At 37.7% G+C, this 60,310-nt stretch overlaps 21 protein-coding genes, 4 long non-coding RNA genes and 3 other non-coding genes across 43 annotated transcripts; 15 read left to right on the top strand and 13 right to left on the bottom strand.

Annotated features, from left to right (window-relative positions):
* Positions 1-159: 159 nt before the first annotated feature.
* On the top strand, positions 160-627 carry AT5G09965. Its single transcript, NR_143251.1, has one exon. It is a non-coding gene; the product is annotated as an other RNA (long non-coding RNA).
* A 487-nt stretch (positions 628-1,114) lies between these two features.
* Positions 1,115-1,415, bottom strand: AT5G09955. The gene has a single exon (NR_143250.1). It is a non-coding gene; the product is annotated as an other RNA (long non-coding RNA).
* Positions 1,416-2,135: 720 nt separating this feature from the next.
* Positions 2,136-3,288, top strand: AT5G67640 (uncharacterized protein). The gene is made up of 4 exons (NM_126164.3): positions 2,136-2,360; positions 2,444-2,492; positions 2,563-2,889; positions 3,134-3,288. The coding sequence occupies exons 1-4, from the start codon at positions 2,256-2,258 to the stop codon at positions 3,256-3,258; spliced, it is 606 nt and encodes a 201-aa protein (NP_201565.1). The 5' UTR covers positions 2,136-2,255; the 3' UTR covers positions 3,259-3,288.
* Positions 3,289-3,403: 115 nt separating this feature from the next.
* Positions 3,404-5,426, top strand: AT5G67630 (P-loop containing nucleoside triphosphate hydrolases superfamily protein). The gene is made up of 2 exons (NM_126163.3): positions 3,404-4,246; positions 4,609-5,426. The coding sequence occupies exons 1-2, from the start codon at positions 3,498-3,500 to the stop codon at positions 5,267-5,269; spliced, it is 1,410 nt and encodes a 469-aa protein (NP_201564.1). The 5' UTR covers positions 3,404-3,497; the 3' UTR covers positions 5,270-5,426.
* Positions 5,427-5,724: 298 nt separating this feature from the next.
* Positions 5,725-5,919, bottom strand: U2.8. Its single transcript, NR_143249.1, has one exon. It is a non-coding gene; the product is annotated as an other RNA (small nuclear RNA).
* Positions 5,920-6,793: 874 nt separating this feature from the next.
* Positions 6,794-8,253, top strand: AT5G67620 (DUF4228 domain protein). The gene is made up of 3 exons (NM_126162.4): positions 6,794-7,336; positions 7,425-7,606; positions 7,800-8,253. Exons 1-3 carry the CDS (start codon positions 7,084-7,086, stop codon positions 7,911-7,913), a joined length of 549 nt encoding a protein of 182 aa, NP_201563.1. The 5' UTR covers positions 6,794-7,083; the 3' UTR covers positions 7,914-8,253.
* An 814-nt stretch (positions 8,254-9,067) lies between these two features.
* AT5G67610 (transmembrane protein (DUF2215)) lies at positions 9,068-11,900 on the top strand. 2 transcript variants are annotated; one of them, NM_126161.3, is made up of 10 exons: positions 9,068-9,295; positions 9,469-9,682; positions 9,784-9,941; positions 10,011-10,156; positions 10,242-10,301; positions 10,398-10,490; positions 10,618-10,779; positions 10,857-10,963; positions 11,085-11,233; positions 11,315-11,900. In NM_126161.3, the coding sequence occupies exons 1-10, from the start codon at positions 9,190-9,192 to the stop codon at positions 11,578-11,580; spliced, it is 1,461 nt and encodes a 486-aa protein (NP_201562.1). In that variant the 5' UTR covers positions 9,068-9,189; the 3' UTR covers positions 11,581-11,900. The 2 variants fall into 2 exon arrangements, with proteins under 2 accessions (NP_201562.1, NP_001032168.1); NM_001037091.1 differs by having other exon boundaries at positions 9,166-9,295; positions 9,433-9,682; positions 11,315-11,873.
* A 504-nt stretch (positions 11,901-12,404) lies between these two features.
* WIH1 (cysteine-rich TM module stress tolerance protein) lies at positions 12,405-13,271 on the top strand. Its single transcript, NM_126160.4, has 3 exons — positions 12,405-12,623; positions 12,711-12,867; positions 13,005-13,271. Exons 1-3 carry the CDS (start codon positions 12,578-12,580, stop codon positions 13,048-13,050), a joined length of 249 nt encoding a protein of 82 aa, NP_569052.1. The 5' UTR covers positions 12,405-12,577; the 3' UTR covers positions 13,051-13,271.
* Positions 13,247-14,889, bottom strand: FRO1 (NADH-ubiquinone oxidoreductase-like protein). Its single transcript, NM_126159.4, has 5 exons — positions 14,573-14,889; positions 14,337-14,425; positions 14,023-14,152; positions 13,812-13,841; positions 13,247-13,504 (listed from the first exon to the last, which is right to left on the bottom strand). The coding sequence occupies exons 1-5, from the start codon at positions 14,729-14,731 to the stop codon at positions 13,448-13,450; spliced, it is 465 nt and encodes a 154-aa protein (NP_201560.1). The 5' UTR covers positions 14,732-14,889; the 3' UTR covers positions 13,247-13,447.
* A 140-nt stretch (positions 14,890-15,029) lies between these two features.
* Positions 15,030-17,236, top strand: TRB2 (Homeodomain-like/winged-helix DNA-binding family protein). 2 transcript variants are annotated; one of them, NM_180955.3, is made up of 6 exons: positions 15,030-15,280; positions 15,697-15,880; positions 15,958-16,178; positions 16,263-16,347; positions 16,421-16,504; positions 16,602-17,236. In NM_180955.3, the coding sequence occupies exons 2-6, from the start codon at positions 15,731-15,733 to the stop codon at positions 16,959-16,961; spliced, it is 900 nt and encodes a 299-aa protein (NP_851286.1). In that variant the 5' UTR covers positions 15,030-15,280; positions 15,697-15,730; the 3' UTR covers positions 16,962-17,236. The 2 variants fall into 2 exon arrangements, with proteins under 2 accessions (NP_851286.1, NP_201559.1); NM_126158.3 differs by having other exon boundaries at positions 15,079-15,239.
* Positions 17,237-17,260: 24 nt separating this feature from the next.
* Positions 17,261-20,463, bottom strand: DG1 (Tetratricopeptide repeat (TPR)-like superfamily protein). The gene is made up of 9 exons (NM_126157.4): positions 19,881-20,463; positions 19,608-19,799; positions 19,434-19,515; positions 19,133-19,324; positions 18,908-19,021; positions 18,717-18,810; positions 18,469-18,626; positions 17,981-18,388; positions 17,261-17,908 (listed from the first exon to the last, which is right to left on the bottom strand). The coding sequence occupies exons 1-9, from the start codon at positions 20,450-20,452 to the stop codon at positions 17,324-17,326; spliced, it is 2,397 nt and encodes a 798-aa protein (NP_201558.3). The 5' UTR covers positions 20,453-20,463; the 3' UTR covers positions 17,261-17,323.
* Positions 20,464-20,518: 55 nt separating this feature from the next.
* ARLA1D (ADP-ribosylation factor-like A1D) lies at positions 20,519-22,698 on the bottom strand. The gene is made up of 6 exons (NM_126156.5): positions 22,188-22,698; positions 21,666-21,747; positions 21,546-21,578; positions 21,344-21,465; positions 21,096-21,257; positions 20,519-21,008 (listed from the first exon to the last, which is right to left on the bottom strand). The coding sequence occupies exons 1-6, from the start codon at positions 22,223-22,225 to the stop codon at positions 20,891-20,893; spliced, it is 555 nt and encodes a 184-aa protein (NP_569051.1). The 5' UTR covers positions 22,226-22,698; the 3' UTR covers positions 20,519-20,890.
* A 243-nt stretch (positions 22,699-22,941) lies between these two features.
* Positions 22,942-23,146, bottom strand: AT5G09935. Its single transcript, NR_144268.1, has one exon. It is a non-coding gene; the product is annotated as an uncharacterized misc_RNA (transcript).
* Positions 23,147-23,619: 473 nt separating this feature from the next.
* Positions 23,620-26,072, top strand: AT5G67550 (uncharacterized protein). Its single transcript, NM_126155.3, has 9 exons — positions 23,620-23,877; positions 23,952-24,139; positions 24,217-24,492; positions 24,572-24,630; positions 24,722-24,758; positions 24,853-24,924; positions 25,003-25,153; positions 25,243-25,419; positions 25,513-26,072. The coding sequence occupies exons 1-9, from the start codon at positions 23,692-23,694 to the stop codon at positions 25,894-25,896; spliced, it is 1,530 nt and encodes a 509-aa protein (NP_201556.2). The 5' UTR covers positions 23,620-23,691; the 3' UTR covers positions 25,897-26,072.
* A 354-nt stretch (positions 26,073-26,426) lies between these two features.
* Positions 26,427-28,776, top strand: AT5G67540 (Arabinanase/levansucrase/invertase; the record flags this gene model as incomplete). Of its 3 annotated transcripts, none has more annotated exons than NM_126154.4 (3): positions 26,427-26,788; positions 27,105-27,631; positions 27,721-28,776. In NM_126154.4, the coding sequence occupies exons 1-3, from the start codon at positions 26,746-26,748 to the stop codon at positions 28,549-28,551; spliced, it is 1,401 nt and encodes a 466-aa protein (NP_201555.2). In that variant the 5' UTR covers positions 26,427-26,745. The 3 variants fall into 3 exon arrangements, with proteins under 3 accessions (NP_201555.2, NP_975008.1, NP_001331292.1); NM_203279.2 differs by having other exon boundaries at positions 27,022-27,631; NM_001345836.1 differs by having other exon boundaries at positions 26,439-27,631; positions 27,721-28,551.
* AT5G09925 lies at positions 26,766-27,045 on the bottom strand. Its single transcript, NR_143248.1, has one exon. It is a non-coding gene; the product is annotated as an other RNA (long non-coding RNA).
* PUB49 (plant U-box 49) lies at positions 28,658-31,730 on the bottom strand. The gene is made up of 11 exons (NM_126153.4): positions 31,417-31,730; positions 31,275-31,337; positions 31,089-31,192; positions 30,914-31,005; positions 30,752-30,841; positions 30,594-30,669; positions 30,140-30,498; positions 29,807-30,063; positions 29,426-29,714; positions 29,240-29,350; positions 28,658-29,144 (listed from the first exon to the last, which is right to left on the bottom strand). The coding sequence occupies exons 1-11, from the start codon at positions 31,542-31,544 to the stop codon at positions 28,926-28,928; spliced, it is 1,788 nt and encodes a 595-aa protein (NP_201554.1). The 5' UTR covers positions 31,545-31,730; the 3' UTR covers positions 28,658-28,925.
* Positions 31,731-31,753: 23 nt separating this feature from the next.
* On the bottom strand, positions 31,754-33,645 carry APK4 (adenosine-5'-phosphosulfate (APS) kinase 4; the record flags this gene model as incomplete). Of its 3 annotated transcripts, NM_126152.5 has the most annotated exons (6): positions 33,234-33,645; positions 32,920-33,051; positions 32,564-32,832; positions 32,408-32,492; positions 32,226-32,272; positions 31,754-32,132 (listed from the first exon to the last, which is right to left on the bottom strand). In NM_126152.5, exons 1-6 carry the CDS (start codon positions 33,460-33,462, stop codon positions 31,962-31,964), a joined length of 933 nt encoding a protein of 310 aa, NP_569050.1. In that variant the 5' UTR covers positions 33,463-33,645. The 3 variants fall into 3 exon arrangements, with proteins under 3 accessions (NP_569050.1, NP_001331607.1, NP_001331608.1); NM_001345834.1 differs by having other exon boundaries at positions 31,760-32,132; positions 32,226-32,492; NM_001345835.1 differs by lacking the exons at positions 31,754-32,132; positions 32,226-32,272 and having other exon boundaries at positions 32,370-32,492.
* Positions 33,646-34,305: 660 nt separating this feature from the next.
* On the top strand, positions 34,306-35,183 carry AT5G67510 (Translation protein SH3-like family protein). Its single transcript, NM_126151.2, has one exon. The coding sequence runs from the start codon at positions 34,394-34,396 to the stop codon at positions 34,832-34,834; it is 441 nt and encodes a 146-aa protein (NP_201552.1). The 5' UTR covers positions 34,306-34,393; the 3' UTR covers positions 34,835-35,183.
* VDAC2 (voltage dependent anion channel 2) lies at positions 35,154-37,729 on the bottom strand (the record flags this gene model as incomplete). 3 transcript variants are annotated; one of them, NM_001345833.1, is made up of 7 exons in its annotated part: positions 37,533-37,644; positions 37,236-37,303; positions 36,546-36,656; positions 36,372-36,458; positions 36,072-36,280; positions 35,712-35,987; positions 35,154-35,271 (listed from the first exon to the last, which is right to left on the bottom strand). In NM_001345833.1, exons 1-7 carry the CDS (start codon positions 37,579-37,581, stop codon positions 35,154-35,156), a joined length of 918 nt encoding a protein of 305 aa, NP_001318898.1. In that variant the 5' UTR covers positions 37,582-37,644. The 3 variants fall into 3 exon arrangements, with proteins under 3 accessions (NP_001318898.1, NP_201551.1, NP_001190641.1); NM_001203712.1 differs by lacking the exon at positions 35,154-35,271 and adding an exon at positions 36,927-37,007 and having other exon boundaries at positions 35,362-35,987; positions 37,533-37,661; NM_126150.5 differs by lacking the exon at positions 35,154-35,271 and having other exon boundaries at positions 35,321-35,987; positions 37,533-37,729.
* Positions 37,730-37,851: 122 nt separating this feature from the next.
* On the top strand, positions 37,852-38,651 carry AT5G67490 (succinate dehydrogenase assembly factor). Its single transcript, NM_126149.2, has one exon. The coding sequence runs from the start codon at positions 38,110-38,112 to the stop codon at positions 38,434-38,436; it is 327 nt and encodes a 108-aa protein (NP_569049.1). The 5' UTR covers positions 37,852-38,109; the 3' UTR covers positions 38,437-38,651.
* Positions 37,933-38,932, bottom strand: AT5G67488. 3 transcript variants are annotated; one of them, NR_143381.1, is made up of 2 exons: positions 38,756-38,932; positions 37,933-38,671 (listed from the first exon to the last, which is right to left on the bottom strand). It is a non-coding gene; the product is annotated as an other RNA (long non-coding RNA). The 3 variants fall into 3 exon arrangements; NR_143382.1 differs by having other exon boundaries at positions 37,937-38,480; positions 38,756-38,854; NR_143383.1 differs by having other exon boundaries at positions 37,933-38,853.
* A 519-nt stretch (positions 38,933-39,451) lies between these two features.
* Positions 39,452-42,265, top strand: BT4 (BTB and TAZ domain protein 4). Of its 3 annotated transcripts, none has more exons than NM_001345832.1 (5): positions 39,452-39,689; positions 40,281-40,544; positions 40,685-40,815; positions 40,924-41,230; positions 41,306-42,114. In NM_001345832.1, the coding sequence occupies exons 2-5, from the start codon at positions 40,308-40,310 to the stop codon at positions 41,747-41,749; spliced, it is 1,119 nt and encodes a 372-aa protein (NP_001330470.1). In that variant the 5' UTR covers positions 39,452-39,689; positions 40,281-40,307; the 3' UTR covers positions 41,750-42,114. The 3 variants fall into 3 exon arrangements, with proteins under 3 accessions (NP_001330470.1, NP_201549.1, NP_975007.1); NM_126148.4 differs by having other exon boundaries at positions 39,518-40,001; positions 41,306-42,265; NM_203278.2 differs by lacking the exon at positions 39,452-39,689 and having other exon boundaries at positions 39,979-40,544; positions 41,306-41,864.
* Positions 42,248-46,253, bottom strand: FH6 (formin homolog 6). Its single transcript, NM_126147.4, has 4 exons — positions 44,504-46,253; positions 44,213-44,412; positions 43,464-43,705; positions 42,248-43,383 (listed from the first exon to the last, which is right to left on the bottom strand). The coding sequence occupies exons 1-4, from the start codon at positions 45,967-45,969 to the stop codon at positions 42,592-42,594; spliced, it is 2,700 nt and encodes an 899-aa protein (NP_201548.1). The 5' UTR covers positions 45,970-46,253; the 3' UTR covers positions 42,248-42,591.
* A 3,062-nt stretch (positions 46,254-49,315) lies between these two features.
* Positions 49,316-51,220, top strand: AT5G67460 (O-Glycosyl hydrolases family 17 protein; the record flags this gene model as incomplete). 2 transcript variants are annotated; one of them, NM_126146.3, is made up of 3 exons in its annotated part: positions 49,316-49,581; positions 49,647-50,705; positions 50,789-51,220. In NM_126146.3, exons 1-3 carry the CDS (start codon positions 49,530-49,532, stop codon positions 50,818-50,820), a joined length of 1,143 nt encoding a protein of 380 aa, NP_201547.1. In that variant the 5' UTR covers positions 49,316-49,529. The 2 variants fall into 2 exon arrangements, with proteins under 2 accessions (NP_201547.1, NP_001331024.1); NM_001345831.1 differs by lacking the exon at positions 50,789-51,220 and having other exon boundaries at positions 49,367-49,581; positions 49,647-50,734.
* AT5G67455 lies at positions 51,061-51,132 on the bottom strand. The gene has a single exon. It is a non-coding gene; the product is annotated as a tRNA-Met (tRNA).
* A 1,404-nt stretch (positions 51,221-52,624) lies between the features above and the next one.
* ZF1 (zinc-finger protein 1) lies at positions 52,625-54,039 on the top strand. The gene has a single exon (NM_126145.3). The coding sequence runs from the start codon at positions 52,925-52,927 to the stop codon at positions 53,660-53,662; it is 738 nt and encodes a 245-aa protein (NP_201546.1). The 5' UTR covers positions 52,625-52,924; the 3' UTR covers positions 53,663-54,039.
* A 2,311-nt stretch (positions 54,040-56,350) lies between these two features.
* Positions 56,351-60,097, top strand: NPY3 (Phototropic-responsive NPH3 family protein). 3 transcript variants are annotated; one of them, NM_126144.4, is made up of 5 exons: positions 56,351-57,038; positions 57,823-57,959; positions 58,031-58,100; positions 58,179-59,321; positions 59,393-60,097. In NM_126144.4, the coding sequence occupies exons 2-5, from the start codon at positions 57,898-57,900 to the stop codon at positions 59,855-59,857; spliced, it is 1,740 nt and encodes a 579-aa protein (NP_201545.1). In that variant the 5' UTR covers positions 56,351-57,038; positions 57,823-57,897; the 3' UTR covers positions 59,858-60,097. The 3 variants fall into 3 exon arrangements, with proteins under 3 accessions (NP_201545.1, NP_001119515.1, NP_001331087.1); NM_001345830.1 differs by lacking the exon at positions 56,351-57,038 and adding an exon at positions 57,314-57,619; NM_001126043.1 differs by having other exon boundaries at positions 56,510-57,038; positions 58,031-59,321.
* The last annotated feature ends 213 nt before the right edge of the window (positions 60,098-60,310 follow it).

The raw sequence follows: 60,310 nt of genomic DNA, 5'->3' as shown, positions 1-60,310 counted from the left end.
GTGGGTTTATTTGTTCACAATAACATAGTTATGACGTTATTATCACGTGAGATTACGTGGGTGTCTTATGTGGCCACCAATTCCATGTGTCTCCTTCTCAATACGGATGAAGCTTGTAAAAGAAGAAAAGTATTTCAGTTGTTGGATGCGCGGGAGGGGAAAATAGTGTACTGCTGATGGGCTCTACGCTTGGGCTTTTATCTTCTTGGCCCAGTATTGTTGAGTTGTTGTTTGTCTTGTTGTGGGCCTTATTGTGGCCCAAATAGTGGGCCGAGTAACATGTGCAACTTTATCTTTGATCACATAAAGATAGAGTTGGTGTTTAGTAGCTGCTACTCCCACCACCATTGACATTGTTTTATGTTTCTCCGCATAGCCAAGTTGTGAGGTTATCTCTTCTCGCAAGATAAAAGGCTAAAGAAGTTTTTGCTTATCAATACACACTCTACGGACAGTTTACGGTGTAAGCGACAACAAACCAGTTTCATGAGCATCGTCTTCCCCATATGAAGCTAGTTCTTCTTCATCCTCACTTCTTTCGGCAAGCTATAAATAAGTCTAAAGATGTTGTACTAATCTGTGGAGCCATGCCGGATATGACGAAGTTACACCATCACCGCCTACTTGATCTCTCCATTCTAGAAAATCTTTTTGTGAACAGAGGGAATCATAAGAACAGAGTGAAGTGTGTTTTCTCGTCCATGTTTTGATGTCTTATATGGGCGTTTCAATGGACTTTGGTGAAGTGCAGATAGTGAGAGTCTAAAATGCTTTTTGTTTTGTCTATTTTGCTCAACATCTGGTGCCTCCATTTGAATCTTTATTGGAAAGTGGCTTTGTTGGCTGGGAGACTTCTACATTTTTTTGGCTGCTGTGGGATACTTTTTCATTTGTGGCTTCTAAAAAGAGAAGAGAAGATGTGTTTATCAAACACTTGGGGTTCTACGTTGGGGTCGCAACATGTCTTAGGTGGAAGGATAATGTGTTGAATTGTAACGAGATCAACACTTGTGGACTTTTCGGAAATCATACTATTCACGAGAACAGTCGCTTTTTGGTTGTAATGAGTTCTTTCGACGCCGTACCTTTTGTCGGTGACTTGTCAAAGGTCCACATTTTGCACCACCACCAGGATCTTGTCAACATCAAGTCAGCATTGAGTGGAGCTTCTAAATGGGTAAACAGAACTGTTCGTAACCCACAATCGGATTTCTGTTACATGTCCACAATATTTATGTGTTGGAGTGACGTTGCTTACACAACAAGCAAGCTCTTGACATGTGAACATGAATGCAGTCAATGTTGTGTTCATGTGAAAGTTACTTGATTTCAGCTTGGATATGCAGGCAACAATTAAATGGAGAGGAAAGATCTGCGAGGTGATGAGTTTATCCAAAAAGACAGAGGATATCTTGGTCACATGTGTTCAAGGAATCTTGGAATTCATTTAACAAAGTTTTTATATGGAGGAAGCTTTAGCAAGTCGCTCTTGAGGCTGAAAAGGAAACGCCATAAAGTTCTTAAGAGAAAGTATTATGAATTGGTGGACAAAGGATGTCTTCAAAGATTTCAGATTTGGGTCGAATCTTTCTAACCCAGAAGGGCTGATGCAGCGTATCTCAAAGACGAACGTGTTGTTCGTCCCGTTTGGGCTGGCTCGTTGTTTGGGTTTTGTTTCTCATGGGCTTCATGTTTATTTAGCCTTTTAGTACTTGTATTCGTTTGCTTCTCTTTTATGTTAGTTTTTTTTTTTATCTTTCTCTTATTTGAAAAGACGTAATTTAGTATTGTAATTAGTTTTGATTATTGATTAAAGAGTTTTAAAGAGTGTTTTGTGTAAAGCCTATAAAAAAGGACTCCTAACCCTAAGAGCTTGTGTTCAAGCCCTGTAAGGAGGACTTGCAAAACCTTGTCGATATCGATCCCTTAGAATCGATCTCGATCTTATCATTTATTGCTTCTTCGTCAAGTTTTGACGTTTTAGCAAGATCTATTCGTGAATCCGACTTTTCCTGCAATCATGGAATAAGAATGTGTTTTTTTTTAAAATGTGTTTATTAAAGAAAGAAGGAAAAAAAAAGTTTTAGTTACATTTGACGTGAACTCTTTGACTTGTGTGGGTGCAATACTATATCAAAAAAATTGGGAGTAGTAATACAGTTACCACTAAAGTTTAGGGACATAATGAACAAAAAAAAAAAAAAAAGTTACACATCTTATGAATTAGACGGAGATTTCGCTGCCAAGTGCCGACGATGCGACGGCGAGAAGAAAAGCGTCGAGAATTTCACGAAGCTCTTCTTCAAACACTGTATCCTCCTTCATCGCCACCTTCTTCTCCTTCCTATTCTCCGCCTCCGGTATTTTCTCAATCTCTATTTGTGTCAATTTGTTAGTTCTCGATTGGGTTATGAATCGATAAATGTTCCCGCCATTGTTTCAGGTGGAGGTTGTTGATAACGAACCATTCGATGTGTCACTCATAAACCCAGGTACGATTAATGTAATCTTAACAAGTTATTTACACTTTGGAAGTCACATTCAAATTTGTTTATTATTCAGAGGATTACTTGAAAATCGATTCATCTAATCACGGAGAAGACAAAGAAATCGGAGACGAATTGGGGATTGCAGAGAAACAGAGTCGAGCGCAGAGAAAGAGGTTAAGGAAGAAGATGCTCAAAGAGGAAGCAGCTCGACGGAAGAAAGTCATCGGACCTTTACTTCCGACTGAAATGCTTCAGACCCATGATGAAAGAAGTGTCGGAGATGCTTGTGGGAGCAATGTTGAAGAAGAAGATTCTGACGGTGGCGAAGAAGAGGTTGATGGGAGCATTAGCAACATATGCTCACAACTTGTTCGACCAAATGCCCAAGAGAAGAAAGAAGGTACACACAGCTTTTGACTTTTTTGACGATATCCTTAGTTTCAAATCTTTTGGGAAAAATTCGTACTTTATCTAACTAGATTTCATAACACATGTACGTATTCAGATCAAGGGTTTGACTTTAATCAAAATCTACTAGCTCATCAAGTTGTTGTCTCATTGTTGGTCCTGTGCAAATTACTCAAACGTTCTCTTTTGTGTATTAATTACATTACGCGTCTGACTCTTTATTTTTTGTTTGGTAGGACTAATCGGTGACAATGATAAGACGAGAAAAGTCAAGAAGAGAAGAAATGCTAAGAAACTGGCCAAAGAGAGTTCTAAGAATATCCAGGATGGATCCAATGCAATCCCTGAAATTCCTAATTAGGGTTCAAATTATCACAGACCTTTATCTAAGAGTTAATTACTTCATCTTTAATAATTCAAGGGTATATTACTAAATTTATAATTCTCGTCTATAAGATTTGTGAGTTCCTTTTATGCCCTTGTTAAGAGGATTTAACTCTTACATCGTCATTGCCATTGTGTAGCTTTTCTCTAAACCCTAAAACCTTAACTTTTTGCTCTTCTCCCTCCGCCTCAATCGCACGAAGACGATAATCGAATATGGCGGAACTAAAGCTATCAGAGAGTCGGGACTTAACCAGAGTCGAGCGAATCGGCGCACACTCACACATCAGAGGACTAGGTCTCGACTCTGCCCTCGAGCCGCGAGCTGTTTCCGAAGGTATGGTCGGTCAAGTGAAGGCGCGTAAAGCCGCCGGTGTAATCCTTCAGATGATTAGAGAAGGGAAAATCGCGGGTCGGGCTATTCTAATAGCGGGTCAACCCGGAACGGGTAAGACAGCGATTGCAATGGGTATGGCGAAATCTCTTGGCTTGGAAACTCCTTTTGCGATGATTGCAGGAAGTGAAATTTTCTCATTAGAGATGTCAAAGACAGAAGCTTTGACTCAGTCTTTTCGTAAAGCGATTGGTGTTAGGATCAAAGAAGAGACAGAGGTTATTGAAGGAGAAGTTGTTGAGGTTCAGATTGATAGGCCTGCTTCTTCTGGTGTTGCTTCCAAGTCAGGGAAGATGACTATGAAAACGACTGATATGGAAACTGTGTATGATATGGGAGCTAAGATGATTGAGGCTTTGAACAAGGAGAAAGTGCAGAGTGGTGATGTTATTGCCATTGATAAAGCTACTGGGAAGATTACTAAGCTTGGAAGATCGTTTTCGAGGTCTCGTGATTATGATGCTATGGGTGCGCAGACCAAGTTTGTGCAGTGCCCTGAAGGTGAGTTGCAGAAGAGGAAAGAGGTTGTACATTGTGTCACTCTTCACGAGATTGATGTTATCAACAGCAGGTACTTTTAACATTCCCTGAATTGTAAACATTGGTAATCATGATTTGGTATCTGCAATACCAATGTAGGTTGCAAAATTGAAGTTTTAGTGATTAGGTGATTGGGAATTTAGTTGATTTGGCTCACTAATTTCAGATGAGATGTCTCAAATTTGAGATTAATTCATTGCTTTATATGCTCTTGAAATTCTCAAGCTCATTTTCTTTAGCAGTGTGTAGTCAGAGCACTCTTTATAACTATAACTAACTCATCTGTTTGTGGTATCGTTAGAACCAATTTTGGTTGCGGAATTTAATGTTTGAAACATGATTGGTAGAACAAAAAAAAGTAACTTTGTGTACTTCTTCTTTGTTTGCTTGCAGGACACAAGGGTTTCTTGCCCTTTTCACTGGCGATACTGGAGAAATCCGATCAGAAGTCCGGGAACAAATTGATACAAAAGTAGCTGAATGGAGAGAAGAAGGAAAAGCAGAGATAGTTCCCGGAGTTCTCTTCATTGATGAAGTCCACATGCTCGACATCGAATGCTTCTCATTCCTTAACCGAGCTCTAGAAAACGAAATGTCACCAATCCTTGTGGTGGCAACAAACCGAGGAGTGACGACAATCCGTGGCACAAACCAGAAATCACCACACGGGATCCCGATTGATCTCCTTGACCGTCTTCTCATCATCACTACCCAACCTTACACAGACGATGACATAAGGAAGATATTAGAAATCCGTTGCCAAGAGGAAGACGTTGAGATGAACGAAGAGGCCAAACAGCTTTTGACATTGATCGGACGTGATACATCTCTAAGGTATGCGATTCATCTTATAACCGCAGCTGCATTGTCATGCCAGAAACGGAAAGGGAAAGTCGTGGAGGTTGAGGATATTCAGAGAGTTTACAGACTGTTCTTGGATGTGAGGAGATCGATGCAGTATCTTGTTGAGTATCAGAGTCAGTATATGTTCAGTGAACCAATCAAAAACGATGAAGCTGCTGCAGAAGACGAACAAGATGCTATGCAGATCTGAGGATCCACCTCTGTTTGCCTTATTTATCATGTTTCGTGGTGATATGTATGATTAGGATGTTGAACTCGGATTTATGTTTTTTTTTTTTTAAGTTGTGACGAGATTCGGTTCTAGAAAATGATTTAACCAAGTTCAATACAGATCGGTTTGGTACAAATTTGATTTTGTTTGGATTTGGTCAACTTATTTCGGTTCGGTTAGACTAGACTGTAGGAGATGGTTTTACTAAATTAGTCTGGCCCGTTAAGACTTTATATGGGCTTTAAGCCCAATATTGACGAGTATAGTGAATCTCTCTCTTATCATTAAATACATGTAAGCGTGTGTTGTTCGCAAAATTTGACACGCATGCAAGTCTCTACCATCAGAGTAAATTAATTACGAGTGTTCTCTTACCAGACTTCATCGGTTTTTGGTGGCGTGTTTTGGTGTAACGAATTTATTTTGCTTGGTCGGGTCAATTTCAACTTATTTAGTGAAATATTATCTAAATTTATGAATAAACGTGTGTCCTTGAATTTCTTGAATAAAGATTTCAAAACAAACGGCTTTGTAGAACAAGAGTTAATGATAGAAGGCCAAACAAATTGTTCCAAACTCATGGATTGAATTAATCTAATTTACACATCGCTTGCAAGTAATTAGAAAAAACAAACATCACACGCTGGTGAATCCAACCAAAAATATGCATTATAAAAAGTCGAACAAATCTATTGACAGTAAAGAGTCGCAGTGTCTTTAGGTACTCTGCCATTGTGACATCTGATTCAACTCGTCATGGGTCCCATACTACATTTTATCATTCTCACTGTTACCGTAACTCTGAATCAACAGCTTCCTTTGGAACAGCCTTTATTTGTAATAGTACTTTTTATTCTTCGAAACAATCGGATTGTGATATGATGCGGATTGTGATATGATGAAAAAAACAAAAAAACAATCGGATTGTGATAAGAAATATGTGAATGAATATTCAAATAAATCAAATCCATAAAGATTTTGTTATCAACTACACTTTAGTTCAAATAACATGTAAAATTGGACATAGTTTTACGTGTTGCTCGGATATCATTTCAGAGATTCGTATCACACATTGAAGCCATAAAAACAGCAATCAATCCATACATAAAACAAATTACATAAAGTTAAAAAAAAAAAAAAAAAAAAAAAACTTTGATCATATTGAAAATATTTCTTAATTATTTATTATTTCCCCTTTAATTAGTTATCAAATCATCAATATATTACTTTCTAAATGAAAATTGTTGAATAGTATTAGTAAAAGATGGTTATTGATTAAATTTTACAGTCTAGTTTGGTTTTTAATTAGATACCATAACCTCTAGTCAACTTAATAATTCAAGAGAATGAAACATGTTGTTAATTAATTCATTGGTTGCGATATGCAAGATCCTTAATAACATTTATTAATTTCATATAAAATTCAAATGTCATTATCATTATACATCAGAAATAAAATAAATAGATCTACCACTCCCAACCTCTTTATTTATTCGTCTCATTGCTTAATCTCTTGTGTCGACATCTTAATTTACAAATTCTATCTTTCTGTTATTTTCTTCTTCTTCTTCCTCTTTTTATTTTCTAAATTTATTTGTTTGTGTTTAATCCTTTTTATCGATCTCAAGCGACCTCTTTGTCAAACCTGACAATCCCAAATGATGAAGAATTCTGACGTCGCTATTTATTAAAACCAAAACAATCTCTTCTTATATACTTTAGTTTCAGACAGGAACCCAACAAAAAAATCAAAACTCTTTTCTCTTTTCTTTTTTTTTGCAAAAAAAATAAAAATGGGGAATTGTCAAGCGGCCGAAGCAGCGACGGTTTTGATTCATCACCCGGCGGAGAACAAGGTGGAGAGGATTTACTGGTCAGTGACAGCGAGTGACATCATGAAATCCAATCCTGGTCATTACGTTGCGGTGGTGGTGACGTCACCTACGATGAAGAACGAGAAAGGTTTGCCACTGAAGCAGCTTAAACTCCTTCGTCCTGACGACACTTTACTCATCGGACATGTCTATCGTCTCGTCAGCTTCGAAGGTATATATATATACACTCTTAACTCCATTTCTCTGTTTCTGATAAATAAAATGATCTATAAAGCTGTTGACAATTTTATATCATGCAGAGGTTTTGAACGAGTTTGCGACGAAGAAATGTGTGAAGCTTGGCAAGTTATTGAAAGAAGGAGGAGGGCTTGACTTGACGAAGAAGAAGACGAAACACAGGAAGAAGAAGCTGGATCAGGAAACGGGCAAAGTCAACCCGAATTCGGATCCGAATCCGAACCAAGATGGCGCTGATAATGCGGTAAGTGCATGTTAATACTCTCATCGTCCAATTTTTTCTTTTTAACATTTAAAATGGATCCTTAATTTTAGTTCTAGTTGTGACATGATGAATAAGATATTTATAGATGACTGTCCTGGTCACATTACTCTGATCGCTTTATCCTTTTATCATTTATGTACGAATGCTTAATTTAATTCGACCGATCTTATAGGTCGCCGGAGAAAACGGGGGAGATGGGTTTATGAGGAGGAGCCACGGTGGAGGAAGAGGTGGTGGTGGGTGGAGGCCAGCTTTACACAGCATTCCGGAATTTGGATCCTCATGAGAGCTCTTGATCAAAAGCGTAGATATTCTTAAAGCAACTATCATCCGACAACATTGAAAGTTTTATGTAAAGCGATGTTACTGTTTTCTGTGGCTTTAATGAGATTTCAGTCTTCGACAAATGTTTTCAAGAACTCTAATCGTTTTTAACCTATTAGATACAAATATAAGGCACATCCACAATACGAATTTCTTCGAATTTTCGCATCCAAATGCAAAACGAAATAGTTGGTTGAAGTATAATTTTCAGGTATGCATAATTTATTTATCAACCGATAATTGAATTAGGCTCATCTTTAATGGAAATTTAAAGTGGAAAAAAGAAAGAAAAAGAATTAGGCCCATTCAAACTTCATGTTTTGTGACATGATTACTTCCAACTAATTGTATATTTGTTTCAATCCAACACTGTTTTTTCCTGCTTAAATGTTGTCTCATGTATGTACCGGACCTACTGATTGTATAACCGGATTTTTTTTGTTTGCAGATTCAAGATTCCACAAATCATTTCTTTCCTTAAACAATGTATGTAATAATGAAAAGTGTAAACCGACAGTTCGTATACGTTTGGATATCGTTGTTTGTGTTGGACCTAATTGGATTTTTACGTCATACCGTATTATCCAATCATAACGTTTCATGTGAGGATGTTAGAATTAAACAACCAGTCAAGAGTCAACTAACTTGAGCGAGTTTTAAGGCAATGGTAATAACTGGATAAACTATAGTTTTACATTTTAATTTGTAAGAAATGTAAATGTAGTATGCTTTTAAAATATGGTTGGCAGATCATTTGGTCGGCCTTTTTTGTCAATCATAGTTACGCAGTCAATAATTCAATTAATCACTAATGCATCATTCCATTTTGTTCAGTTAAGTCGACGTAACGTAATTAACGGCTCAATCATTTTCAGTCTCTTCAATAGTCCACCATTAATCATCCAAGCAACCATATTTTCTAAGCATCACGCATTGGACGTAAAATTATTTTTTCTTCACTAAGAAATAATTCAGAACTGGGTGACAGTCTGACAGAATTCGTCTCGGAAAGCTGAAGGTTTAAAGAGAAAGCCAATATCACACTTGAGTTTTTAGAATTATTATAAAAGAAAATGTTAAACTCTGTCATTGGGCCACATTAGGCCCATTTACAAGGCCGACAATACACGGTTTTTTATATTCTTTGAATTTACCATAAATACCCTCAGGATTTATTCTAATTTGCTTTCCGCGCCCTGAAACTTTTTTTATTCCTGAAACCCACAAGGAAGAAATCGATGGGTGATTATCGTCTTCTACGAAACTCCGGCGTCGTTATCGGAATAATCTTGCTACATCTCTTTACTTTCGCCTCTCTTGTTTCATCCGATGAACTTCAGTTTGGTAAGCTTTTCTAATTTTGTTGGTTGAAATTTAGGGTTTATATCGCTTAAGTAATTTTGAGCTCTTGAGTACTCGAATTTGAGTGCCAGAATTCTACTTTTCTTCTATGACCCGCTTGGGGATTTCTCCGCTTGAAGGTGTTGTGGTTAATTTCTTGTGGCCTTATGGGACAGTTGTGGGAGAAAGCGGAGAGCTTCAAGTGACTCCTAGTTTAGAGGTAAAAGGTTCTCCTGGATTGAAGCCAGATAGAACCTCTCTTTGTGAGAGGATTCATATCCATGGACTTGGAAGGTTTAAACATCTAGACAAGTATGCACATTCGCTCAAGTTGATAGTTAACGCGTCAATCTCTGGGAAAACAAATAACATTGACGTTTGCTTTCACCGGTGAGTCCTTCGTTTATCTTTTGCTGTTGGACTTAAATTCTTGATATTCCTGTAAGTTCGTTGGTACATAATAGATATCACTAAATGTTGTATGTTTGAAGGAATTTGTCGCGTGGAATTGGAATGTGCCCTCATAGTCGATGGGAGAAAGCCTCTAAAGGTTCATGGGTTCAGACAATGTCACCCTTCGACCATAAAATCCTTGATGTTAGAGTACCTAGCTCTAACAAGGTCTCATTGGAAGTGTCTGCTGTAGAAGGTGCCTTTTCTGTTTCCTTTTATTGCATTTTCTTTTCTCTTTTCTAAGCTATCTATTTTCTCTTTGCAGAATTATTTATGCATCGCATAGTATTCTTACTCCTTGGTGCTGTATTACTGGCTTCGGCTTCTACACTGAGCCAATCTTTAGCGTTTTACTACAGTAGTGCAATGGCTGTTGGTATTATCCTTGTCGTGCTGCTTGTTCTCTTTCAGGTAACCTCATTTTGTTTATCGTGTTGACCTGTAGAAGAGAGTGTATTAACCCTCTGATTTCGCCTTTGTTATGTGATGTGTTCAGGGAATGAAGCTTCTACCTACTGGACGGAGTTCGTTTGCATTGTTCATATACTCAACCCTGGTGATTGTTGAATAATTCGTCTTTTCTCTTGCTCCCCTGTTTTCTCTGACCTCCTTGTTTTATCTACCACTCACAAGATTATTTCCTTCTTTCCAGCTTGGTTTGGGTGGTTTTCTTCTTCGCTACTTACCCGGATTGTTTGAAAGTCTGCTAACAGAGATGGGAATCGACGAAGAAATGTACACACCTGTATGTAAGTTTTGATAATGTCAATACATTGCAGCTGCTGTAATTTTAGCGTGTTTCATGCATCAGTCAGCATTTGCTGGTTAAAAAGCCCATTTTAAAGATTTAATCTGCATTTTGGTTTTGCAAGGCGGCGATTTTTGTGGGGGCGTTTCTGTCTTTGGGTGGAGCATTTTTTGGATTTTGGACTGTGAGGAAACTTATTCTGACGGAAGATGGCTCCATTGATGTTAGCACATCACTATTTGTTTCTTGGTCCATCCGAATTATGGCTGCTGTTTTGATCCTTCAGGTTTCTTTCAGTGTCCCTCAATCTATACTTATCCTTTTAACCAGTTGATCCTTTTAACAAGAATTTGTTGTTTACAGAGCTCTGTAGATCCTTTACTTGCTGGAGGAGCCCTGATATCTGTAATTCTTATGTCATCGACTTTAAAGAAGATCACCAGATTGAAGTTCCTTCTACGCTTATTCGAGTGAGTTGTGACCAATCTCTTTGATCTTTTTCCTTCAACAAACCAAACTATGTTTGATTATACAGCATCCATATCCCTGAAAGTGTACAGTTTTGAATGTAAGTTGGTTTCTTTTGGACAGGATTCCATTGAATTTACTGCTAGGAATCTGGGAGGCAATTCGTGATACTGATATACCATCCGTCCCGGGATATCTCCATGACTTTATGCAAAAGAGTCCTGATGCTTCTGGATTTCGCAACCGTGTAACTTCTGCTTCTCCATCAGGAGGTTTGATTTGTTATCTCTATCTCAAATTACAAATTAAACAAGTTGAAACAAATAATAAGCTTGTGTAATGATTCTTTACAGGAATCAACAACGGGATGCGAGAATCTCCACCGTCTGAATCAGATACATTTCCTTCCTCTTTCCATAAAACTCCTGAAAGGAGCCAACTAACAAAAGAAGAATGGAAAAAGCTCACTAAGGATAGCACGACAAAGGCTGTTCAAGAATTGGTTTCTTCACCCGATTTTGGCAAATGGGCAGCAGTTAATGCGGATAGGATCAATGTAACACCAAGAAAAGGATCTTCTAGCAAAAACCAGCCACGGAAATGGATGCGTTGGTTCTGATTTCTGAACCAAGCCGGTTTAAGTTTCATAACGTTTAGAGAGAAAAGGAACTCTTTTGTAGAAAGAGAGAGAGCCTTTGTAGGTAAAGTTGCTTTCTTCTTTTATGACTTGTTCAGTGTTTTAGCTTTTTTTTTTGTGGATGAGACCACGATTTGTTGTAACGATCCTAATTGGGTTTTTAGGTTGCGTCATGTTTGTGTGTAGACAATGCAATGAGCATTCTTTTTCCTTTTATGATCTTGAATGGGTTCAACTTTTCATGGTGATGTGAATCTTTTAGTATGGATATTAATATTCGAATATTACAATATGATTATCTATGACATGGGAATATGGACTAACATGTGGGTGGATAAAACTCATATTTTTCTCGAATTCTGAAATTCTCTCAAACTTTTATTCAAGCGAGGAAGTTGTATTATATTTGGTTTTCTTCTCCTATTATGATAGTACAAGGATAACGATGGATATTGAAAAATTGACGGAAATGTATTCATTGTATTAGCAAAAGAAGAGGGTAAATTATGTGTCAAATAGTGATTTTAACTTCATAGTAACTTAAACTTTTTTTTGTCAATTTGTTGACATAATTTGCTTAATTCTTTTGAATTTGAAACATATGATGCAGCATTTTGGAGTTAGAATTTAAAACAGTGTAAATTTATGATTACTAAGAACCCCTTTTCTGATATTTTTATTCCATAATTAATGATTCTAGTAGTAGAGTAGTTGAAATTAAATTCTTGTACGGTCAAGTTTCTAGCACATTAGAAGAAGATCACCTAATTTTCAAAGAAATTTAATCGTAATCTTTATGATGCAAGAAAGACTTTATTTAAAGAATATTTCCTTTATTTTCTGGTTCCTTTATTAAATTAAAAGTATATATCATTATTCCTCACCGGCATAGCTTCGTTATAAAGGAAAGGAACAGAGTTTGCTTTTAAACAAAGAGAGAAAGAAAAAAAAGCTCAAAGAACTCAGAAGAAGAAGAAAGATGTATCATCAAGAACAACATCCTGTCGGTGCTCCTCCTCCCCAAGGTATTATCTCTTTTTCTTTAGTTTTGGATAGTTGGTTTATCTTCTTCGATCTGCTTGTTTAATTTGCTCTTGAATTTCGGTTTAAAGGGTATCCACCTAAGGACGGTTATCCTCCGGCCGGTTATCCTCCAGCCGGTTATCCACCGCCAGGATATGCTCAGGGATACCCTGCACAAGGTTATCCTCCGCCGCAGTACTCTCAAGCTCCGCAGCAGAAGCAAAACGCCGGTATGCTTGAAGGATGGTACGTTCTTGATCCCATCTTTTCTACTTTATATTAACTTTATTTTGGTTTCTTGTTTTGCTTTGTATTTAGGTTTTAGTGGAATAATACTGTATTAGTTAATATATGTCTTTGCTCTGTTCATAAATACGTCACAGTTTGGCTGCGCTCTGTTGTTGCTGTCTCTTGGATGCATGTTTCTGATCGGAGGATAATTATATACGTTGCCTCAGTCAACTTTTATTTCCTCATATATGTTATGTAATGTTCAACAATCTTTCTTCTGTTGTTATCTTCTTTCAATTCGAATTTTGGTATCTTATGTTTTATTGACTCCGACCATAATTATCTCTCTCTTTCATAATCCAATCACACGAATTCGAAATAAACCAGTAAAGAAGTGATCAGAAATCTTGATGAAATATCAAAGGAGTGTGTTTCATCATCATCATCATATTATTGTAATAAGTAAACATAGCCATGGATAATGGTTCTTTTCAACCAAAAAGCTCACAGATGCTAAAATAACAAAGAAACATGAGAATTAATATCAAATGAGGTTTCTTCTTTTGCTCGAGAAGAATTGGAAGAAGGTGTAACATCAGTTTTCTGGTTGAGGATTGCCTTTCCACTTGAAGTTGTCCGAGTAAGACTTGACCTGCAGTTAGATGTTAGATGATGAACAATCATGGGGTTAGGTTAAAACTTCAATCTAAAGAATGTTCTACCAAATAAATCAAAGGAATGAAAGAGACTATCGCTCGTCAAACTAGTAGCTAAATCTTAAACTAGAGGCACCAAACCATTTCTGATGAAGCAATATGAGTTAAGTTAAAGAATATCCTATCTATTTAACACAACATTCAAGGGTCGTTCCAGTGAATCTCCAGCTTTAGGGTTAAACACCTCATATGAGTAGAGCTCGTAAGTCATAATGCGGCATTAGCAAAAAGATAGTTACTAACCTTCAATAATGGTGTGTTGGGCTTCTTGACCTGCAATGATTTAGATGTAAGTTTTTCAGTACTCTGAATTCTATATTAAGGGATCTTAAAACAGAACCATCACAATGGTGATCGAAAAAAAAAAAAAACAGAACCATCACATTCTCATAAAATGTGAGTGAATGCGACCAGAAAAAAAAATGAGCTAAAAACGAAGAAGGAAACAACGTACCTTATAATCCCAACCATGACGCTCAGCAAAAGACTTAGCAGCTTCTTCAGAATCAAAAGCAAGAGCAGAGTCACCAACATTAGCATAGGGGTCACCTGTAGAAGTCCATCCCATCAACGGATTCTCCCACCTAGAAACATATGAATGCCATAGATAAGTGATGTCAATCGAAATCTAATCAACAAGTGATGGACTAGTACTAGTCACAAGCAGAAGACTTAAGTTTTGAAAAGATAGGAATTTTAAGGATAAGAATCATATTAGGACATAAAATGTGAGGAAAAGAGGATTATCTTAATCAAAAAGTAGCATACTTTAAGGTGGAGACGAAGTTAATCTTCCATTTTCCGAGTTTTCCAGATCCTGACTGGGTAGCTGTTCTAGCAGGTGAGTATATTATCACCTGTTAATTTCCAAATTCAATACTCTTAGCACTATTCGATTGACCAAAATCAAATCAAGAACACGATGTAGCTCAATTAAGACGATTCTCTGATCACGAACCCTAATTTTCTAAACTGAATTCGTAAGAAATCGAATGCTTATTTACCTTGCGAGAAAGATGCTCCTCTGGGATTCCGGAGACCTTACCGATCTCACCACGCTTGTAATCCGACTCAACCACCGCGTCAGTAGCGAAAGGTCGAGCAACACGCCGGAGCGTCGCCGCTATACGGATAGTCCTTTGAGTAGTAGCACAAAGCGCCATCGTCAATTAGAGAAATCTGGAAAATTGCTGAGCTTTTTGATTTCGCTTTGGTTTCTTCTACTTCTGTAGATTTTAGAAAGAAAAAAAAAACACATATTTCAATCTAGCCATCAAAATTTTATAAATTACGCTTTCGGTCTTACTATTATATGAAAAATCTTTAATAGCCCCTAAACTATCTGTGAGATTTAACAACGATAAATTTTATAGATACATTATTTTTAAAAAATAGTACTAGTATATTTTATTCAGCTTGATCCTATTCATTTAGTTGGTAGGTTTTATTGTGTAATTTGATAAACTTGAGGCAAATTTGTGAATGTGGAGAAATATAGGGTTACATCTTCCTTAGCTTGAATACAAAAGAAAAGCTCAAGTTTGTTTCTCGTTTCTATGGATATTCTTCTTCCTTATGCTAGCCTCTCTGGTCTTCTTCTTCTTCGTTCGTTTCAGCGAATCACATTTGATCTATGACACATCTATACAAGGAATTAGCTTTCATCATCAAGTCTCTCTCTCGAAAACTCTCCTTTGGTTTCGTTTGATCTGGCATGCTTCTTCTCCTCCTTCCTCCTTTCTGCTTCCTTCTCTGAATTTTCCATTTTTGTTTTTAATTTTCTACGATCGCCCCATTTGAATTTGGTTGATAATTTAGCTATCGCTTTAGATTGATGGCTGTATTTCCAAATTCCTGTTGATTTGCGACGTTGTTAATGGGCTTTGATCCTCTTTTTTTGGTTCGAGATTGCTCGAATCACTCATTTTTTTGTTGAATTGAGCTTTGGGGCGTATCTAATTTCTTTGGATTTGTGTAGTTACATTTTTATGTTGTGGCTTTGTGTATCTGCTGGATTTAGATGACCAAAATTTTGTATTGGATAAGAAATGTTCAACAATGGCTTTGATGTGGTTAAGTTTCGTACGATTTAACAGATTCTAATGTTAGCGTTCACATCTATTGGCAGAGAAAAGAAGAAATTCAAATATTGATAACTGTGGATGGGTGCACCAAAGCAGAAGTGGACACCGGAAGAAGAAGCAGCTCTTAAAGCTGGAGTTCTTAAGCATGGGACTGGGAAGTGGCGTACCATACTCTCGGATACTGAGTTTAGTTTAATCCTTAAGTCTCGCTCTAATGTTGATCTTAAGGTAATACAATATAATATGCTTTTTGGAGGTTGTGATCGCGTGTTTCGGACTAATCTTGATAGTTCAAGGCATAACAGGACAAATGGAGAAATATAAGCGTGACAGCTTTATGGGGTTCAAGGAAGAAGGCTAAACTTGCGCTTAAGAGGACTCCACCAGGTACTAAACAGGATGATAACAACACAGCTCTTACCATTGTGGCTTTGACTAATGATGATGAACGTGCAAAACCAACTTCCCCCGGAGGTTCTGGTGGTGGATCACCACGCACTTGTGCTTCTAAGAGATCAATTACAAGGTTTGGTTCCCTGACTTATGCACCACATAACGATTTTCTTGAGTTCATAAAGATTTGATCTTGCGCTATTGTCTGTTTTTGTAGTTTGGATAAGATCATCTTTGAGGCAATTACCAACTTGAGGGAACTACGCGGTTCTGACAGAACATCAATCTTTCTGTATATAGAGGTATTTCTACCATTGGGATTACATGTTTGGTTGGGGTTTGTTGCATACTTACTTAGTAGCTGTTAAATTTCAGGAGAATTTCAAGACTCCACCGAATATGAAAAGGCATGTCGCAGTACGATTAAAGCATTTATCATCGAATGGAACATTAGTTAAGGTAAACACACAACTTTTGATTCAAGATTCATGATCACTAACACTTCATTACTCTCAGAATTTTCAAAAATACTTACTTGGTGATTTCTCACTTTCAGATAAAGCACAAGTACAGGTTTTCTTCTAATTTTATTCCCGCAGGTGCAAGACAGAAGGCTCCTCAACTCTTTCTGGAAGGAAACAACAAGAAAGACCCAACAAAACCCGAGGAGAACGGTGCCAACAGTCTCACTAAATTCCGAGTAGACGGTGAATTATATATGATAAAAGGCATGACAGCTCAAGAAGCTGCAGAGGCTGCAGCAAGAGCAGTTGCAGAGGCAGAATTTGCTATCACAGAGGCTGAACAAGCAGCAAAAGAGGCAGAAAGAGCAGAAGCAGAAGCTGAAGCTGCTCAGATATTTGCAAAGGCAGCCATGAAAGCTTTGAAGTTCAGGATCCGTAATCATCCTTGGTGAAACAGAAAGAAATAGCCATCATGGGGAAGTTCTGTAACAAAGCAAGCCATAAAATATATATACTTAGTGGGTTTACTGGTTTCTTAAGAGTGCCGATCTTGAATCAGGCGATATCTCATCACCTGCAGAGTTTTTTAAGTTTCCAAACCTATCTGCTCTCTTTTTTTGGTTAGTAACAGTGTAAATCCGCAGTTTGATCATATGTATGTTCTTTCTCCGAATCTGAGATTCTGTATAACTGATCTTTTATTGTATGTGGATGATCTGTTTAGTAACCTTGAAACTATTTTGAAGTGAGATGAGTAAGCAAAAAAATTGAGATTTTGTTCTACTAAAGATTTTGAGGAAATTTACAAGCATTTTCATTCTTTCTTACTACTCTCTTCCCATTCTTTCAGAATGTCATAAACTGAAAGTGAATCAGAGTCGCTAGATTCTTCATCATCATCAATCTCGAGTTCTTCTAGACCCAACGTTTCGAGTTCAGTCTCTGTAAATTCCCAAGCTTCACCATTAGCACTATTATCATCTTCCATTGTTGTATCTTGCAGAAGCAAATCTTCCTCCGGTTTTTCGCCCTGACTTTGAGTTGTTACATCTACGGCTAACAATGGTTGTGCTGAAGAAGAAGAAGACCCACATCGAGATTTCAATGACTTTGAGAGGTTTGAGACCGTTGGTTCACTTACATAATCACACTCAATGAGATGATCCGAGAGCTTATGAAGATTATCTTGAGTAAGCCAGTCTTGATGCTCCTCAAAAAGATCAGTCCATTCTTCTTCACTAATCTGGAAAGATGCGAGAGCCACAGTGTTAATCAGTGTGATAGCTCTTTGGAAATCGCCTTTAGCTGTGGCATGACACAACAGTTCAGTGAAGAACAATGGGTGAGGGATTTCTCCATCTTCAAGTACTGCATCGAAGGCATGCTCTAGAAGACTCCACTGCATTAACAAACAAAATTAGACAACAGCTTATGCTTCCATAAACACTTAAACTAGACAAAGATTTGTTACCTTCCCGGCTCTTGATGCTTCTATCAGCATTGATGCATGTTTTGTTTGATCCATTTGGTAACCAGAAAGAACCATCGTTTGATACACATGTTCAAAGTATTCCCATTGCAGTGATCTAGCTGAAGCTTCAAGCATGAAGCTGTATGTATACTCGTTTGGAACTAAATGAGTCTCTTTTCTGCTGACAATCTCTTCAAACAATTCTTTAGCTTCTGAAAACATATCATTCCTTCCGTAAACTTTAAGCATCATGTTCGCAGTTCCTATATTCGGATCACATTTATCTTTCATATATTGGAATATAGCCATGCAATCATCAACATGACCACCGTTCAATGAAGCGGCTATGAGTCCTGTGAAGGTAATCTCGAGCGGCCTGCAATTTTCAAGTCTTTTCATCCTCCCCACCTGCATTAATGAATTATGAAGAAAGTTAATTTTGTGGGTTTCTCTGAGAAGCAAAAAGGGTAAAGTAGGAGGGAACTTGCTTCGAGCATTGCATCGCACCAACGCCCGTTGTTGCACAGACAGCATGCCAATTCATAGTAAACTGAACCCGTTCCTATAACTCCCTTTTGTTCCATATCTCTGACTGCTTCAACAGCTTCTTCGATCTTGCCTTCTCTCCAGAGAGCTCGGACAAGAACTGAGAATCAATCATACGCTATAAGAATCATATCACCTTATAGATACCAAAATGAAGTAACCTAAATATACAGAGAGAATCAATATTTACCCTTGTATGTGATTGCTTTTGGAGCTTCGCCACTGCTTTTCATCTTCCTAAAAAAATCGTGAACACGATCAAACTTCCCTGACTCCAGCATAACCTGTCAAAATGACATCTTAAGACCACCCTACATATTTGAGGGTACCCACAAATACTACACCACAGCAGTTCGTTTATGTTGGAAAAAAGAACGCTACCTCCATCGCAAGCCCATATGTAGCTCCATTAGGCCTCAAACCATTTTTTCTTAACTCTACAAATACCCATGAAACAGCCTTCCATTGGAGTGTTGGAACACAAGCGTTAAGAATCTGGGAACCAGTGAAGCCAAGAATTGATCACACAGCAATAAGATACAGTGATTCGCTGCATAGTGCATATAGATATTAAACGAAGTTTAAAACTCGGAAATGCTCACTTACAGCGTTGTATACAACCAAGTCAGGTTCAAGCACAGGATCCCAGTTCTTTTGCCGCAAATTCTTAGTTAGTTTAGTCGGTTTCTGCCTCATACGCTCGATTACTTTAAGCAACTCCTTCAATAAACCCGCTTGCCCAAGTGTTACAGCAATACAGTGGTACGCCGCCATATCAGGATATAACTGGCGATCACCCTAAAGTGACTAAGGAATGAGAGTTAATCCAAAAAACGCAAGATGCTATAGTACAACGATCATCTACATCAACCATATCACGAACTGACTTAAATCAGAAGCCACTTACAAGCATCTGATTGAATATCTGAAGAGCTTCCTGTGGCCTCCTCGCAAACCCAAGAACGGACAAAAGCTTGGTGTAAACAAATCTGTAGAAACCAGTCTTGTATACAATCAGAAATCAAGTTTTACAGATTCTATGGCCATGAAAGTTGAAATCTTTTCGCCAGGAATACATTACCTGCTCCTAAGATGTTTACGCTTTTTATCAGAATACACCCAATGAACAACAGCTGAAGCTTGTTTCCAGCTCTGTTTACGTCCCAATCGATCAACGATCTTAAGCATCTGATCTTCAGTGAACTGAAGCCCTGATTGATTCATCATTCTCACAAACTTCCAATGCTTCTCATTGATTTCTCTACCACTCAATCTAAATCACACAATTCAATCGAACAATTTCTTCATGAATCAAAGTTTTGCAGAAATTGAAATACAAAAAGAGTGTTCAAACCTGTCAACGAGAACTCTGACTGCTTCTCCTTCGTTACGCCACCGTTTCGCAGGATCAAATTCTTTGTCCAAATCAAATTCTTCCACATCAACGTCGTCGTCTAGAACCCAACGAAGATCCTTCTCAAGTATCTTCTTCAACTCTTTTAGATTCTCTTTCTTCAATTCACCAGCACTAACCTCTTCTCTCCGAACGCCACTAACGAGCTCCTTCAGCTTCACTCTCTCGATTCCTTCCCATGGATTCCCAACCATCAAACCAACATCGCCGCCCCTTTTTCCAGAAATTGACCTCGTGAATTGCTTGTATTCCCGTCTAAGGGTTTGAAAACGAGCTTCTTCCTCCATTGATTGTTTCTGCGCCTCCGTATACACCTCCGCCTCGGACTCGGTTTCGCGCTTGGTTCTACGGTTGTGTTTTTGAATTTCTTTCTTTCGGAGATTGTTCAGGATTTTGGGGGTTGGATCAACACCGTACTTGAGCAGCCTCCGTTTAATCTTCTCCATATCTGGTTCAAATTCCGGTGGCACTCTTGCCGGCGATTGGGAAAATCTCACCACCGAAGCATCCATTGTTGCGAAGAGGAGGATAGTGCAAGTGAGAGTAAAAGGAAAAATCTTTTATTTTATCTTGTTGCTTTTTTCGAAAATATCCGTTTTTGGCCTCAAGTTTTTCAAAATTACGAAAAACGCAACATATTTTGTTGTTCTTTCAAAACATGCAATGAACTCGTAAAATTGAAAAAGCTGACCCCGAAGGAAGTGATCTCATCATGGCTTTAAGAAGAGGGAACACCAATCAAATCTAATATACAGAGAACACAGCCACATACGCAGAAGAAAGACAGATAAAGAATCAGACAGAGAACATAGACAAATCTTGTTTTTCACAGGATAAAAGAAAAAAGCTGTGTCTTCTTCCACAATCACCATCATCATCATCAAATGACCAAAAACACAAGAAAGATCGACAACTGCAGAGAGTTGACTTCTCTCCTTTTGGGGTAAAGTTTAATTCGATGATTTGGAGTGCTTTACAAGCCAATCAATGACTTGATCGATGTTGGTAGAGTTCTTGCAAGATATCATGAAGCAACAGACTTCTCTATCTGTCAGTGACTTGAGACCCCTGTGGCAAACAATGGAAAATAAAACATTATTAGAATCAAAGTAAAAAATGCCAAGTCCATTGTCGTGTTTTAGGTTTTAGGCTTACATTTCATCGGTTAGGGCTTCTTTGGACAAAGCTCCAGGCTTGTCGATTTTGTTCCCAAGGACTAGGAGAGGGATACCATTAAGCGACGTCTTGCTCAACAAATCATGGAGTTCACTCTTCGAGACACTGAGGTTATCAGGATCAGCAGCATCAACTACATACCTGAAAGCAGAATCAGAGTCAGAGAGTTTTAATCATCTGAAACCTAAATAAAGATAGTACGAAAACTAATTTCAAGAGAGATTTACACAATCGCGGAAACAGAACGGCAGTAACGTTCCCACATGCTGCGGAACCTAGGTTGACCACCGAGATCCCAAAGCTTGATCGTGACACTTCCTTTTGTCACTTTCCTCATGTTGAAACCAACCTAAGAAAGAGTAAACATCCTTTTTACGATTAGTCCAAGAGCAAGCAAATACTTCGCCACCTAAAAGTAGTATAACACACCGTAGGGATCATGTCTTCACTGTATCCACCGGTCTGGACAAGGAAATGCAAAAGGAAGCCATCAACGAGTCATTTAGAGAAAAAAAGAGGGAACGATTTTTGGGGAAGCATACTACTTACTGCAACAACGTTAACAAGTGATGTCTTTCCTGCATTTTGAAGTCCTATCAATGAAAGCTCCATTTCTTGCTTGAAGAAGAGGCTGCAATAAGGCATTGTGAGACTATGCATATCGGGCAAATGCGAAGCAAGCAACTTTTTTTTGGGAAACTAAGTTCTTGCTCTCACAATCTTCATCTACTGATTAACCATCTATATCCAACATGGAATCTCACAATTGTATTGTCTAAACTTAAAACTTGATAATCAAAACTAAAGGGTAGATTTGATGATCAATCAATAGCTGAAAAAGAGAGAGAGTTGTTGCTTTCTTTAGCCAGAGACTTATGTGATCGTATATGCATTAATACATCAGGAATCAAAATTAGCTAAAATCCCTAATTTTGTTGTAAACAAAACCAAATTCGGCGGAAATAGTTGGATTTCCCCAATCATTGAACTCAAAATACCAAGAGAAACAATCCAAATCAAAATCCCACGAACCCAGACAAAAAATTTGAAGTAGAAGACATAGAAACTGACCTGCGAAGCCAATTGAGAAGAGCATCCCACAAACCCATAATTTACGATTTCCGACAAACACAGAGATTCGTAGAAACAGAGACAACAGACAGAGATCGGTCTGCTACAAATTCTCCTCCAAGGATCTATATCGGCTTATTAAAAGGGAAAGGTTCCTTTTCTCAATCCTTGTTCCGCTGCTGATATTATTGTTATCTCATTGAAGATTTTTTTTTCGTTTGTCAAAATCGAAAACACGGCAAGAGAGCCGGCGAATTAAAGTTACAAAATGGCTCAGTAAATCTGAACCGTCTATATTTATGTAGGTCGTGAGATTAACGGTCTAGATCTGATTATAATTCGTTTTGTAGGGAAACTGAAGCTGTGTCTGACAGAGCGAAAATAATGGAGCTTTGCTATGTATTGTAGTTATTATTAAAGAAAAAACAAAAAACTAGCCACTCAGAAAAAAGATTCGATGGGACAGAGAGAAGTTCGGAAGAAAGAATTTAGATTTGATAAGAAAACAAAAGAATGTGTTTGGAAGGCGCGTGATGACCACTGACCAATGATTCGCTGATTGGAAACTGTACTAATACGAGCTGTTTGGGTCAATAATGGAGAATCATTAGGATGTGTTTGATTATGGGCTTCTTAAGCCCAGATCTGAACCGTCAATGTTTATGTAGGTCCGTAAATATATTGCCTTTGTGGATTATTAGTTGGTTTTTCGATTTTTTTTATCTCTATAGATACTTAATAATTTTTTTAGACTGAATAGTTGGCGGGTTGAGCCAAGACCGTGCAGTAGTGCAACGCATGGTCGACTCGTGAAAGCCCAGATAGCAAGCTATCATAATGGGCTTTCTCCCTTAAAAAATAGAGTTAATATCGTGTGGGCCGATGGCCCACATATCAGATATTATACTGATAAGAACAGATACTACACTTGATCTTAGCCAAAAGGCCGAGAAAGGTATGAATTGTTACGATCCATGGCCGCGTTTTTTATACTACTCCTCTTCTCTTTCACGCTTCTTTTGTTAGCGATGTGGGACTCTATGTATGAGTGAACAAGACTAAACAAAAGAAACCCTCTTCCGCTTTTAGCGGGTTTTGACACACGGCATGATTGATGATAGTCTTAAATCGGTTAACATACTTTGATCTTTTCCCACTTCTTTTAACCTTTTCTGGAAAAAAAATATAACCCAGTGAAAAGAAGAGCTGAGTCAAATAAAAATCCAGAGAAAACGGCTCAAGATACGTTACTCTAATCACTCTCCTTTCTTCTATTTAACAAAAAGAAAAAAAGAAAAAACTGAGAGAACAAAAAAGAAAACTTTTTAAGAACAATGTAGCCACAAGCTATCCTTACCTTAGTAAGTAAGCCAAACACTCGAAGAAGAAAGACAATTATTTAAATAAATTATACTCTTCACAAATCTCCATTTTTTATCCAAAGAATCCCACAAAAGAAGTCAATAAACAAGGAACATGATTTTCGATCATCAACTTGTTCAACATGACAAAATCAAGAATAACCGGAGCTCTGTCTCAGCTTCTTTTAACGGCTGTGATCTCTCCGATTTTGGCGGTTTCAAGTTTATCAGACGGTGGAGATCATGAGAGGTTTAAGAGACGCGATCCTCTCAACAGCTTTAGATATTACGACGGAGGTTTCAATGTTCGAAACAAACATTATTGGGCAGTTAGTCTCTCTTCTTCTTTCATTTTGTGATATTATAACGTTAATGTGGTAACTAAGTGTTAACGGAATCTCAGGCTACTGCATTTACGGGAATCCACGGTTACGCCGTCGCCGGAGTGTTGATTATTGTCGGTATATGTTTGGGACTTTACGTAGCATTCTCCGACAAAAGAAGACGTGTTTCTTCCACTCGCCGACGATATCTCGACCGTTATTATCTTCCTCTGTTCTTACTTCTCCTCCTTTTCATGTTTCTCTCTGTGTAAGCTTATGAAGTTTTAAACACTCTCTCTTAAACATAATCCACGTAGATTTTTTATATGCGTCTATCAAATACAGGGTAACGACAGGGATAGTGATAGCAGCGAACCAGAGGTCGAAGAACAGAACAGAGGAGATGAAAGAAACGATAGACAAAGCAGGAGAAGATGTTAATCAAAACATTCGTACAGTGATAGTGTCGTTAACGAAGATACAGTACTTGTTGCTTCCATACGATCAGAACACGACTCATCTTCTCAACGTCACCACTCATCGACTCGGCAAAGGTTCTCGCCTTATCCAAAGCTTCCTTCATCATAAGGGTCGTTCCATTGATCTCGCCATCAAAATCTCGTACGATCTAACAACAACTCATCTTTTTGTTTTTCCTTTGAAATCGTCTTTGATTGTTCTGCTCTGTTTTTTGTCTCAGGTATGTATCTCATCTTATGATTACATCGACCAACTTGTTCCTTCTGCTTCTAGCCTTTTGTGAGATTATTTAACATTCACTAAAACTTTCAAAATGTTATCATCTTAGCCTAATTGTAATGGTCTTTTTTTGCCGGTGTCTTTGTCTCAGTACCTCTATTGCTTCACTGGCACCCTGGATTCATCATGTAAGCAATGCACAATCACTTCAAACATTGTTCTTGTTCAATTTGTTTTTTAAACTTGAAAGATTAAAAATTCTTCGTCCTTCTTCTTACAAAGGGTGATATTCTTGTGTTGGATCATAACAACTCTTTGTTGGGTTCTAACTGGATTCGATTTCTTTATACACACGTAAGTAAAGCAAGTCCTAAAATGAAATTCATCTACATGTTTCCAAACCCTAAACTCCTCAATTTTCCACTCACGCAGCTTCGCAGAAGACCTTTGTTCAGCTTTCAATGGTTTCGTACAAAACCCACGAAATAGCACACTGACTAATCTTTTCCCTTGTATGGATCCTCTTCATTCTGATAAAACCCTAATCGAGATAAGCCTGATGATTCATAACTTTATTACCCAGGTATTTTGATTAATTCATAAAATTCTTTCATTCAAATAGAAGTTCAAGAACTCTGGTAAACTCTAACATCCTCTGCTTCTTGTTCTCAGTTAAACTCAAAAGTAGCAGAGTCAATGCGTTCTAATGCGTTGACTGATCGGAGCAATACTGTCTCGTGGGCGCCTGAATCTGGAATCATATGCGATCCGTTTGTCGGACAACAGATTAACAGCTACACACCACAAAGCTGCTCCAATGGCGCCATTCCAATCGGCGAATTCCCAAATGTAAGTCTTTTAAATTATAGTACTTGTTATTTATTAGCACTCAACCCAAGTTAAAACCATTAAGTGATCAGAAAACCCTTATTATATTGTTAGATCCTTTCGAGATTCACATGCCACGACAAAGATCCACCGGAAACTTGCAGAATCACCGGAAAATTCATCCCGGAAGCAGCTTACCTAAAGGTCTATGCTTACAGCAACTCAGCACAAGGCATGCTAGACATTTTGCCTTCTTTTCAAAACCTAACAGAATGCCTTGCCGTGAAAGACACGTTATCGAGCATCGTCTCTAACCAATGTGATCCCTTTAGGGCTTCGATGTATCGCCTTTGGGCATCGATCCTTGCTCTGTCTCTTATCATGGTGGTTCTAGTTTTGCTCTTCCTCGCTAAAGCTTTCCAGGAGAAAGGAAAGAGTTTTGCTTGGTTTTCTATTCATCCAACTTCTTCTGCAGAAATACGACAAGTGAATATATAGTGGTTAGTAAGTGTATATATATACTATACTGTTTTTTAATAGTTATTTACACATTTATAAAAAATATATCATTGAAAGATGGAGAGTGATTAAGAAATGTAAATATGACATTGTATCAAACATTTGTAATAAGTGACTCAACTGTAGTATTTGTCTACATTCAATAATAATTCACTATATAGTTTTATAATTTATTTCCATTGAAGTTAAGTTTTAATTGATGAACCTAAAAAAACAGTTAATGAGAGAGAAGAAAGGTGGAAAAAGAATTGATCAACCACTCAAGAAGTCATATTTCATGTGCATGTACATAACTTTGAGTAGATAACAAACTAACACCCATTATTAAATGTTAATCACTGTTAAATCAATTGGAATCTGTTGAGAATATAGGAAAAGCAAAAGAAAAATATTTGATGATATGCATCAGATCGTTTAAAACTCGTAAACAACATTATTTCACTAATTAATAATCATCATCATTCAGTCACTACTTATTTTTAAATAATATAAATACAACGGGGAAAACTCCGAGAGAAAGCAGAAAAAAAAAAGAAAAAAAAATCAGAGGAAGAAGAAGACTAGAATCGTCTTCATTAGTCTCGTCTTCGTTCACACGTCTGAATCGTCAATAGAACTTTGATAGATCCATTTCAACTAGACTTCTCTTTACTCACTTCTGAATCTCCCCCAAAAAAAAGAAAGAATCTAGCTCTGAATTTCTCGATTCAGTTTCCAGACCAAGCTTCGCATCAGACAGAACAAAGTGTTTCGGATTTGGTGTTTGCTCCGGAGAAAGCGAAGAGAGTTGAGAATTTTTTGTATAATTTCTGAGATTATATACATGTGATGTCGGGATATTCGTCTTCTGCTGGCCTCCGAGGATTTGCAGGTAAAGTTTCCGATTCTCGGATTTCATAGAGCTAAGTTTTGGTTCTGCTTCGTATTCTTAGGGTTAAGGTTTTATTCATTTGGATGTTAGCTTCGGATCTGATATATATTTGATCTCTGGTAGCTTAATTTTACTAATCTACTGATTTAGAGTTGTTGAATCTAAGACTTCAAATTTTGTTGCACTAGAGTTATGTTTTGGATCTACAGAAGTTGGGTTTTGTATATTTACAGTGTTTTAGAAGACATAAAGAGGATAATGAAGAAGAACAACAAATACAATAAGAAATCAACATCTTTGCATTGCAATGATGCAGGAGGTTGCAGATATTCATTGCTTACTATTGTTTGGACCGTCGTCGGGTTTTTCCTGGTGGCTCATCTTATCTCTCTGTATAGCAGAAAAGATAACAACATCCATCAACAAGTTTCTTCAGATCAGTTACAAGTAGTACATCATCTTGCTCATCCTATTGTTCGTGAACTTATAAGAGTTGAAGAAGAGGTCCTGAGAATGCCGCCACCTAGGAAGCGTTCTCCTCGTACTAGTAAACGGAGATCAAGAAAACCGATCCCTCTCGTTGAGGAGTTTCTTGACGACAAGTCACCAATTCGACATCTTTTCTTTCCCGGTATCAAAACCGCCGCTTTTGGTCCCACCAAGGATATGGGAAACGAGACATCGTATTACTTCCCCGGGAAAATTTGGATGGACACACAAGGGAATCCAATTCAAGCACATGGCGGAGGGATTCTGCTTGACGTGAAATCTAACACTTACTATTGGTATGGAGAGTATAAAGATGGACCAACTTACCATGCTCACAAGAAAGGACCAGCTAGAGTAAGTTCCACTTTGTTTCCTTTGTCCTCAGATGTATGGTCCTTTGTCTGTATTTTGGGTTTTAATTTCCGATCTTGTCTTGTCTTCAGGTTGATATTATTGGTGTTGGTTGTTACTCTTCAAAGGACTTATGGACATGGAAAAATGAAGGCATTGTACTCGGAGCTGAGGAAACAAACAAGACCCATGATTTGCATAAATCCAATGTTCTTGAACGACCCAAAGTGATCTACAATGAAAAGACAGAAAAGTATGTGATGTGGATGCATATCGACGATGCAAACTACACTAAAGCTTCAGTTGGTGTGGCCATTAGCAATAGCCCGACAGGTCCTTTCGAGTATCTATACAGTAAACGTCCACACGGGTTCGATAGTCGGGACATGACTGTCTTCAAAGACGACGATGGTGTTGCTTACCTGATATATTCGTCTGAAGTCAATAGTGTGCTTCATATTGGACCCTTGACGGAAGATTACCTCGATGTGACACCGGTTATGAAGAGAGTAATGGTGGGACAACACAGGGAAGCTCCAGCTATCTTCAAGCATCAGAATATTTATTACATGGTCACTTCCTGGTGCACTGGTTGGGCACCAAATGAAGCCTTGGCTCATGCGGCTGAATCTATAATGGGTCCATGGGAGAAATTGGGGAACCCGTGTATCGGTGGTAACAAAGTTTTCCGGTTAACAACATTCTTTGCGCAGAGCACTTATGTGATTCCTTTACCTGGTGTTCCCGGTGCGTTTATATTCATGGCAGATAGGTGGAACCCGGCTGATTTGCGGGATTCCAGATACGTGTGGTTACCGTTAGTTATAGGTGGACCTGCTGACCAGCCTTTGGAGTTCAACTTCGGGTTCCCATCGTGGTCCAGAGTGTCCATCTACTGGCACAGTAAATGGCGGCTGCCTTAAAGACATACAAATAACCAAATATGTTCTTACCGATCCGTCAGTGCTGATCATTGTTGTTGTCTTGTTGATTTGTTTTGTAGATTAGGCATTCATACACACCACTGTAAGGATTATACTTAATAAATCTTTTTACTGAAGATACAGCCTCAGCTCTTGGACATCAAAGGTTCAATGTTATACAAATGCGTTTGTGACTTGGGCTGTTATACAAATGCTTTTGTGACTTTTGGGCTCCATCAAAACTAGTCAACTTTATTACACAGCTCCAGATTTTGGACATCAAAGGCTCAGTGTTGTCATACAAATGCTTTTGTGACTTGGTCTCTATCAAAACTAGTCAACGGTTTTACAAAGTAGGTAGAGAATGTTTTCAATTACCAGCTAGAGAAATCTTTAAACCCTGTGGAGGCTGACGCAGTAGTTTTTCTTTTCTTAGACACTCCAATGGTTGAAATATCTGAGTCTAGGGAACCTTTAGTGTCTTTAGTGGCTGTACTACTCATAGCTTTCAAGTATTTTCCGACACCACCGCCACCCGCTCCAGCTTCTGTTGTTCCTGATCCCGGGTTGCTGTACCACGACCCGATCTTCTCCTGATACATTACATAGTTCATATATAATCTTATCAGACCAATCCAAAGTAAGAGAGCAAAGAGAGATCATATTTGGTGGAAGGGATGATACTAACAATGTCTTTGTCTTCATTCTTCTCTTTCTCAGCTTTCTCTTTCTCTTCCTCTTCATCAAGCTCCGTGTATGGATTCACAAACACACTTGCCTCGATTATCTTAATCTCTTCCTGCAGAAATTACAAAATACTCTCAGGAGACAGAAACTACTAAAGAACACAGTGAGTTGAGTTTTTGGAACTTACAAGAGGACGGTCGCTTTCATCTACAGGTACATTCTCCATTGCTGCTAGTGTTGCCAAACCACCAACAACTCCACCAAACACTGTGTGCTTGTAGTTTAAATGGGTCGCTGATTTGTATAAGACGAAAAACTGAGAACCATTTGTGTGAGGTCCACTATTAGCCATACTAACTACGCCTCTTCCTGAGTGAAGCAGCTTCGAGTTTGGCTCGTCTTTGAATGGCTTCCCCCAAATGGATTCACCTCCTTTTCCTGTGCCAGTTGGATCGCCCCCTTGAATCATGAAGTTCCTTTGTAGAAGAAAGGTCAAAAGATCATGTTTAATTGCCCCATAAAAACTCTTAAAACAAAACAGATTTCCAAGACATATATGTATGCATACCTGATACTTCTGTGAAAGGCCACTCCATTGTAGTAACCACGTTCACAGAGAGTGATGAAATTCTCACATGCTCTAGGAGCTATATCGCAATGGAGCTCAATGTTCAAATCGCCATGTGTTGTCTGAAACTGAACATACCCTTTCTTTTTCGGGTTTTTCTCGACTTTAATTAGTTCAAAATCGTTTTTGGTTACAGGAGTAAAGGCAGAGGAAGTGAAAGAACGAGAAGCAGCACCCGACGAATAACGGCTCTTCACCTGCAACAAAACACCAAACGCTTTAACAACAATACACAAACCTTTTAACCGAGTTTATTCCGAAGAAGAAGCTAACCATTTTAGAATTAACAGGTGTTCTATCTCCAGCCATATGCATAGCTATTCTTGCAGCTGTTTTATCACTAGAACCAGCTTTAGCTGCATCAGCACTTCTTCCAAAAACCGAAGCAGATGCAGCATCAACAACACTGTAGGTCTGTTTCGGTTGTTCTGCTTTAGAAACCTCTTTGATTTTCGATCTTGACTCCAGAATCGCAGCAATAGCAGCGGCTCTTTCATTACGTGCCTTGTTTCCACCTCCACCATGTAAAGCAATCTCTTTAGCTTTATCAGTTCCAAGATCTGCAAGCATGTGCTTGATATCTCCAGACACGTTTATATTATAAGCAGGGTCTGAGTTCATCTTTTTCAACTCTGCAAGAAAACACAAGATATTGGAGTCGTAACCAACCTAAACAAAACACGTATTATGATAAATTGCTTGGTCGAATATAAAACTGAAATCAAACCTTCATCATCGATCTTAAGACCGTTTTTAACATGATCAAACTCCACCGTCACTTTACCATCAACTGCATTAGGATTCTGCAAAACGTTACCAAAAAATGCTTTAAGACACTAACCCATTGCAAAAAAAGCTTCAAGCAGAGAGAAAGAGGTTAGTTACCTGAATTGTTATAAGGTCGGCTCTTGTAAATGGTTCTTCAGTTAAAAGCTCCTTCCAATTCTTGGTTTTGATATTCAACTCTTTGATTGCCTAAATTTACACAGCAACAATAAGAATCATCGAAACCAAAAATAAGCAAAGCAAAAAAAAAAAAAAACAAACCTCGTAGCAGAATACATTTCCAGTAGTCTTGACAGCAACAATATGTGTAAATTCAGTGAAGACTTTGTTTAGAACAGGACAATGATACTCTCCTACAATGGTAGCCACATATCAAAGATGAGAGAAATCACAAGGCATCAGATAACATAGGTAAAGAGAGAAGAAAGAAGAGAACCTTCAGAGTTCTTGTGAAAGATGAGAGGAATTAGATCTTCTCCTTTCAATGGAGCTCCAGTAACAGGATGTTTTCCAAATTTCCTAATGTAAGGCACTATTGTTCTGCAAATTCCCAAAAGTCAATAATTAAGCTCCCTTAATGCCTTAAGTAAAAGCTTAAATCACTATGAAACAAACTACTCACGTTATCTCGAAAACACTCCCGTCGATTGTACACACAGGATCTTCGAATGGCAAAAACGTAAGCCTGAATCAGAACAAACAGATTGAAATTAGGAGAGATTGAAACCCAATTTGAAAGTAGTGGAATCGTGGAAGAAACATACGCGCAGCAATAGTAAGGAAGACTCTTGAAAGGAGTTCGATTCTCTTTGGATTTAGCGCCTCCCCATTCTGTTGCCCACTCCGTCTTCGTTATGAACATCCGATCTTTGCTGTGTTGTTTCTTCCCCATCGTTCACTTCTTCGACGTTGATAGATTTCAGTAGCTGGAATCTTAACCGTTGCGATTTTCGATCTGTCTGATACTACCGCCCTCCCCACCGCGTTTTGTTTTTGTTATAGTCAGGAGGAGGAGTCGCCGCCGTAGAACCAGATCCGGCCTTAATAGAGTCCGACCCGGATATTAAAAAGGCCTGTTTTGTTAACACTGGGCCGTATATTTTTAGGCCCAAATGCTCGATTACTTAAAAAGCCGGAGAGTTGGCGCCAACTTGGCGGCCATATAATAATCTCATTCTCTCAATCAATCAAACAAGTTTTTCTTACCAACTCTTTGCAGATTGTGAATTACATTTATGTTTTCACAATTTAATCGTCCATAGGTAAAATAGGTTTAAGAAACGTTACAACAATGATATTAATATTACATTTACATACAATTACGTGATTTTGTGGAGTGTTTCTTCAGGTATCCATTTTGGTCCAAGTACGACACAACAATATCTGCCATTTCACACAGAGAAGAAGACGAAGATGAAGGTGAAGATGAAGATGAAGATGAAGAAGAAAGCCCCTTGTCTCTACTGTTTTGTATTACAATCTGCAAAGAGTAGTCGGAAACACAACATTAGATTCAAGTTCGGAGATGAGCTAGATTCCAACTTATATAACAAAAATTGGATATTATATGAACCTCGCAATCCAAAGGCGCTTCATATGGATCATCTACTCCTGTAAAACCTGGAGAAGAAATGTTTTGGGGAACAATATATTTACATATAATCAAATGGATAGATCAAGAAGGTTATATAATTAATGAAAATCAGTAGAACATGGGTTAAGTTGAAAACAGATGCAGAGAAAAAGCAAAGTTACCTTTGATTTTACCAGCGCGTGCACGTTTGTATAAGCCCTTTGGATCTCTAGCTTCACAAACATGGAGTGGCACATCCATAAATACCTATCAAGAGAACCAAGAGAAAGTCAGATTGATGTTGAGACTGGGATTCAAATTCATGAACTTGGAGAAACCTCAATGAAATCTCCTTGTGGTAATAATGCACGGCAGGCAGCTCGTTCTATCCGGTAAGGAGATATTAAACTTGCAATACAGATAATACCAGAATCTGCAAACAGTTTAGCCACTTCACCAACTCTTCGAATGTTTTCAGCTCGATCATCTGCTTCGAAACTAAGATCGCTGTTTAAACCATGTCGAACATTGTCACCATCAAGTATATACGAAAGCTTTCCACGATTGTGCAAAGCTCGACTAAGAGCACATGCCAGACTACTTTTACCTGAAAAAATACGAGAATATTTGAAAGAATCCAGTAGAAACATAACAAGATGTAGTTAGAGATCAATTCAGAAACAAAGGACCAAACCTGAACCACTTAAGCCAGTAATCCAAATCACACATCCCTTTTGCTTAATTAATTCTTGCCTGTCGGATTTAGTAACGGGACAATCATGCCAGACAATGTTCTTTTGCTTTCCATTGATTTGCTTCGTTTCACCTGGTTAGATTATCTGAGATTAGATCTATTCAGATATACATCATTGATCTGTCTACTAAGGTCCAAACTTTATGCTAAAACTATGGAAATTTCTGGTCTCAGGAACCCAAATGTTAAAAACGAATCATAGGAACCCAAACTAGGATTAGAGATGAACCAGAACGGAATTACGTGATTATTACCGGACCGCGATGAAATGGATTCATCTTTTGCCATGATCGGACGGAAGTAGCTCATTCTCCGATGAATTTTCCCGCGAAGCTTCAAACTTTTACTACCGGCGGGATCCGAATTCGTGGAGCTAGACAATTTCAGAAACCGCCGCTCCGATAACCGGTGCGATTCAGACTCACCGAACGCCGGCGAAACGTAGCACCTTCCCACACATCTCGCCATCGCGGCAACATCCATATAAAAAAAATTCGAAAGAATCAAAGTAAAACGCACCGCGAGATTCAACGATTTAATTGAACAGGCTCAACGGTGGACTCTGAAATCAAAAACTTGTAGAGTTTGTTTTTTAACGATCTTAAATTAATATTTTAAGTCGGTAAACAAATAATAAAATAAAACATGTTGTCTATTTTGGGCTTGTGGAATCCGAGTTTTATGAGCGTGACGGCATCATTGGCTTTTGTCGGATTCACCTAATCTATTTGTTTAGTGAGATTCTCGAATCTCGATTCTTGTTTTATTAGTTTGAGATAAGCCTTATCAAATGATATTCAATAAGTGTGTATTTATTTCTAACCTAAATGGATCTTTTATGATTTGATGATTTCCTTATCTCCAACTTAGTCAGTAACCATTACTATTTTTTTTATTTTTTTTTTCATTGAAAGATATATTTTATATTCAAGATTGTAACCAAATATACAAAAAGCCTTATTCAAGATTGTAACCAAATAACCAAATATTCAAGATTGTAACCATTACTATTTCAAGCAGCCTTATTTTTTAATTATACAAAAAAAATAATCAATAACAGTCAGTCTTCTCAAGAACCCAACACATTGTTTTGGAGAGAACAAAATTAAAAAGAATACAAACTCTTTAATGCGTTTGGTTTTAGAATTGAGTACAACACTTAACTTAGAAGTTGACAACAATCTAATAAGCCCATTATATTTCTCAAGGTTAGATTGGTCCATTTTAATGGTTTGAAAGCCCATATAAAACTTATCAAAGCCCATCTGACCCAGAAACCTTCAAAACCCTAATTCTCACTGTGAGAAACGGCAGCGTTTAAGTAACTTTTAATATCTCATATATAAACTCATGCACACAACGCTCCACCTCTTCAGCACAAAAAAACCCTAATTTCTTCACAAATTCAGCGGCGATGAAGTTCAATCCGCGTGTGAGCTCTTCTCGCCGGAAGAACAGGAAGGCTCACTTCACAGCTCCTTCAAGCGTGAGGCGCGTTCTCATGAGCTCGCCGTTATCCAAGGATCTCCGTAACAAACACAACGTCAGATCCATGCCGATTCGTAAAGACGACGAAGTGCAAGTTGTTCGTGGGACGTTCAAGGGAAGAGAAGGGAAGGTGATGCAGGTGTATCGCCGCAAGTGGGTGATTCACATCGAGAGAATCACAAGGGAGAAAGTCAACGGATCCACGGTCAACGTCGGAGTCAATGCTTCGAATGTGATGATCACTAAGCTCCGTCTCGATAAGGATAGGAAGTCGCTTTTGGAGCGTAAGGCTAATGGACGCGCCGCCGCCGATAAGGAGAAGGGAACCAAGTTTTCAGCCGAAGATGTCATGGAGAACGTAGATTGATCTTAACGTATGGTTTTTTCTTCTTCTTTTCTAGTTTTCTATTTTGATTTCATTGATGATGATATGATTCAGAATTCGAAGTTGAATTTTGTGGTTTTCTTATCAATGTACCTCATTTATGCTTATATTTCTAGCTATTGAAATTGGACTGAGATTTAAATCCTTATTGATAATTCATCATTCATTTCAATCAATCGTTGTATACGTTAATTCTTCTTGGTGTCGGACATATAGACTGGTAATTGCAAGTTGTGAATTGTAAAGCTCTACATGATCTCTACACCAATCGTAGAAAAAATGGTAACATTTGAAGTTAGGCTCAACAATATTGGGAGAATCTCCTTTGCGAATGTACCTCGATGACAAGCAGCTGATCAACTAAACCAAACTGGCTCGTTGTAGAAACGGTTTTTATTTGTATCCTCCTATCATTGTTCCTAAATTATGAAACCCACTATCAGTCTCACGGCGGAAGAAGGAACCATTAACTTGTTTATCTAAGATTTGCTAATGTCTAAGAGATTTACATCATATCAACTTGTTTATATGTTTTTTTGTTTTTTTAACTGGATTGTACTAAAAGAAAAGAAAAAAATCACTGAGTGTATATTCAAGAAGAGTGCTTAATTATAAAAGAAAGATAAAAAAAAAACCAAAACCGAGCATATCCAAAAAAAGAATTATCCGTCAATTTCACTGCGGAACTATTTATTGATTCCAATTAAACGTAAGGAAAAAAGGAGGAAAAAAACGCTAACTCTCACGTCCTGCCGTAGAGGAAATCAACAATGAGAGCATACGAGAAAAGTAGGAAGACTCAAGCAGGTCTGATGTGAGTGTGTGTTCTCAAGGTTTGAGAGCAAGAGAGAGACCAAACCTTGGATGCTTTTCTAAAGCCTTAGTGTCAATCTCACTGGAAACAGTCACTAGTGATCTGGGCAGGACCTCGTGCTGCAGAAGAGCACCAAGTGTGCCATGGTTGTTGAGCTTAGCTTTCACTGCAGTCGAATGATCAATCGCATACAATCCACCAACCGTTATCGTGTTTTCATTTGTCGAGAACTTCCTGTAAACCTCACCAACTGCTGCGGTTCTCTTAAATTCATCAAAGTGATGAAGGTATGATGCTTTGAGTGAGTCTCCTTTGTCTCCCCTGGAACAAAAAAAACTCAGATGAGACCCACACAAGCCACATCTAGAGCTAGTGATTGCTTTATTTTGAAATTTGTATTCTTACAATATTATGGAGAGGCAAGCATCTGGTTTTGTCACACTGATCCCGGCATTGTACTTGGTGAAAGTTTTGGAGGTTGTGTCATATCCAGCTTCAGCACCAAATGAGATGACTGGCGAACCAAGAGTAGCTGTTATGTCAATTAGTGGGTTTTGTTTCAAAGCTGCAGCAGCGGTAACTGTTGCGTGGTCGTGGAAGTATTGCACCTCGAGCTGTTAATGAAATTCAAAAGCTGAAGGATTAATTTTCATTCAAACCACTGAGAAGTAAACATCTGTGATTTCATTAAAAAGGAATATAAACCTTGGCGGAATTATAATCAGGGACTTTGAAGGAGGCAATGGCTTTTGTTGATGGGAGGATCTCGGTAAGTGTGACTGTTGTCAAAACCTGTAAGGAAAAAATACAAACACGCTTAACAGATTAATCTGGTTTTAGATGATAAAGTGTATAATAGATCTCTACAACAACGCTTACACTAGAATCAGTGTCGATTTTAACATCAAACAAAGCATTCTTGTACTTGTATTGGGTGGCAACATCAGCAGCATGAACTCCTCCTTTCTTCAGAGCAGTAGACGTAAGGGCCTAAACAACAGAACACAGACCAAAAATAAAAAAAATTAAGGCTCTCCATTCGTATAATTAACCATGGAGTTAGACTGCTAGATCATATGCAGACAATCATTAGGTTTCTAAATACAAAAGTGCAATTAGCTAATTGAAACTGTCACAAACAATAACTTAATAATTTTACTATAAGCAGCGCACCTAAAGAAGAAATTGTAAAATGAATCATATAGTGGAGTTCTTATGGCATATTTTTGTAACCAAAGTGAAATCTATACAAACGTTGACCTCATTTTCACTCATTATCAAACATCTAGTTCTTAAACAGAAGTAAATATCATCCTGATACTCGTTCTCTCTCTCAGTTCCCTTGACAATTACCAACACAGAACTTAAGAAATCGATTTCAACATGGAGATCGATCAGACCAAGAACATATACTCTTAAAGGTCTAATCGCAGCTAAATAAAAACGGAAAACACAATGGTTGAAAACGAATATCAAAACGATACTCCACAAATTTAACCACGCATTAAAACCGAAATCGAACAAGAGTCTGAAAATAGTACAGAGTTTGCATCGATATAATAAACATACCACGCCGGAGGCACTGTAAGTGGAGATACTGAACTTCTGATCGGAATTGTAGTCTCTCGTCAACAGATCTACAAAGAAGGAAAAATCAAAACAGAAACAGCTTAAACTCGATAGGATCACCCAAAATATAATCAAAATCTAAAAATCATTTCAATCTACAGGATAAACAAATTCGAAACACCAGAACTTCGAATCAATGAACAGGCATAAACGCACGCACTAATTGCGCGATTTCAACCGGAATCTTAACGATGAGAGAAGGAATATAGAAGAAGAGCGATACGATGATAATTATACCTTTGGCTTTCTTGCCGATATCGGTGAAGAGTCCTGGACCTTTGCTCATGGTTGATCGGAGATTGAGAGAGATCGGCAGGCGGTGAAGATATCAAGATAGAAGAATTACGACTTGTTTTTCTCGTGGTAGACGAAAATAAATAGCGAAGCCAATACTATATAACAGCCTGTGACTTTTCTTTAGTGACTAACCACTCACAGCCGTTGATGTGGCACAAAAAAACACATGACGCTTTATGAGATAATCGAATCGCTTTTTGGTAATGAGGTCTAATATATAAAAAGGTTACGGGTTCGAAATCAGCCCACGTCAACTTTACCCTCTAATTCTCTCCTATTTGTTTTATAAACATGTTAGGCCTAGCTCCTGATGGGCTTGTTAAACATAATTATACTGGGCCAAATTTACTCTCTAATTCTCTTAATTTATTTATAAACATGTAAATGATTGGGCCTAGATACTACTGGGCTTATTATCCAATTATGGCCCAACCTAAATGACTATCGAACCCTATACTATCACAAACCGTGAAGGTCGGATCTCTTTCTTGATTTGGCCGACACATCTGATCTAACAATGGCGACGAACAACATCGTACGTTTGATCGCTCCAAGCCGATCCGTCTCCTCTAGATTCCTCGAGCCAGTGTCACGGTTTCTAAGCTCCGGTACACCTCCTCCGCCGCAAGCTCCATCTCCGAATCAGGATCTGAACCGGGACGTGAAGCCAGATCAGAATCTTCAACAGAATCTGCAGATGCAGAAGGAAGAAGAAGAGGAAGGAGAAGGTGGTGGAGGTGGAGAGTTTGTGAACGAAGATACTGGTGAGATTGGAGGGCCTAGAGGTCCTGAACCGACTCGGTACGGCGATTGGGAACAACGTGGTCGATGCTCTGATTTCTGAGAGGATTCATGTATCCCTGTGTTTTAGCTTGTTCTTATATATTTCTGGGAAAAATGGAAATAAATTCGTTTTATGTGTTTATGTATTTGCAAAATAATGGAGAAAATGGAAGAAAATGTAGTAGAACTTCAAATTCGTTGCCTTTATTTGGATCATCATTCTCTGGTGATCTTGTTATTCCAGTAATAGTTAATAAGTTCTTCCTCAGGTGGGTTAAATGTGCATCTATACATCTCTATCTAAAAAATTTGGGACACTTTAATACAGGTTTAGTGATGATTTAGAATTAAGGAAACAACAAGAGATGAGTTTAACTAACCTGAGAGTTCAGAGTTCAGGTTTGACATTACCCGGTGGTTACATGAGTTCTGGTCCAAGTTTAGGCATGGCTGCATGGGTCAGTGAGATGATGTCAAGGTATTTCTGTTGTTCAACAACATTGCAATGTGCACTTCTGTGATAACTACAATTGCACAACTGGGTGATGCTCAAATTACAATTAAATCCGTATATGATATAAAATTACAATTAAAAATATCAGTTTACATGATATATGTATTATGTTCCAATACTCTTTAAAAGTTAGAAAAAGATTGGCATCATCATGCATTTTTTTTTTTTTTTTTTTTTTGAAGTTCTTATAACTTTACTCCGATCAAAAACTAAAAAAAAATACAAGAAAATGATCATATAAAAAGCATTTTGACTTCTTCTTCTTCTGTTTTAGATTATTCGATAGAAGAAACGTGGCATTATAGTAAACACAGAAAAAAAGGGAAAAAAGGGTAACAATCAATTCAAGCGAAGCTAAGAAATATGAAGAGAGACCAGTAAAATATTTATGACGCAATTTTGCGGACCTCAACATAATTCACGATTAGTTAACATTTTTGAAGAGAGTATCTGATCATGTGGTTAAAATTAAGACTAATCTAAATTTATCTTTGAAGAAGAAAGGATAATAATACGGATAAAAGTTTGAAAAAACGAACAGCTAATTATGAGCTGTGTAACGCCGAACAAGAACAAAAAAAACAAAGGACACACTGATCTGTTTTTGTACGGCTCTTAAATTAAATCATTTATAAAAAAAAAACATGCAGAGTCGTGTTTCAATTGATAAAGCCGATAATAAAACCAACTTGACGAAAGCTTTTTCAAGAACGAGGAAAAAAGGCCGTTAAGGCGCGTGGATTCTCAGCCGTCCGTTTCGTAACCGTAGACTCCACGCGCCTCTCGGGTAATTTTCGCAGGTGGGTGTCTCTGTTGATGATATGAACCAAGAAAATATCTTCAAATTATTGAACACAAAAGTAAGAAAAAAGTGAGATAATAAGGAAATTAAAACAATAAATTATCCTTTCGGTGGGATTTTTTTTGTCGTCTTCTATTGTTTTTGTGAGTGTGTGTGTTTATATAATGGTAAGAGATCTCTGATCTCTCAAGCTTCTCTATAGAGAGAGTTTCTTCTCATGCTCTTTCTACCAAGGAGAAGATTTTCTCGTTAATTTTGTTTGACTTGCCTCTTCGAAGCAACCTGATTCTGTGGTCTGAATCTTTTCAAGGTATATATGTCGGAACAAATTAGAGCATTGATTGATTCTTGTTCTTACATTTTCTATCGATCTGTTTCAAGAATTCTTGTTATTTCTGATTGATATTTTCGTGTGAATATATATGTAGAGATTTGTTCTTATCCTATTCGATTTGTAATCGTAAATGAGATCTGGTTACATAATGCTGTGAAAATTGTTGTCTGAGTCACATATTTCGTGTAGAAATGACAATGAAGTTTATCTGTGGCTAAAGAATCGACAATATATATTTTCATTTGATTGATGCAGGGAAGAGAAGATAAGCTAAACAAGAGAATGGTGACAGGTTGTGTTGATCTTCATCAATCTTTCAAATCTGCAGATTCATCTTCTGTGCCAATTCCTCCTCCTCTTCCATCAAAATCTGATGGACTCAAGAAAAAACTTGGGCATAGCAGCGTTTCGACAGCCACAAGAGATATGTGGGATCGTCTTTTCAATGACGGATACAAAGCTGATGTAGTCATCTATACAGATAATGGCAGTATCATCTATGCTCATGCCAACATCCTTGTAAGCTCTCCTTATAACTCCTTTGACCATAATTATCAATGTGTAGTTAGGATCTTTAGCTAAGCGAATACAGACTTTAGCAGTTGATTAGAAAGGTCTAGACTTGGTTGATATGGACATTGTCTTTCTTGAATTAATAGGGAACTGCTTCCACTGTGATCAAAGGCATGTTGAAGCAAGCCAAGAGACATGGCAAGTGGCATACAATATCAATCCGAGGTGTCCCTCATGATGCTGTGCGAGTTTTTATCCGTTTCCTCTACTCTTCTTGGTATATATAAATTCCATTTCTTCTTGCTCTCTATATTTATTTGCTCTGCCTCTTTTAACATTCGTCTTATGATCTTTTCACTGACGAAATCTGATTTCCTTTGTGTAGCTATGAGAAAGAAGAAATGAACGAGTTTATCATGCATTTGCTACTTCTGTCACACGCGTACGTGGTTCCTCAGCTGAAACGGGTCTGTGAATGGCATCTAGAACATGGTTTGCTTACCACTGAGAATGTGGTTGATGTGTTCCAGCTTGCGCTGCTGTGTGATTTCCCTCGGCTTAGCCTCATATCTCACCGTATGATCATGAAACACTTTAACGAACTCTCTGCGACAGAAGCATGGACAGCTATGAAGAAAAGCCATCCCTTTCTTGAGAAAGAAGTTAGAGACTCAGTAATCATCGAAGCAAATGTAAGTAGTGATTTAATAAACTTCCTTTTTTCCCTGTATTTTCTCCTAAATTCTAAATCTTGAACATAAACGCAGACGCGGAAAGAGAGGATGAGAAAACGCAATGATCAGAGGATATATTCGCAGCTATACGAAGCAATGGAAGCACTTGTTCATATATGCAGAGATGGATGTAAAACAATAGGGCCACACGATAAAGATTTCAAACCGAACCATGCAACGTGTAACTATGAAGCTTGCAAGGGATTAGAATCACTGATCCGGCATTTCGCAGGCTGTAAGCTAAGAGTTCCAGGAGGTTGCGTGCATTGCAAGAGAATGTGGCAACTCCTTGAACTGCATTCACGTGTTTGCGCAGGTTCTGATCAATGTCGAGTCCCTCTATGCAGAAACCTTAAGGAGAAGATGGAGAAACAGAGCAAGAAAGATGAGTCGAGATGGAAACTTCTGGTGAAGAATGTATTGGGGAGTAAGAAAATCGGAGGCTCTCCTTTCTTTTTACCGGTGACAAACTGTTAAAAAACATTTTGTCAATCTCAAGAAGGGCGAGTTTTAAGCGTTTCTTGTGATCCTATCTTTAAAACAAGTGTAACATAATGAGTTTGAATAAATGACACATATTTTGGTCGGCCAAGAGAGTCTCTGGAATATCAAATCCGGTCTACGGATCGGTTTAGTGATTAAGTGGCAAAATTGGTAATAAGCTCAGTGAGTCATCTTGTTGTGAAATGAACAGAAGAAGAAGAATCTACCAAATTTTATAGGACCCAACTTGCTTTGTTATTTTTAATAAATCCAAATATGGAAAAAAGGAAACGAAAAGATCGTGGTGGGAAAAAGTGACGTAGAACAAGACAAAAGCAGTAAGAGCTGAGAGGACGTGGTACAAGTGTACACAAAATCGGCCTCACTCACATCACATGTTTCTATTTCATTAAATTAGTAATGTTGGAAACATTCATTGTCACAAAACCAAATCCTCAACAATGATCGTATCATGTGTAGTATATATTTTCTTCTCCTTTCAAAATCCCTTTTTCTAATCACTTTCGTATTGGGTTCTGATTCCTTCAACAACAAAGAAACACAAAACTTAACCAAAATCAAGAAATTACGAAATTTTCATATATATATCTATCTATATTTAAATTGCTGACAAATAAAAAACTAAGAAAAAAAAGGTTCCTTATTTGTTACGAAAATTTGATCATTTATAGACTTTAATAGTGTTTGTTACTCTATAAACGGCCGTGTTCTCCGACTAAACCAACTCAATGTCTGATATCTCCTCCGGCTTGAGAAACACCAATTTAATTCTTCGTGTCTTGGTGTAAGAAACTGTACAGCTTTTTGTTTTTTCATCACGTAGAAGAGTTGCTGCTGTGTTCACTATCCGAGCTTGTGTCGTCTTGTCTTGCTTTATACCTATGAAGAACCGGTAACGAAGCTGTTGCTGAAATCCTGAACGATCTAGCTGAAGCTGAACCCATCGATGTCGACATTTCTTGCATCGTCTTCACTTCTTTACAAACGTTATCGAGAACTCCGAGAAAATCTCTCACCACCATGAAGATTCTTAAAGGATGTGCTTCTTCTCTCGCAGCGTTTCCGTGGAAATACTCTGTTACTTCTTTCACCATTGACAAAGCTTTTCTTTCTCCTCCTTTAATCTTTCGGATCTCTTCCTCTGCTTCTTTGAGAAACGTTTTCATCGAATCAAAGAACCTCCCTTGAGTTGTCTCTGTCTTGAGAAATGATCGGAGTTTATCAAGACCCATTTCGAGCTTTGTCACGTAACTGCTCAGTACATCGAAATCCATTCCGGCTGATTTTTTCACATTAACCAGATCTCTACTGAGTCCAGCAACTACTTGTAATCCTTGCTTTCTGAAACCGTCATTGTTTCCATGGAGGATGGTTTCATCTTTTGTTGTCGTTGTTCCCTCGGATCTTGTGATTTCTTGGACGACAAAATGAAGCAATGTGGTTTTGCCATCAACTCCTTTGATGTCTACAAGTTTTAAAAGCGTATCGAGTTTGAAGGCTATGGCATCTCCGCGATTCGTGCCAACGTTCATTCGGTTTCCCGTCATTAGAACAGCCTCGAGGAGCTTTAGGAATAGTCTGCTTGCTTTTAGTTCCAAGCTTGCTTCCTACAAAGCAACCAAGGGATCAGAATTAGGACAATTCGTTTGAGAAATTTAATCATTAAGTGTCTTGTTAAGTAACTAACCTCTAATGTCTGGAAAGAGTTTCTTAGATACTTGACTTCTGCATCAAAGTTGGCTCTATACAACATTGCTTCAACTCTTTTGAAGGCAAAAGGGATATCGAGAATGGTTTTGAGGAATCTTTCAGCTGTTCCTAGTTTAGAGACATCACCAGAGTACTCTCGCAGTTTGATCTCTTCCTCCTTGGTTGGAGCCATCTTCACCAAAGTCTCTAGAAGCTCAGCACCTAAGCTCTCTGGATTACCTGTTACAGGTGCCACAAGTACTATTAAATTAAAATAATAGGGACCACAAATGCTCATGCATCTTAGAACGAGAACGTAATGAAATCAATGGTGCTCAGAGAATCTTATTGAATGTCAGCTACAACATATTTGATAGTCTTGTAAAATATTATAGGATGGACCTTTTTCTCCTTTACATGTGGTATGTTTCATAAGTTGAACTGTCATGTTAGAAGCAATATAAAGCAGAGATAATCATTTCATATGTCAATTTTCTTTGCAATGATTATAACTTGTGGCCTAAGCCATTTTAGTATTATTTAGATTTTCACCAATGTTAACTCTGATGAGCGCATCTCTATCTATCCGCAAGATCTCCATTAGCCCATCAAGGCATCAATATTTTTAAAAACGAGTCATGTGCCAAACAGAGGAACCTAAATGTGCACAATCTATGAAAATGCTGCTTTAAGATGCAAATGGAACCTTCCCTTCAAAAATAAATAAAATTGGAGACAATGACTTACCATCCGTGAGAGCTTCGGAAACCTCTTCACGTGTTACATTGAGAGCTCTTAAGAGAATTGCAATGTTCTGCGATTTCTTTGGATCAAGCACTCTGTTCTCATTCTCAGCTAAAGGTATCACTGACCTTCTCACAGGTTCCTTTGGAGCTGAACTTCCAGAATTGCAACCAAACAGATGCTCCATCCTATCCTCGTTCAATCTATATAGCATGATCAGATCAAAAAAGTCACTAAAAACGTCAAATTCAAAAATGCATGCGGCACAAATATGTAGTAAAAAATGCTACCCACTGGAATGAGCTTGATTTGAGCTGGTCCCAAACAGTGGCTCGATCTGAGCTCGCTCGTACTTTGTCCCAGTGGAGTGGCTTTAACTTTGGCTTGCTTGGGTCCGTGTCCCCATCACCTGATTTCTCAAGAGAACCTGCTGATACGCTATTGACCTCTTCAACAGCCTTCGTTTTAGGACTTGGAGTCTTGAATGCTTGTTTTCTTGAAGGTGACGTTGTAGAATTGGTTGTTGCTTCCGAATTGGTGACTTTTCGTAGCATCTGGAAATCTCTCGGCCGTTTCTGAGGAGGTGGAGGCGGAGCAAGAGGCGGCGGAGGAGGAGGTGGTGGTGGAGTCTGGAGTGGAGGTGGAGACCGTCGTGGTGGTGGCACTGGTGATTTTTCCTGAGTTATGGCTTGAAACGCCGCCCTATTGGGCGGTGGAGGTGGCTGCGAGAACTTAGGCTTGTTCTGGGAATAAGGAAGCTCTTGTTCATCACTTTCCAAGCCTCTTAGAGGCGGAGGTTGTACCGGTGGCGGCAGTTTCTGCTTAATCGACGGGATGATGACGTGTTTCATCTCCGGCGACCTAGATGCTGCCGTCGTCGGAGCTGATCCAAACTTAGACCTCGGAGATGTTCTCTTCGAGTGAGGAAGTGATCCATTGGCGGAGCGAGGGAATGCGGTGTAGTAACCGTCATCGCTGCTGATCGCAGATCCGTGCGGCGTGTAAAACGCTGTGTCACGGCATTCTTCACCGGAAGATGATGAAGAAGGAGATAAAGCCGACGGAGAGTTATCAGAGGGTTGCGGGGGTTTAGCTAACGGAGGAAGCGGTTGGAGCTCCGGACTGGGCCTATACCGTTCCGATCTCTTAGCCGAATTCAATTTCCGGTACGGAGACGAATTAACGGGTCCATTAGTTCCGCCGTTAGACTCACTCGCCGAAACACGGGTCGGTTCAACAGTTCCCATATAGAGAAATGTAGAAGACGTCGTCGTCGGTGGTCCTGAATCTTCCTGGAATCTTCGAGAACCGCCGCCATCGCCACCTCCAGTAACAAGCTTCTGAGTATCGCTGGCGTGCTTGGCTTTATGACGGTACAAGAAGAAAGCTAGAGCAGAAAGCATCCCGAGCGTGACAATTCCAACAGAAATGACGATAGCAACTTTTTTCCCAGGCTTGGCTGATTGAGTAGTAGCAGTTGGAATCGGTAATCCGCCATTGACGTCGGCGGAAACAGGAGGTGGCGGAGGAGGAAATAGAGTTTGTTGAGGCGTAGAAGGATTCTCCGGGAAAAATGGCTGATCGGGAGTGTCGGGTAGAGGAGGAGACGGTGTCGATTGGAAATCTGGTGGTGGTGGAGTAGAAGATTCCGGGAAAAGCGGCTGATGAAGGATTCTCCGATGAGCTTCACTACTAACGGAAACTGAGAAGAAGATGTAGAAGAAGAAGAAGAAGAAGAATCTGGATTGAAGAGCTTTCATGGCGAATCGTGATAAACTATTTTACAATTCTCGTCTAAATTCATCTTCTTCTGCTTTTTGCTCTCTCTCTGTTCTTTGCCCTTTTTTTGGTTGCCTTGTTCGTCAGATCGTAGAGTAATCTTCAATGGGAAGAAAAAATTAAGAAATGGAAAAAAGAAAGAAAAAGAAAGGAAAAAAAAGGTGAAAAAGGGAAAGTAATAGCTGCTGCAGTGAGAAATTCGTTTCGTATCGAGATCTGAGATTTATGATGCTGACGTCAGCATTCCGGGATCGTTTAATCTGCTTATTTTAAACTATCCGTTAATTAGTAATTACCAGTACTTAATAAAATGATTAAAAAAATAATTTAGGACAGAAACCCACAAAGTTTTTCAAACAAAAAAAATATTAATATTATATTATAATTTAATTATTCACTTTCTTTCTTTCATTTTTATTATTTTTATTTTTTTAATTGTAAAAAACTCTTATAAAATATCCCAATGTAGATGGTTTTAGACTAAAAACAAATGTATTTGTATAATTGTATTATACGTGTGCGACAACAAACATATGTTCAGAAAAACAGATAAAGAATTACGAGTTGTTCACGTAAAAGACATAAAAACGAAGAATAGACAGCCTAACTATTCAAGTCCAGCTTCATGGAAATTGACTATTAAGTTTATAATAAAAATGATTATGGATGGACTCTCATGGTCTTGTTGCTTTGGAAATTTGGAAATTTTCGCCAATCCAATACTATGGTTTTGGTGCTTAAAGACGTAAATGTCCCTTGGTATGGAGTATTAATTAACTAAGAATGTGATTGTCCTTTAACGTAGACAATTTCCGATTTTGTTTCGTTGGTTTCAAGACGGACAAAGGAAAAAGACACGTACATACCTCCACCATCGACTTTTCGATTTTGTCTACATTTTCTTCATTCTTTTAGTTAAAACTTAAAAACTAAGATTACAAATAATAAATAGCTCTTTTAAACAAAAGTTACAAAACTAGTCCGGCTGATTCTGTAGACTGTAGACGGAAAGACAATCCTCTGTGGTCCAGTGTACCGGCTGATTCCATATTACCTACAACATAATATGGGCCAACAATTCCAAACTTCAAAAGACTATTTAAAGTTTGTTTTTTAATACTAACAAACAATAACTCGAGTTGAAAACAAAATGTAAAAGTGTCGGTTGTTTTTAGCTATGTCACAAGCAAGTATATTATTAATATAAGAAAGTGTCTCCATTGTACTGCTCTGCTTGATACTGCTTGATATTTAAAACTTGAAAGATTTAGTTTACTATTCTAACAACGAATTTTGGTAGACAAGAAGAAATATTTTACATGAAATAGGTAATAAGTATAAATCAAGTTTATAGCGAATCTATTAAAAATATATTTAGTAGTGAATACAAAAGGAAGAAAAAAAGAAGAAGACCCAACCCATACATGCAACTTTGGAATAAAGTGACACAACGGGCTTAACGTTACATCTCTATCTTTTATCTTTCTTTCTTTCTTTTTTTGTCTTTTATTCTTTCTATTGTTTTAGTTTTTTTTTTTTAAATTATGCAAAAGAAAAATAAATTGATCTATTCATCCACCGACTCTCATTGTGCGTGTTTATGTTTATTAATGGTAAGAGATTAATGGTAATGGTAATGGTGATGGTAATCGACAAGTGTAGAACGAAGGGGTCAACCACACGCTCTCTAGCGTTTTGCTTTTTTCTTTTAATTTGTTTTAAACCAAAATAGCTTTATCATTGTCTTTTTTTCATCTTTATTATACCTTTTTCCATTTTCATTTGCCGGGGATGTCCATTTCTTTTCCTCATATTATTTAATATCTTATCCTTTTACTAACAAAATAATGCAGAAACATTAGTGACTATACAAAATCAAGAGGTTCAATCTAAAACCTAAATAATAATTTTCATTCTTATTTTTCAAGTTGGTATATTTTGTTTATTTTTAACTTCTAGCTGTATTTCTCTTGGTTAGAAATAGCATGTACATTATTGTCAATATATAAGAAGAAGAAACAAATATTCCTCTACGCAAAAAATTAAAAATCTTGAGGGAAAAAAGTTTTCTTCTATTCCACGTAAACATAAATCTGCAACGCTTGTGTTATAAATATACTTAAAGCTCAAGATAAATAATATTCTTCAACACTTTTTTTTTTTTCTTCAACACTTTTGTACTCATTTTCTGTCATTACTCATTATTGTCACTCTTTGATACTATTTCTATTGAGATCACAAGCCAGAATTATGGTATGACTACAGTTTTGAAGTTGAGGGATTTATTTTTTAACAAGAGGCTCGCGGTTTTAATTCGAATCTCTGCAACTTCAACTAATATTTCATTTTTCAAAACTATTTTTTTGGTAAAAATGCATGTTATGTGATGGTTTCCCTAACATTTAAACTTTTGAATATAGTTTTTTCTTTCTTGATGTGGCTAGACAAAATCAACGTTAGAGAAGACTATTTAGCAGCATGTAATGATACCGACAAATCCGAGAAGATCATGGGTCGGATGGGTCAATGCTTGGATTTTAATACACTGCCATCTTCTTATTCGTTAATTTTTTCGTTTATTATCTGGTTAATTAAACATTGATTGAGGTGGTAATCATGATAAAGCTAGTGTTGTCATAATCATTATGACAGGATTATTCAAAACGTTCAAAGCAATTTTAGAATCCCACACCACTTCCTTCACTCAATAATATCAGTCTTATCAGTAATCACAGCCTTTTTAAATAAAATAACTCGAAATGGAAATCTGCTTGTGAATATAAATTACTCTATTTTTCACGATAAAAAGTTTCCTTATAAACCCAATACTGAACTTGGACAAAGCAAATAAGCCCATACTATGGCTTTTAAAAGGCCCAAACTAAAGCCCATTATATGTCGTTCTCTATAAATCACTTAGCTATTAAAGGCCATCAAACATCTAGCAGAAGATGTTTTCTAACGTTGTCGAGGGTCCACAATGTTTTGTGCCTAGCGTGAATTTCCCTCTTCTATGGATTCCAAAGACTGCGACCATATTATTGGTTTTCTCTTAGAGTTTTTCATTTCCAAAAGGATATTTGTTAATAATCGAACCAATCTAATCCAAATTTCGAAATAAAACTAGAACAATCGATCTGAAGCCTGAACCATATTCTAACCCCTCCATTTGAAGTTTATCATGTGAACACTCAACAGTCAAACAAAGCAACCAACTTTGTTGTACATTGTTACCACTAGAGACACGTGTCGCAATAATACCATTTCTTAAAACAGAACAATTCAACATTTCAACGGCATTATTATCCATGTCATTGTTGCTACGCCACTTTATAGTAAGAAGCAAGAACAACACACACAGTCACAGTGTAACATTAATCTTCCTTTTTCTTTTTTTCCTTAAAAGTAAAAAATGACCTTATTTTGATTCTTCCTCTGTACTCTACAAAAAACCTATCTTTTATAAACTACTTCTCATGTGCTGAGAAAGAAACCAAGTATCACACAAGTAAAGAAAAGAAAAACCTGTGCCAAAGGCAAAATGAGGCATCTTCTTTACATTTTCCTCTTCATTGCCTTTCTCAGTTTTGCAGGTAACAAAAAATGTAATTATTGTTCTTCTTTTCTTGCAACTCATAAGTATAATCTCTGTATGCAGGAGCTGGTCAAGAATCAACACCCATTGAAGCTCTAAACCTCAACAACAATCTCCTTCAACTTCCTCAAACCACTGATCTTGATCTCGCTGTTTCAGTAAGTGGCAACAAAACCATCACTGAGATTTCCTCAAGTATCATAAAAGCTGAAACTTGGCTTAAAACCCATATCCTCTCTCGTTACCCTTCCACCAAAATCACCACCATTGTTATATTTTTCCCTGATTCTTGCCAAACCACACAACACAGCTCTGATCTGGTTTTATCTTCTTTGAAAAACATATACCATTCTCTCACAAGATGGGGTCTCGAGAACAACATCAAAGTCTCCTCTGGCTTCTCTTACCAATGCTTAAACAACCCAAAAAGCTCAGAAATGTTCAAACCTGTTCTCATCTTCCTCAAAACCATAAACTCAACTTTCACCATAAACCCACCTCAAAACTTCCTTACTTCCCCTCATAACCATCGTGATCTGCTTCATTCCGTTGAAAAGCTCGGATCTTTAAGCTTCAACAAAGTCAATTTCTTAAACCCTGAGCCAGAACAAGAATCTACAACGACGATGACAAGAAGAAATCTAAGATCTTTAGTCAACCTCAGCAGCAAATTCACAACCTCTTTCCCAACATTACCATCTCCGTCACCAGAAACTTCACCAATTCACTCCTCAATTGGATCTCCATCTCCACCTACTATACCCTATTTCCCTGAACCTTCACAATCTCCGATGGAATCAAATCAAGGGATCTCTCTTCCACCGTGCCTTCCTTATCATCCAGCGCCGTCACCGCAACCGGTAAAGAAGAAGAACGTGGAAGGGCTATGGTGCGTGGCGAAACCTAGCGTAGCGGCAGAGACATTGCAACAGTCTCTGGACTTTGCGTGTGGACAAGGAGGAGCCAATTGCGATGAGATTAAACCTCATGGTATATGTTACTATCCAGACACAGTCATGGCTCATGCCTCTTATGCTTTCAACAGTTATTGGCAAAAGACTAAACGAAACGGAGGTACTTGCTCTTTCGGTGGAACCGCCATGCTTATCACCACTGACCCGAGTAAGTTTCATAACTCAGATTTACCTTAAGATTCAATAGAGAACTGAATTGCAAATTTTAAGACTTTGATTTTTCTTTTGTAGGTTATCAGCATTGCCGTTTTGTTCTGAGTTAGAGATTTGTCAGCCATTGAAGATCTGGAGACTGAGAAACAACGGAAGCAAAGAAGAATGATGATATTAATTTACTAGTTTAAATCAATGGTTTAACTCTTTTATCATTTAGGGTTTAACTTAATTATTGTTTACTTTTAATCCGTCCTTTGGCCCACTTGTCACTATTAATGGGCTTTGTTTTACCGAAACCGAAATGGGCCTTATTTTAGCCCAAATGGAAAAAAATAATCAAAAACTTATATCAGAGCCAGGTTTCGATCCTGGGACCTGTGGGTTATGGGCCCACCACGCTTCCGCTGCGCCACTCTGATTGTTTTGAATGTTTTATATCCAAGTTTTATATAAGCGTTAAATAAACCTTGGGTCGTTTGTTTTTGTTGATGGGCTTTTGGTCTGTCACCAATTGATCTCTGATTAGTATTCTTCGTATTTTTTTTATTTTTGAGAAATTTTCAAAGGACTGTTTCTATTAAGTGACTCTACATTAAAACCGCGTAGAAAAGTTCCCAATCATAAGTTGCATAACGACAGCTTTTAAGATAATCGTTGAAGCGTTTTTTGGCAGTTGAATTGACTAAGTAGACAAAACTGTTATGAGTAACGACGACCCACTTCATAATACAACAACAAACTCGAAGACTTATGACTTACTCCACTTTCTTTCATTCTTTTTTTATCTCCGTCAACGACCCCCAATTGTTATTTAACACATTACTTTACTCTCATTCAGTTTCTTCTGTTTTTTGTTTTTTAACTCAACATTTTTGTGTTTTGGTTGGTGGACTACTGACTAGTGGGCAAGTCTTACACACACAATCCTATGTACATTCTTTTATCAAGTGAGCTTTTATTATTTCTAAAATAAAAGGCGAACCAATCGAATTCGAAGGTAAACAAGTAGTATAGGATAGTGTATGTGACGGTGTTGACGGTGGTGCAACGAAGTGTCACCGTCATGTTAGCCTGAGCTTTAAGTCTCGTAACGACTTTAACTATCCACCGAAAAGTTTCACCATTCTTTTTACGCCACGTGGTCCACCAGAAGAATCCAGCCTTGTTTAGCCAATGAGAGAACGCCAGATAAGCTATATCCCAATGCCACCACATATCACAAATCGGGGAAAAAGATTTATACTCCAGAGTGGCAAAAGCTTCTTCTTCTTTCTAATTTGTTTATTTTAGTACAGCTCCGAAGATATGGCATTCCATTTCAAGAACAATTGTCTGCCTAATTTTAGTTTTTACATTCCTAATTGACGTTATTTTTTAATTTGTTGCAATTGTTATATAAAGTTTGGGTGACTACCAGGAAAAGTGTGATATAGAATCAACTTGGAAGTCATACAAAATTTCGGTTTTTGTTTAACTAAAAACTTTTGAAGAATTCTCGACAATTGGTGGAAACTTCGTCTTCTGACTATTTGAAATTAATGGGTAATTCATATAGTTGATTGGGAAATTTAAGAAAATGCAAGTGGAGAAAATAAAACCATTGAACAAGCACGAAATCTATAAACGGTTAATTAGGAGTGAGTACAAAGTAAAAAATAATAAGTATACTTAGTTAGCACTTAGCAGCCAATGATCAATAACAAAAATTCAGTTATGTGGCATACTTAGCTTAGTAAATAAACTCGTAACTGTGATTTTTTATTTTTTGGTTTCAACCTACTACATATAGTGATTAGTGACGCATAGTGTTGTAATCTTTTTCAATTCAACGTAAAAAATTGAAGATGTTTCTGAACATAGTTCTGGCAGTTACTAACTAAAAACACTGCATTGACTTGGTAAATAGTTACTCTAATAATCCAAAATTAGTGACAACATATTACATCTATATGTCAATATAAAATAAAGGAATTTAATGGATTGAAGAAAGCAAGAGCAGCACCACTTGATCACTCATAGCCCACGTTCCCACTCTCAATCCCAATTCTAAAGATTTCTTACAAGAAATATATATATAAATCAAAACTAACTCTCAAAAACACAAACACAACACAAACACAAGACGTGCTTACAATACACCACACACTTCACTCTTTCTTCATCTTCTTCTTCTTAAATAGCTCGAAATCACATCTCACAGAATTAAATCTTATGGCTCTCGAGACTCTCAATTCTCCAACAGCTACCACCACCGCTCGGCCTCTTCTCCGGTATCGTGAAGAAATGGAGCCTGAGAATCTCGAGCAATGGGCTAAAAGAAAACGAACAAAACGTCAACGTTTTGATCACGGTCATCAGAATCAAGAAACGAACAAGAACCTTCCTTCTGAAGAAGAGTATCTCGCTCTTTGTCTCCTCATGCTCGCTCGTGGCTCCGCCGTACAATCTCCTCCTCTTCCTCCTCTACCGTCACGTGCGTCACCGTCCGATCACCGAGATTACAAGTGTACGGTCTGTGGGAAGTCCTTTTCGTCATACCAAGCCTTAGGTGGACACAAGACGAGTCACCGGAAACCGACGAACACTAGTATCACTTCCGGTAACCAAGAACTGTCTAATAACAGTCACAGTAACAGCGGTTCCGTTGTTATTAACGTTACCGTGAACACTGGTAACGGTGTTAGTCAAAGCGGAAAGATTCACACTTGCTCAATCTGTTTCAAGTCGTTTGCGTCTGGTCAAGCCTTAGGTGGACACAAACGGTGTCACTATGACGGTGGCAACAACGGTAACGGTAACGGAAGTAGCAGCAACAGCGTAGAACTCGTCGCTGGTAGTGACGTCAGCGATGTTGATAATGAGAGATGGTCCGAAGAAAGTGCGATCGGTGGCCACCGTGGATTTGACCTAAACTTACCGGCTGATCAAGTCTCAGTGACGACTTCTTAACGTTGACTGAGTTTGAGGAAAAAGTCAACTATCAAGCGAAGAAAGGGTTAGTGGACGGTGAAGATTAACGGTCGTTTCTTTCCAGTTGCTTCGGTTTGAGCTTGACTGGGTCTGTAATGAAAATGATTGGAGTGGACTTGGCATTATTATTATTATTTTTAAAAAGAAATGTTAATTTGTTGTTGGATTTGTTTATAGATAGAGGAAACAATTGGGATACACAAATATTTTTTTTTTTTACAAAGAAAATAATAATGCAGAGATGGATGATTGGATCGTACACGTTATTATATAGTGGACCATTCTGTAATCGTGAATTATTATTATTTGTTAGAAATTTAATTTTCGTAATCTATACTTCATTTACTTCCGCAAGCAAAGGAAAGCCACTTGAATTCTGTTACTCCACACAGCTCCTAGTGATCTGTTCGTTCACATAAACTATCACACAAAAATAAACAATCAATAAAATATCTGTCATATTTTTTCAGTTAATAACATATTGTCGCAAGTATATATGTGACGTTTCGTAACACAAGGCTTAGTTTGATCGACTAAAAACTGAAAACACTCTGCCTTGTTCATAATGATGTGCAACTGGAAATTTATGTTTAGAGTAAGGATTTTTCATCTAAATGTTGTTTATTTTATCCAAAGTCTAAAATCGTTATCCTAGTTAATAGTTATGTTGAAGACCCTTGTTTGTTCTAGTGGTTTGATCGGGGGCAGTGGTAACGAGCTTCCCGAATCGGGTCCGCTACAATCTTAATATTCAAATGTAGGCCCATTAATAATATGAGTTATAAACCAGCCAGCTTTATAAGCCCATGTATTTATTTATTCGGCTTTTTCTTTAACGGCCCAATAGTGCAAAGCAGAAATGCATGTTTCGATGTTTAAGTGATAGAGTATATTTTAAATGACAAGGAGAAAATAAAATAAGGTAAACTTGTTGTAGAGGGATTTAAAGTTTAAACTACAACAAGTTTGACTGTAATGATTCGAACATGTTACCCACACAAGGAGGTGAATCAGCATATATGCATGCATTTGATTTTGTTTGTCTATGAGAATCTGCTTCTTCCATGTGCCCGTCTTCTCAGTTTAATCTTGTTTTACTAATATAATTCACCAAGTATACAAGACCAACAATAAGAAACTAACCCATATTAATAACCATGAAGAATCAAATACTAATTTGCAGGTGCTAGTTTGATAACTAAGCAGCTGATCATGCCTATTAGCTAAACTATGCTAAAAATAGTTTTTCGCGCAAAAAAACTTTGGATGATCATTCGTACGTTTTATTTTTTGGGATCACTTCACTTGGAATAAACTTAGAATAAAATCTTTTGAGAAAGTAAACAACCCTATATAACGTATTGAGAGGAAACTCTTGACTTGATATAAATTCGAGATAGGACGTTGAACAATATCCATAAAGAACATGTGAAATGTAGTAATGTTCAATGTTTAGTAGTCCATTGACCAAAACCGTTGGAAGTAATCATATAGTATCAGCTTTCTCCTAACCGACCAAACTCTTAATTAAGGATACCTTATCTTTCTCCATAATCATGTGACCCTCATTTTGATGTGCTCTCCTTTTGATTTAATCTAATTATTATGTTTACCTTTTTTCAATTTTATTTCTTCATTTCAATACTAAAGTTTTACATTTAGATAACTTCTCCCAGAGATAGCAAGCCGATACTCTAAAGTCTAAATTAACAATTTATCGTGCATAGTGACTTGCGAAAACAAAAATTAACAAATTTTAAGACCTAGCTCGTATTAAATCCTATTTTCTTTCATTTTTTGGTTAAATATTTGACCTTTTTCTTTAATCACACATTACACAGCTTTAATCTGATTACGTAGTCTTGCAAATTAGGGTGATGGCGAATTTTAAATGGTTTCATATTTAAATGTCTTATAAAATGTATGAATTGCACATTCATGCGGATGAGCCCGAGGGTGACGTGGCCCAAAGTTATGTTAAAAATACTAGTATAAATAAGATATAGTAAAACATATTGTTTAAAAATGACATTGGATCCTTTTGGATTTCAGTGTTGGGGTCTGTAGAAAGAATTAAAGGCAGAAGAAAGTAAAAACAAATTTGATAGGAGGAGTAGTTTTGAGTTTCTTACAGAATTGCTTGGTATTTTTTATAAAGTAGATATAGTTTTCCAATACATAAATAAATTTATTATCTAAAAAAGAAAATAAATAAATATTAAAATAATAATAATGAAAAAAAAGAAGAATGTTGCGTGCGGTCCCCTTTCGTTCCACTAGGGCAAAGGACGGGTTCACTTGTTTGATCGGTCTATCATTTATCCAAAATACTCTACCAATTCAAATAGTTTCTTTCTTTTTTGGTAGGTACCTGTATTATTCCATGGCGATAAATTTGTAGCAAGGAAAACATTGCTAATAACAAGACTTATCAAAGAAGGAAAAAAAGATAAACTAGCATATTTCCGTGATATAAATACCAACTCATATCCGTAAAACGCTTCCAAGCAAGAAGCAAAAAAGAGTTTCCATGGTCAAACCAAACGAATGGCACAAATCCTTGTGGATGGAACATACCGAAAAGACTGACTTGACTCTCACACAATTTGCATTAAGATGACTCAAAATTTTGACTCATTCACTCAAAAAACTAGTACTATTATTTTTCTAGTGCTATATTATATTGTATTCATTTTTATTTTTGCAAAAGAAAAGAGAGAGAGAGAGAGAGAGGTCAGAAAGTGGAAACCACAGTTTAACTTGTCAGATATTAGCGTGACTGAATTTATGTATACGCATACAATCTTTTGCTACTTGCTACTACTACTTTAACCATTGCTTCCAAGAAAAAAGCAACAAACACACATCACACGTATTCTTCGATTGAGACAAATCCTGGGTTATTTACCAAAATACAACTTTTCTTTTTCTTTAATCTCTTATATAGTTTAATAAAGATTGTTTTATAAGTTGAGTGGTGGAGGCGGTGGTGCTGATTCAGAGAGTGGGGTATTGTAAGGAGAGAGAGATAAAGGGGACAGAACATTCTGAAGGGTTTTCAGATTTGCACTAAAGGAGAAGGACGACGAAGAAACAACAGCTCATCTTCTTTTGATTTTCTCTGTTTTTTTCTTTCTTTCTTTCTTTTAACGTTATAGAGTTTTTTTTGTTGGATTGCTGTTTTGTGTTTTGTCGGATTACTCTTGGATTAGATAGAGTTCTCTGTTCCTCTCTCTGTCTACTACACACAAAGCAGCAGCAGCAGCAGCAATATAGCCCACACTTTTTTGCCTCTTGTCTTTGTTTCATTTCATCGAATTGATCCTAAAGAAGGTTTCTTTTCCCACCACCAAAGGTATGGTTTTTCGTTCATTCCAAACTCATTTTACTCTGAATTTTGCTGATTTTAGGTCCATAAGTCGATATAAACCCCTAAAAATCACCTTTTTAAGAGTTTGTGAGTAATTTGTGTGACTCTGCACATATAAAGTTCTTAGTTTTGTAGATTTTAACACATGTTTTGGTCTCTAAAGACCAAAAATTTGTTCGATCTGATTTGTTATAATTAGATTAATCTCTAGTTTTTGGATAATTGTTTTATTTCATTAACATAACAGAATCTTTTTTGATCTCCATAGTGTTTTTGTTTTATTTTTTCTTCTCTTTAATGCTTTTGTTCCTCAACACAAACCAAGAACTGCTTTATTCTTAATCGGATATTCGCACTTTTTTCTAGGGTTCTGGGTTTTTGTTTCTTCTTCCTTTGATGCTTTCCGAACCTGAAAAGATTCGTTAAAGAAACACAACATTAAAGAAACAGAGAATATTAGAGAAACAGAGGATTTGATAATAAAGAAACATTATGCAACGTGTCGGATTTACAAAGCAAGTGGAGCATCTCTAGCTCTTTCATGTTTTCCTTTAATCTCTCTTAAGGTTAGCTACTGAAGAAGCGAAATAGGTTTCTTCTCTTATAGTTTAAGTCTAAGACTAAAAGTCTAACATATATAAAAAGTTTCACACCTTATGCTTCAACATCACTCTTCTTGTTTATACTTTACTCTTGATCCCTTTTGCATCCAATAAGGATCTCAGATTTTTAAATCCTTAATGATCTTGTCGTTACAAAACTATTTCAGAGATTCCAAGTTGAGGGAAAAAGAGAGCAGAACAATCTTCAGAAATCTATTTCTGGCTTTGTTTATTTGTGAGAAATGAAGTTTATGAAACTTGGATCCAAACCTGATTCGTTTCAGTCTGATGAAGATTGCGTAAGGTAAAAATGTCTTTCAAGATTTTGGTTCATATGGTTTGCTTCGGAATCTTACTTTCTCTGGCTGTTTATAGATATGTAGCAACGGAGTTAGCGACTGATGTAGTTGTAATTGTTGGAGACGTGAAATTTCATCTTCATAAGGTAAGAGTCATGAACTCATTGTAACCAACCATTTTGGTCATAGCTACTGATCTAGTGATGTTTTTGGGTTTAAAACAGTTTCCTCTTCTTTCCAAAAGCGCTCGTCTTCAGAAGTTGATAGCCACAACCACGACCGATGAGCAATCAGATGATGATGAAATCCGCATTCCCGATATCCCGGGAGGGCCACCAGCGTTTGAGATATGCGCGAAATTCTGTTACGGAATGGCTGTGACTCTCAACGCATACAATGTTGTAGCTGTGCGTTGCGCTGCTGAGTATCTCGAGATGTATGAATCGATTGAAAACGGGAATCTTGTTTACAAGATGGAGGTTTTCTTGAACTCTAGTGTTTTGAGAAGCTGGAAAGACTCCATTATAGTTCTCCAGACGACGAGATCATTTTATCCGTGGTCTGAAGATGTGAAACTCGATGTACGGTGTTTGGAGTCAATCGCTTTGAAAGCTGCTATGGATCCTGCAAGAGTTGATTGGTCTTATACTTATAACCGAAGAAAGCTTCTTCCCCCCGAGATGAACAACAATAGCGTACCGAGAGATTGGTGGGTCGAGGATCTCGCTGAGCTCAGCATTGATTTATTTAAAAGAGTGGTTTCGACTATTAGACGAAAAGGCGGTGTTTTGCCTGAGGTTATCGGAGAAGCTCTTGAGGTATATGCAGCAAAGAGAATCCCTGGTTTCATGATTCAAAACGATGATAATGATGATGAAGAAGATGTGATGGAACAAAGATCTTTGTTGGAGACATTGGTTTCGATGTTGCCTAGTGAGAAACAGAGTGTTTCTTGTGGATTCTTGATCAAGCTGTTGAAATCCTCTGTTTCTTTCGAATGTGGAGAAGAAGAGAGGAAAGAGTTAAGTAGAAGAATCGGAGAGAAGCTAGAGGAAGCAAATGTGGGTGATCTCTTGATCAGAGCTCCAGAGGGAGGTGAAACAGTCTATGACATTGACATTGTTGAAACCTTAATCGATGAGTTTGTTACACAAACAGAGAAAAGAGACGAGCTTGACTGTTCAGACGACATCAACGACAGTTCAAAAGCAAATGTCGCCAAGTTAATCGATGGATACTTAGCTGAAATCTCCAGAATCGAAACCAATTTGTCTACTACAAAGTTCATTACAATTGCAGAAAAGGTTTCAACTTTCCCAAGACAATCACACGATGGTGTGTATCGTGCCATTGACATGTTCTTGAAGGTAATGTCCGCTCTCAAATGCATCGGATTTATGTCATTCGAAACTAAAGTTTTGATCTTTTGATTATACAGCAACATCCAGGAATAACAAAGAGTGAGAAGAAATCATCAAGCAAATTAATGGATTGCCGGAAATTATCGCCGGAGGCTTGTGCTCACGCCGTGCAAAACGAGAGGTTACCATTACGAGTCGTTGTACAAATCCTCTTCTTCGAGCAAGTTCGTGCCACCACGAAACCTTCTCTTCCACCGAGCGGCTCGCACGGGAGCTCAAGAACGACAACAGAAGAAGAGTGTGAGTCAGTCACAGCCACGGAGGAGACGACAACTACGACGAGAGACAAGACGAGTAGTTCTGAGAAGACGAAAGCAAAAGGAGTTGTAATGTCTCGGATTTTCTCGAAGCTTTGGACAGGTAAAGATAAAGATGGCGTTGGAGATGTTAGTAGCTCAGATACATCTGAAAGTCCTGGCTCAGTTACTACCGTCGGTGATAAATCGACGCCGTCGACTCGCCGGAGAAGGTCATCGTCTTGACTTTAGACAATTTGGGCTTTTTAAAAATCAGGGCTTTTCTTTAAGCTAACAAATTTGGGTTTTTTTGTTTTGGTGATTAATAACCCAAAGTTATTGGTTATGTGAACCGTTACAATTTTGAGAAATCCAAATTCTAATGACTAATGTTGCCTCTTTTTGTTTTGTCAAGAATTCTACTAATGTTACCCTTTTAGTTTTCTTTTTAAATTTAACTAAAAAGTAATATAACCGTTTTGGCCCATTTTGTTTATATGTATAGCCAACCAACTTAGCCCATGGGCCACGGTCCAGCAGCTCTCCAACGTTAGCTTAGCTATATAGCTATCCCTGACTGAATCACATTCCCAAATTCTATTCTGCCGGCAGAATTGACCATAAATATGATAAAGAAAAGTTGATAAATTTTCCATGAGCTTCTTTATTCTACGTCATCCAATTTATTATATACTTTCA

The sequence above is a fragment of the Arabidopsis thaliana genome, chromosome 5, assembly GCF_000001735.4.
Source record: "Arabidopsis thaliana chromosome 5, partial sequence".
NCBI classification, from domain to species: Eukaryota; Viridiplantae; Streptophyta; class Magnoliopsida; order Brassicales; family Brassicaceae; genus Arabidopsis; species Arabidopsis thaliana.
This window is presented reverse-complemented; position numbering and strand designations above follow the sequence as displayed.

What these genes read in the sequence shown, in the direction of transcription:
- FH6 (NM_126147.4), bottom strand. Translation starts at nt 45,969, where the DNA reads ATGAAAGCTCTTCAATCCAGATTCTTCTTCTTCTTCTTCTTCTACATC. An exon ending in TTCCGAAGCTCTCACGGATG is followed by an intron (nt 43,706 to 44,212) that starts GTAAGTCATTGT and finishes CACCTGTAACAG; the next exon opens with GTAATCCAGAGAGCTTAGGT. An exon ending in ACTCTTTCCAGACATTAGAG is followed by an intron (nt 43,384 to 43,463) that starts GTTAGTTACTTA and finishes GTTGCTTTGTAG; the next exon opens with GAAGCAAGCTTGGAACTAAA.
- AT5G67510 (NM_126151.2), top strand. Translation starts at nt 34,394, where the DNA reads ATGAAGTTCAATCCGCGTGTGAGCTCTTCTCGCCGGAAGAACAGGAAG.
- TRB2 (NM_180955.3), top strand. Translation starts at nt 15,731, where the DNA reads ATGGGTGCACCAAAGCAGAAGTGGACACCGGAAGAAGAAGCAGCTCTT. An exon ending in GCTCTAATGTTGATCTTAAG is followed by an intron (nt 15,881 to 15,957) that starts GTAATACAATAT and finishes AAGGCATAACAG; the next exon opens with GACAAATGGAGAAATATAAG. An exon ending in CAATCTTTCTGTATATAGAG is followed by an intron (nt 16,348 to 16,420) that starts GTATTTCTACCA and finishes GTTAAATTTCAG; the next exon opens with GAGAATTTCAAGACTCCACC.
- AT5G67550 (NM_126155.3), top strand. Translation starts at nt 23,692, where the DNA reads ATGACAAAATCAAGAATAACCGGAGCTCTGTCTCAGCTTCTTTTAACG. An exon ending in GAAACAAACATTATTGGGCA is followed by an intron (nt 23,878 to 23,951) that starts GTTAGTCTCTCT and finishes ACGGAATCTCAG; the next exon opens with GCTACTGCATTTACGGGAAT. An exon ending in CTTTTCATGTTTCTCTCTGT is followed by an intron (nt 24,140 to 24,216) that starts GTAAGCTTATGA and finishes TATCAAATACAG; the next exon opens with GGTAACGACAGGGATAGTGA.
- AT5G67610 (NM_001037091.1), top strand. Translation starts at nt 9,190, where the DNA reads ATGGGTGATTATCGTCTTCTACGAAACTCCGGCGTCGTTATCGGAATA. An exon ending in TGCTGCTTGTTCTCTTTCAG is followed by an intron (nt 10,157 to 10,241) that starts GTAACCTCATTT and finishes TGATGTGTTCAG; the next exon opens with GGAATGAAGCTTCTACCTAC. An exon ending in TTCCTTCTACGCTTATTCGA is followed by an intron (nt 10,964 to 11,084) that starts GTGAGTTGTGAC and finishes TCTTTTGGACAG; the next exon opens with GATTCCATTGAATTTACTGC.
- FRO1 (NM_126159.4), bottom strand. Translation starts at nt 14,731, where the DNA reads ATGGCGCTTTGTGCTACTACTCAAAGGACTATCCGTATAGCGGCGACG. An exon ending in AGGAGCATCTTTCTCGCAAG is followed by an intron (nt 14,426 to 14,572) that starts GTAAATAAGCAT and finishes GGAAATTAACAG; the next exon opens with GTGATAATATACTCACCTGC. An exon ending in AACTTCGTCTCCACCTTAAA is followed by an intron (nt 14,153 to 14,336) that starts GTATGCTACTTT and finishes ATATGTTTCTAG; the next exon opens with GTGGGAGAATCCGTTGATGG.
- ZF1 (NM_126145.3), top strand. Translation starts at nt 52,925, where the DNA reads ATGGCTCTCGAGACTCTCAATTCTCCAACAGCTACCACCACCGCTCGG.
- ARLA1D (NM_126156.5), bottom strand. Translation starts at nt 22,225, where the DNA reads ATGGGTTTGTGGGATGCTCTTCTCAATTGGCTTCGCAG. An exon ending in CTTCTCAATTGGCTTCGCAG is followed by an intron (nt 21,748 to 22,187) that starts GTCAGTTTCTAT and finishes GCCTTATTGCAG; the next exon opens with CCTCTTCTTCAAGCAAGAAA. An exon ending in GAAGCCCTAACCGATGAAAT is followed by an intron (nt 21,009 to 21,095) that starts GTAAGCCTAAAA and finishes TGTTTGCCACAG; the next exon opens with GGGTCTCAAGTCACTGACAG.
- PUB49 (NM_126153.4), bottom strand. Translation starts at nt 31,544, where the DNA reads ATGGGGAAGAAACAACACAGCAAAGATCGGATGTTCATAACGAAGACG. An exon ending in CACCTGTTAATTCTAAAATG is followed by an intron (nt 30,064 to 30,139) that starts GTTAGCTTCTTC and finishes GTTTTGTTGCAG; the next exon opens with GTGAAGAGCCGTTATTCGTC. An exon ending in AGAATGAAGACAAAGACATT is followed by an intron (nt 29,145 to 29,239) that starts GTTAGTATCATC and finishes GTAATGTATCAG; the next exon opens with GAGAAGATCGGGTCGTGGTA.
- AT5G67640 (NM_126164.3), top strand. Translation starts at nt 2,256, where the DNA reads ATGCGACGGCGAGAAGAAAAGCGTCGAGAATTTCACGAAGCTCTTCTT. An exon ending in CTTCCTATTCTCCGCCTCCG is followed by an intron (nt 2,361 to 2,443) that starts GTATTTTCTCAA and finishes CCATTGTTTCAG; the next exon opens with GTGGAGGTTGTTGATAACGA. An exon ending in TGTGTCACTCATAAACCCAG is followed by an intron (nt 2,493 to 2,562) that starts GTACGATTAATG and finishes TTTATTATTCAG; the next exon opens with AGGATTACTTGAAAATCGAT.
- AT5G67490 (NM_126149.2), top strand. Translation starts at nt 38,110, where the DNA reads ATGGCGACGAACAACATCGTACGTTTGATCGCTCCAAGCCGATCCGTC.
- DG1 (NM_126157.4), bottom strand. Translation starts at nt 20,452, where the DNA reads ATGGATGCTTCGGTGGTGAGATTTTCCCAATCGCCGGCAAGAGTGCCA. An exon ending in CGTAAACATCTTAGGAGCAG is followed by an intron (nt 19,516 to 19,607) that starts GTAATGTATTCC and finishes TGGTTTCTACAG; the next exon opens with ATTTGTTTACACCAAGCTTT. An exon ending in ACTTGGTTGTATACAACGCT is followed by an intron (nt 19,022 to 19,132) that starts GTAAGTGAGCAT and finishes ACTGGTTCCCAG; the next exon opens with ATTCTTAACGCTTGTGTTCC.
- NPY3 (NM_126144.4), top strand. Translation starts at nt 57,898, where the DNA reads ATGAAGTTTATGAAACTTGGATCCAAACCTGATTCGTTTCAGTCTGAT. An exon ending in TCTGATGAAGATTGCGTAAG is followed by an intron (nt 57,960 to 58,030) that starts GTAAAAATGTCT and finishes GGCTGTTTATAG; the next exon opens with ATATGTAGCAACGGAGTTAG. An exon ending in TGAAATTTCATCTTCATAAG is followed by an intron (nt 58,101 to 58,178) that starts GTAAGAGTCATG and finishes GGTTTAAAACAG; the next exon opens with TTTCCTCTTCTTTCCAAAAG.
- AT5G67630 (NM_126163.3), top strand. Translation starts at nt 3,498, where the DNA reads ATGGCGGAACTAAAGCTATCAGAGAGTCGGGACTTAACCAGAGTCGAG. An exon ending in ATTGATGTTATCAACAGCAG is followed by an intron (nt 4,247 to 4,608) that starts GTACTTTTAACA and finishes GTTTGCTTGCAG; the next exon opens with GACACAAGGGTTTCTTGCCC.
- AT5G67620 (NM_126162.4), top strand. Translation starts at nt 7,084, where the DNA reads ATGGGGAATTGTCAAGCGGCCGAAGCAGCGACGGTTTTGATTCATCAC. An exon ending in TCGTCTCGTCAGCTTCGAAG is followed by an intron (nt 7,337 to 7,424) that starts GTATATATATAT and finishes TATATCATGCAG; the next exon opens with AGGTTTTGAACGAGTTTGCG. An exon ending in AAGATGGCGCTGATAATGCG is followed by an intron (nt 7,607 to 7,799) that starts GTAAGTGCATGT and finishes CCGATCTTATAG; the next exon opens with GTCGCCGGAGAAAACGGGGG.
- BT4 (NM_203278.2), top strand. Translation starts at nt 40,275, where the DNA reads ATGCAGGGAAGAGAAGATAAGCTAAACAAGAGAATGGTGACAGGTTGT. An exon ending in ATGCTCATGCCAACATCCTT is followed by an intron (nt 40,545 to 40,684) that starts GTAAGCTCTCCT and finishes TTGAATTAATAG; the next exon opens with GGAACTGCTTCCACTGTGAT. An exon ending in CAGTAATCATCGAAGCAAAT is followed by an intron (nt 41,231 to 41,305) that starts GTAAGTAGTGAT and finishes ACATAAACGCAG; the next exon opens with ACGCGGAAAGAGAGGATGAG.
- WIH1 (NM_126160.4), top strand. Translation starts at nt 12,578, where the DNA reads ATGTATCATCAAGAACAACATCCTGTCGGTGCTCCTCCTCCCCAAG. An exon ending in CGGTGCTCCTCCTCCCCAAG is followed by an intron (nt 12,624 to 12,710) that starts GTATTATCTCTT and finishes TTCGGTTTAAAG; the next exon opens with GGTATCCACCTAAGGACGGT. An exon ending in GCCGGTATGCTTGAAGGATG is followed by an intron (nt 12,868 to 13,004) that starts GTACGTTCTTGA and finishes AATACGTCACAG; the next exon opens with TTTGGCTGCGCTCTGTTGTT.